The sequence below is a fragment of the Castor canadensis genome, chromosome 6, assembly GCF_047511655.1.
Source record: "Castor canadensis chromosome 6, mCasCan1.hap1v2, whole genome shotgun sequence".
NCBI classification, from domain to species: Eukaryota; Metazoa; Chordata; class Mammalia; order Rodentia; family Castoridae; genus Castor; species Castor canadensis.
In genome coordinates, this window is record NC_133391.1 from 49,125,117 (window position 1) to 49,197,205 (window position 72,089).

General features: G+C 37.1%; 2 pseudogenes; both read left to right on the forward strand.

Moving 5' to 3' along the window:
* Positions 1 to 35,087: 35,087 nt before the first annotated feature.
* Positions 35,088 to 36,371, forward strand: LOC141424286 (beclin-2-like; annotated as a pseudogene).
* Positions 36,372 to 58,665: 22,294 nt separating this feature from the next.
* On the forward strand, positions 58,666 to 65,432 carry LOC109676909 (beta-alanine-activating enzyme pseudogene; annotated as a pseudogene).
* The last annotated feature ends 6,657 nt before the right edge of the window (positions 65,433 to 72,089 follow it).

Below are 72,089 nucleotides of genomic sequence, written 5' to 3' on the forward strand. Positions count from 1 at the left end.
TTTGCCCTTGATCTAATGCCCACATATGAGGGAGAACATATGATTTTTGGTCTTTTGGGCCAGGCTAACCTCATCAGAATGATGTTTTCCAATTCCATCCATTTACCAGCGAATGATAACATTTTGTTCTTCTTCATGGCTGCATAGAATTCCATTGTGTATAGATACCACATTTTCTTAATCCATTCGTCAGTGGTGGGGCATCTTGGCTGTTTCCATAACTTGGCTATTGTGAATAGTGCCGCAATAAACATGGATATGCAGGTGCCTCTGAAGTAACAGTCTTTTGGGTATATCCCCAAGAGTGGTATTGCTGGATCAAATGGTAGATCGATGTCCAGCTTCTCCAAATTTTTTTCCAGAGTGGTTGTACTAGTCTACATTCCCACCAACAGTGTAAGAGGGTTCCTTTTTCCCTGCATCCTCACCAACACCTGTTGTTGGTGGTGTTGCTGATGATGGCTATTCTAACAGGGGTGAGGTGGAATCTTAGCATGGTTTTAATTTGCATTTCCTTTATTGCTAGAGATGGTGAGCATTTTTTCATGTGTTTTCTGGCCATTTGAATTTCTTCTTTTGAGAAAGTTCTGTTTGGTTCATGTGCCCATTTCTATATTGGTTCATTAGTTTTGGGAGAATTTAGTTTTTTAAGTTCCCTGTATATTCTGGTTATCAGTCCTTTGTCTGATGTATAGTTGGCAAATATTTTCTCCCACTCTGTAAGTGTTCTCTTCAGTTTAGAGAACATTTCTTTTGATGAACAGAAGCTTTTTAGTTTTATAAGGTCCCATTTATCTATGCTATCTCTTAGTTGCTGTGCTGCTGGGGTTTCATTGAGAAAGTTCTTACCTATACCTACTAACTCCACAGTATTTCCTACTCTTTCGTGTATCAACTTAAGAGTTTGGGGTCTGATATTAAGATCCTTGATCCATTTTGAGTTAATCTTGGTATAGGGTGATATACATGGATCTAGTTTCAGTTTTTTGCAGACTGCTAACCAGTTTTCCCAGCAGTTTTTGTTGAAGAGGCTGCTATTTCTCCATCGTATATTTTTAGCTCCTTTGTCAAAGATAAGTTGCTTATAGTTGAGTGGCTTCATATCTGGGTCGTCTATTCTGTTCCACTGGTCTTCATGTCTGTTTTTGTGCCAGTACCATGCTGTTTTTATTGTTATTGCTTTGTAATATAGTTTGAAGTCAGGTATTGTGATACCTCCTGCATTGTTCTTTTGACTGAGTATTGCCTTGGCTATTCGTGGCCTCTTGTGTTTCCATATAAATTTCACAGTAGATTTTTCAATCTCTTTAATGAATGTCATTGGAATTTTTATGGTAATTGCATTAAACATGTAGATTACTTTAGGGAGTATCGAAATTTTTACTATGTTGATTCTACCAATCAATGAGCATGGGAGATCTCTCCACTTTCTATAGTCTTCCTCAATCTCTTTCTTCAGAAGTATATAGTTTTCCCTGTAGAGGCCTTTCACATCTTTTGTTAGGTTTACACCTAGGTATTTGATTTTTTTTGAGGCTATTGTAAATGGAATTGTTTCCATACATTCTTTTTCCGTTTGCTCATTGTTAGTGTATAGAAATGCTAATGATTTTTCTATGTTGATTTTATATCCTGCTACCTTGCTATAGCTATTGATGATGTCTAGAAGCTTCTGAGTAGAGTTTTTTGGGTCTTTAAGGTATAGGATCATGTCATCTGCAAATAGGGATATTTTGACAGTTTCTTTACCTATTTGTATTCCTTTTATTCCTTCTCTTGCCTAATTGCTCTGGCTAGGAATTCCAGTACTATGTTGAATAGGAGTGGAGATAGTGGGCATCCTTGTCTGGTTCCTGATTTTAGAAGGAATGGTTCCAGTTTTTCTCCGTTAAGTATAATGCTGGCTATAGGTTTGTCATATATAGCTTTTATAATGTTGAGGAACTTTCCTTCTATTTCTAGTTTTCTTAGAGCTTTTATCATGAAATGATGTTGGATAAATCAAAGGCTTTTTCTGCATCTATTGAGATGATCAAGTGGCTTTTTTCTTTGCTTCTGTTAATGTGGTTTATTACGTTTATTGATTTTCATATGTTGAACCACCCCTGCATCCCTGGGATGAAGCCTACTTGGTCGTGGTGAATACTCTTTTTGATGTGTTGCTGAATTCGGTTTGCCATTATTTTGTTGAGGATTTTTGCATCAATGTTCATTAAGGAGATTGGCCTATAGTTCTCCTTTTTGGAGGTGTCTTTGCCTGGTTTTGGGATAAGTGTAATACTGGCTTCATAAAATGTGTTTGGCAGTTTTCCTTCCCTTTCTATTTCATGGAACAGTTTAAGGAGGGTTGGTATCAGTTCTTCTTTAAAGGTCTCATAGAATTCAGCAGAGAATCCATCAGGTCCTGGACTTTTCTTTTTGGGGAGACTCTTGATTGCTGCTTCAATTTCATTTTGTGTTATAGGTCTATTCAGGTGATTAATTTCCTCTTTGTTCAGTTTTGGATGATCATATGTATCTAGAAATCTGTCCATTTCTTTTAGATTTTCAAATTTATTTGAATATAGGTTCTCAAAGTAGTCTCTGATGATTTCCTGGACTTCCATGGTGTTTGTTGTTATCTCCCCTTTTGCATTCCTAATTCTACTAATTTGGGTTTTTTCTCTCCTCATTTTAGTCAGATTTGCCAGGGGTCTATCGATCTTGTTTATTTTTTCAAAGAACCAACTTTTTGTTTCATTAATTCTTTGTATGCTTTCTTTGGTTTCTATTTTGTTGATTTCAGCTCTTATTTTTATTATTTCTCTCCTTCTATTTGTTTTGGGATTTGCTTGTTCTTGTTTTTCTAGGAGTTTGAAATGTATCATTAGGTCATTGATTTGGGATCTTTCAATCTTTTTAATATATGCACTCATGGCTATAAACTTTCCTCTCAAGACTGCCTTAGCTGTATCCCATAGGTTCCGATAGGTTTTCTTTTCATTTTCATTGACTTCCAGGAACTTTTTAATTTCCTCTTTTATTGCATCGATGATCCATTCTTCATTAAGTAATGAGTTATTTAGTTTCCAGCTGTTTGCATCTTTTTTGTCTTTACTTTTGTTGTTGAGTTCTACTTTTACTGCATTGTGGTCAGATAGTATGCACGGTATTATTTCTATTTTCTTATATTTGCTGAGGCTTGCTTTGTGCCCTAGGATATGATCTATTTTGGAGAAGTTTCCATGGGCTGCTGAGAAGAATGTATATTGTGTAGAGGTTGGATGAAATGTTCTGTAGACATCTACTAGGTCCATTTGATCTATTGCATATTTTAGATCTTGGGTTTCTTTATTGAGTTTTTGTTTGGATGACCTTTCTATTGATGATAATGGGGTGTTAAAATCTCCCACAACCACTGTGTTGGCATTTATATATGCTTTTAGGTCTTTCAGGGTATGTTTGATGAAATTGGGTGCATACAGATTGATGATTATTATTTCCTTTTGGTCTATTTCCCCTTTTATTAGTATGGCATGTCCTTCTTTATCTCATTTGATCAATGTAGGTTTGAAGTCTACTTTGTCAGAGATAAGTATTGCTGCTCCTGCCTGTTTTTGGGGGCCATTGGCTTGGTAAATCTTCTTGCAGCCTTTCATCCTAAGCATATGCTTATTTCTGTCGGTGAGATGAGTCTCCTGTAAGCAACAAATTGTTGGATCTTCTTTTTTAATCCATTTTGTCAAACGGTGTCTTTTGATGGGTGAATTAAGTCCATTAACATTAAGTGTTAGTACTGATAGGTATGTGGTGATTTCTGCCATTTAGTTGTCTTAGTTGTTTGAAGGTTTGATTGTGTGTACCTAACTTGATGTTACTCTCTTCTGTCTTGCTTTTTCTTATCCTGTGGTTTGGTGCTGCCTGCCTTTTCATGGTTAAGTTGGGTGTCACTTTCTGTGTGCAGGATCCCTTGCAGAATCTTTTGTAATGGTGGCTTTGTGGTCACATATTGTTTTAGTTTCTGCTTATCATGGAAGACTTTTATTGCTCCATCTATTTTGAATGATAGCTTTGCTGGGTAGAGTATCCTGGGGTTGAAGTTATTTTCATTCAGTGCCCAGAAGATCTCACCCCACGCTCTTCTTGCTTTTAATGTTTCTGTTGAGAAGTCTGCTGTGATTTTGATGGGTTTACCTTTGTATGTTACTTGTTTTTTCTCTCTTACAGCCTTCAATATTCTTTCCTTAGTTTCTGAACTTGTTGTTTTAATGATGATATGTCGTGGAGTAGTTCTATTTTGATCTGGTCTGTTTGGTGTCCTGGAGGCCTCTTGCATTTGTATGGGAATATCTTTCTCTAGATTTGGGAAATTTTCCGTTATTATTTTGTTGAATATATTATGCATTCCTTTTGCTTGCACCTCTTCTCCTTCTTCGATGCCAATGATTCTCAAGTTTGGTCTTTTGATGGAGTCAGTGAGTTCTTGCATTTTCTTTTCACAGGTCTTGAGTTGTTTAATTAATAGTTCTTCGGTTTTTCCTTTAATTACCATTTCATCTTCAAGTTCTGAGATTCTGTCTTCTGTTTGTTCTATTCTGCTGGATTGGCCTTCTGTTTTGTTTTGCAGTTCTGTTTCATTCTTTTTTCTGAGGTTTTCCATATCCTGGCAGTTTTCTTCTTTAATGTTGTCTATTTTTGTCCTGAGTTCATTTATCCGTTTATTCATTGTGTTCTCTCTTTCACTTTTGTGTTTATACAGTGCTTCTATGGTTTCTTTTATATCTTCTTTTGCTCTTTCAAATTTTTTATTTTTATTGTCTTGGAATTTCTTGAGTGTCTCCTGTACATTTTGGTTGACCCTATCCAGTATCATCTCTATAAAATTCTCATTGAGTACTTGTAGTATGTCTTCTTTTAAATTATTCTTGTGGGCTTCATTGGGTCCTTTGGTATAGTTTATCTTCATTTTGTTGGAGTCTGGATCTGAGTTTCTGTTCTCTTCATTCCCCTCTGGTTCCTGTACTAACTTTTTGCTGTGGGGAAACTGGTTTCCCTGTTTTTTCTGTCCTCCTTTTATTGTCATTGGTGTTGTTACTGTCCCTGTACTGTGTGCAATTAAGTATTTTCTAGCTTGTAATAATAACAGTGGTAATATTTAGAATGGAAGGGTGAGCTGAGATGGAAAGCAACAAGTTAAAGAAAAAGGGAAAACAAATATACAGACAAGGGGGGGAAAGCAGAACAAGGTATCAGACAAGAGAGTTTCAAAGGTATAAACAGCGAGTGTTAGTGTACTAATCGACAGTAAGCTGAACAGACATTAGAGAAACAGAGAGAGGATTGAAAATCAAAGATAAAAAAATAAAAAATAAGTAAATGAAAGAAATATCTATATATAAAATTGAATTGAAATAAAATGGAAAATAGAAAATTAAAAAAAAAACCCAAAAAACTTCCAAGTTTATATGCAATGCAGTTTCAGTCTTAATAATTTGGGTGTCTGTCTCAATCTCCAGTCCTGGAGTTGGTGCCTCAGATGTTGTTCTGTAGTTGTCTCATCAAAGGGGATGCATAAAGTAGAACAAAACTACACATTCACACACACACACACACACACACACACACAAAGCCCCACCAAGTGTCCCCAGTTCAAATGCAATACAGTTTCAGTAAGTTTTTTGGCTTGCAGGTGTAATTCGGTTGTTCTCTCATCAAAGGTAGGGAGAAAAAGAACAAAAAGCGTCTGGAGACAGTTCTGAGAGTGGTATCTGCAACTGTGGCTTGCCTGCCTGCTGCTCTCAGCCTGTAACTGGCAGCATTATTTATGCAAATCTCTGGGGTGAGCTTAGCACTCACCTGGTCCCACAGGCTTTGTTTGCTCAGAGTTCTCCTGTGTGGGAGCCTCTGCTACAGGCTTTCCACTTTCCAAGCACTGGGAAAGGTGACACTGCCACCGCGTTGTCAGGCCTGCGTGTTTATCTACAGTTCATGTGGGAGGTGGGTCTTCCCCCCTCTCCTCTGAAGTTTTCCTCCCTCTGCCACTTTCAGAAGCTTTCCTGCTCCTGCTTACTGGGCGGTGCTGCTGCTCCTGCCGGCCGCCATGTTTATTTACAGCTCACGTGGGAAGTGGGTCTTCCCTCCTCTCCTGTGGAGTTTTTCTCCCTCCTCCACTCTCACAAGCGTCCCTGCTCCTGGTTGCTGGGTGCATGCCCCACTCCCGCCAGAGGCTCTCTGGCCCACCCAGCTTGTTTATTTACAGTCCCGGGAAGGATTCCCTTCCCCCAGTCTTCAGTGCTCAGCGTGCCCCACACTCTTTCCAGCATGTCTTAACTGTTCTTATTGCTTATTACTCAGTTTCTCTTTTTTTCCTGGGTGGAGGTCAGTCTGTCCAGGGGGCTATGCTGCTCTGGCCCAGGCTTGTCTGTGGGGCTACCACAGTACCGTGAAGCTCACCTGGTCTGCGTCTTCCCAAGCTGTATGGGCGCCAGCCACTGGCGGCCCTGGGGGCCCTCCTCGTTTCTCTGTTTAACATGAAGTGGAGATTCTCTGCACAGGCTGGAGATGTGGAGGGGTCAAAGTTATGCCTTTTCTCAGTGATTATGCCTGCAAAGTGTGTCTCCAGCGTCCCTCCAAGATTTCACTATAGGAGGGTCGCTTTCTGCTTCCTACCTCTAGCCGCCATCTTGGAATCTCTCCGATATTTTTCTTTAAATGTCTGGTAGCATTCAGTGAAGAATCTGTCAGGTCCTGGACTTTTCTTTTTTTGGGAGACTGCTTTTGCTTTAGTTTTATTGAATATTATATATCTGTTTTGGTGTTCAATATCCTCTTGTTTCAATTTTAGATTGTCATATGTATCTAGAAATTTGTGTATTCTAGATTTTCCAATTATTTAAATATAGGTTTTGAAATTAGTCCCTGATGATTCTCTGGATTTCTTTAGTGTTTGTTATTATCTCCCCCTTTTTGTTTCTGATTTCATTAATTTGAGTATTTTTGCTCTTCATTTTAGTAAGTTTTGATAGGGGTTTATCAATCTTTTTTATTTTTATAAAGAGCAGATTTTTGTTTCATTGACTCTTTGTATTTTTTTGAGGGGGTCTCTTTTTCATTGATTTTGACCATTATTTTTATTATTTATCTCCTGCTTGTTTTGGGTTTAGCTGGTTCTTATTGTTCTAGGAATTTGAGATGCAGTATTAGATTTATTTGAGAACTTTCTTTGTTTTAATATGAGCACTCATTGCTATAAACTTTTCCCTTAGTACTGCCATTATTATGCACCACAGGTTCTGATAGCTTGTGTTTTCATTTTCATTAAATTCTGGTAACATTTTGATTTGTTTCCTTATTTCTTCTATGACCCACTGATCCTTGAGTGTCATCTTGTGAAGCCTCCAGTTGTTTGAGTATTTTCTTCTGCTTCTTTTGTTGTTGAGTTCTAGTTTTTTTGTGTTGTGGTCAGACAGTATTCAGGGGATTATATCAATTTTCTTTTATTTCCAGAGACTTGCTTTGTGTCCTTGGACATGGTCTATCTTAGAGAAAATTCCATGGACTTCTGAGAATAATGTATATTGTGCTGTTGCAGGATGAAACACTATGTAGACATCTGTCAGGTCCATTAGATCTATGGAGTCTTTCTGTTGTTGAATTTCTTCAATTTTTTCTCTAGATTACTCATCTATTGGTGATAGAGGAGTATTAGAGTCTCCCACCACTGTGTTTGAATCTGTCTGTTATTTTGTGTTTATTACTCTATGTTTAATGAAGCTGGTTGCAGCAACATTGGGTGCATATATGTTGATAATTTTTATTTCCTCTTGATATATTGCTCCTTTTATTAGTATGAAGTGCCCTACTTTGTCTCTTCAAACTAAACTAGGTTTGAAGTCCACGTTATCTGATATAAGTTTTGCTGTTCTTGCCTGTTTTCAGGACAATTAACTTGGTAAATCTTCTTCCACCCTTCCACTTTAAGACAATGTTTCTTTCTGTCAATAAGATGGATTACTTGTAAAAAATAGATTGTCAGGTCTTCCTTTTTAATCCAGTGTGCCAAACAGTGTCTTTTAATTGGGAAGTTAACATTCAGTGTTATTATTGAGAGGCATGTGGGACTCCTGCCATTTGCTTTTTTTGGTTGTTAAGGATTTATGTGTGTGCAGTCACTTGTGTGATACACTTTGAGTATTTGTTTGATCTTCTGAGGTTTAGTATTTTCTGCCCTTTCATTGTTATGTTTGTTTTCATCTTCTGTGTGAAGGGTTCTGTTTAGAATCTTCTGTAGTGGTTGTTTTGTGGTCATCTATTGTTTCACTTTCTGTTTATCACAGAAGAATTTTATTCCTCCATCAATTTTAAGTGATAACTGTGCTGGGTTAAGTACCCTAGACTGAAACTATTTTCTTTCAGTGCATGAAATACCTCACCCCATGCCCTTTTTGCATTTAAGGTTTCTTGTGAAATCTGCTGTTATTTTGGTGGGTTTGCTTTTATATGTTATTTGAGTTTTCTCTCTTACAGCCTGCAATATTGTTTCCTTATTTTGTGTGCTAGTTGTTTTAATGAAAATATGCTATTGAGACATTTTATTTGGGTCCTGAAGCTTCCTGTACTGGATCGGCATATCTTTCTTGAGATTTGGAAAATTTTCTGTTTTTATTTTGTTGAATATATTATATATAACTTTGGCTTCCACCTCTTCTCCTTTTTCAATGCCCATGATTCACAAATTTTTTCTTTTAATGAAATTTCTGAGCTCTGTTGTTATGCCTTTCACACCTCTTGAGTCTTTTGCCTAAGAATTATTCTCTTTTTAAGTTAATATCTATTTTGTCTTTGAGCACTGAAATTCTGGATTCCAATTGATTTCAGTCTTCATAAGTGGCTTTCAACTATATTTTTTATTTGATTTAAACTTTTTGTCTACAGCATTTCACCTTTTTTCTGTAATTTTCAATATCTTTGTTAAACTCCTCTCTCATATCTTGTTGTGTCTTCTTTTTTCATTTAGCTCCTTTTAAAAAAATAATCTCATTTTCATTTTCGTGTGTCTGAAGTCCTCTCTGAGTTCCTTTTATTGTTCTTGTGTACTCTCAACTGTTTACTTGTGTTCTCTTGATGTTTTTTGAGTTGGTTTTGTATGTTCTCTCTAAGGTTTTCTTGAAGCTCCTACATAAGTATTTCTGCTGGAATATTGAGAAACACTGAAGAAATGCAAACATGGCTACCTTTCATAAAAGAGCCAGAGAAAAAACAACACATATGGCTGGCTGTGTAGCCCCAATGACCTTCCTCATAATGTCCAGGACCTTCCCCCATACCCCCTTCACAGTCATTTTTTCTACTGTCCATCCCCCTCTAACCTCCTTTATCCCACTATAAGATGCTTAAAAATCCCAGCCTATAAGAGAGGCATGCTCTCACCCCTCTCAGAGTGTTACTCTGATGACCGAGGGTCCCTCTTAGGTCTACTATACCTAATAAAGACCTACTGCTTATGGAGATCACAGATTCTTTCTCAATCTCTCTCTCACTTGCTTGTTCATTTTCCTTTCATTTGGTGCCAAAATCGGAGAGAATTTCAAGTGGGGGGAACACCCTTCTCAAGCTACTGTAATTTCATGGTAACCCTCTTATTGTCCATGGTGCATCCCCACAGGGACTCTGATACAGGGCTTTTAAAAATGCACTATGGCTAAGAGGTGCCTAAGCTCTGAGGAAGGATGTGGCTGGTGCCCAACTCCATTTCCAAAATGTTCAAACTCTCTTCAAAACTGTCTTTCTCCCTCTTCTTTCCTTCCTCACTATCTTCTATATGACTCTATAACTGTTATACTTTCTGCTAAGCCTCTCCATCATACTGACAGTTCTTTTGGGCATAGGGTTAGGGGCAACCTTTTTGACTTCAGCCAAAAAATTATTGATAGTCAGTTTTTTCTTCCTAATAGCCACCCAACTCTGGGACCTGACCTTTTGGTCATACATAAACCCCTAATTATCCATTCCTCTATGATCTCCTGTAGTACCCTTCACCAATTCCACTCTGCACACCCAACACCAGCTCCAATTTCTACAAGGATGTGTAAGACCTGGCCTCTGTGACACCTCAGTGTGCCAGACTCCAGCCATTCTCACCTTTGCTGTTTCTATCTCTCCCCCTTTCCCTCCCCCTCTGACTGGCCTCCAGTGACTCAGGACCCTACCTATGCAGGTTAGAGATGTCTGTCCATAGCCCCAGGTTCATTTTTCCAGTTTTGTATGTTTTCTCTGGGAGACTCCATAGAGAAAATTTTCTAACCATGGCCATGGGCCCTATCCAGTCTAAAATTCCCTCTGATTCTCCCCTGGGTGTATCCTACATAACTTCATGAAATTAGGCCTAAACAACAATTGAAAACAAACAAACCTCATCCATTATTCAACATAAATTTGGCCACAATATAGATTAGATAATTCTTCAAAATGGCCTAAATTTGGCACTTTTGATTGCAATATTCTCTGAGATCTTGATAATTTTACTGTGAGAAATGGCAAATGGAAAGAGGCCCCTTATCTTCAGGCCTTCTTTTATCTCAAGTGCTGACCTTCCCTTTGTTCAAACTGCAGCCCCCTCCAAGCCCTTGTTCTTGATTCTCACCCCTCCCCCTCAGCTCCTGCCCCCAATCCCCTCACATCAACTATTGATCCAGACCTGCCAACAAACCACATCCTTACCAGTCCCTCCTTCCCCTACCCAACTCCTTCAGTGTTCCCAACTCCTCCAAGCCCCTCTCCTCTCCAGAAGACTCTTCCTCCCCTCTTTCCTTAGAAAACTCTTCCTCAATCTTGGCCTTTCCCTTCCTTTGTATCCTACTCACAACCAATCCTGAACACATGCTCCCACACATAGGCAGCTATCCACATCTACACATCCCCATCCCCCTTCAGTCCCCATTGTCTCCTATGAGAGGTGGCAAGAGTGGAAGGAACAATCAGAGTCCATGCCCATTTTTTTATGTTAGATATCTCCCAAACTGAACAAACATTTGGATCCTTTTCTGACAATCTAACAAGATACCATAGGGAATATCTCCATCTTACTCAGGCCTATGCCTTCACTTGGGGAGACATTTATAGCATCATTAATGACACCATAACAGAGGATGAAAAGGACAGAATATGGAAGACAGTGGAACAACATGCTGATCATCCCAATAAACATTGCCCCTCTGCTGAAGCAGTATATAAGACCAAGCCTCAATGGAGCTATCAAGATTGGGACCCAGGATCAAATTCCTGAGATCACATGATTTACCTACTGCTAGGTATAGACAAAAATAGCTATAAACAAGTCAACTACAATAAGGTCAAAGTAATCCCTAATAGCCCAGATGAAAACCTTCCCTCTTTCTTAATCGCCTCCTGGAGGCAATGATTAAATACACTAGTTTAAACCCCACCTCCCAAGAGGGTTGTGTTTTCTTACATCTCTACTTTATCAGTAAGTTAGCTCCATACATCTGAACAAAGCTCCAAAAATTTGAAGAGGGTCCCTAGACCCCCCAATAAATGTTAATAAACACAGCCTTTAAGGTTTTTAACAATAGCAATGAGGAAGCCAAGCAATTAAGGAACAAAAATTCCCTCACAACATATCAAATGCTGGCCTCCATCCTCCAAAACCAAAACCAGACATCTCATACCACCCCAAATACCCACCTAAGTGACCTGGCAAATAGCCCTCAAAGCCTGCTTCTAATGTGGAATCAAGGGAACACTGGGCAAAATCTTGCCCTAATCCAAGTCCACTAACAAGGTCTTACACACAATCTGGACAATGGGGACACTGGAGGATGGACTGTCCACAAGGAAAACAGTTTTTTCCTAGCATACAGCCTCAAATTGCTAATAGCCCCATAACTGAGAAGTCATCACCAATGTTTCTGCTAGGAGACTGACAAGACCCAAATCATAAAGGCCCCTCCATTGGTGAGTCCACTGATCCATGGGTAACTGGGACAGTACAGGAAAACATATTTCTTTCTTCCTTAATACTGGGGCACCCAAATCAGTTTTAACAGAATATGTGGGTTCCCTTTTAAAGGCTTCCTTCCCTATTGTTGTAGTAGTTGGCATACCAAACACACACAACATAAAATCCCTTCTCTATTATACTTTTGGGTATAAGTTCTTTACACACCCCTTACTGATTATCCCAGCTTGTCCCTTTCTAAAATTTATTCTCTGTGTACAGGACCTTCCACAACCCAAAACCTCTCCCTACATCTTACAAAAAGCTAGTCCCCAAATTTGGGGCACATGCCACCCCTCCAAAGATTCACATCATATTCCTGTTAAAGATACTCTTAAAGACCCCTCCATTCCCATTGCCATCCCACAATATCCATTGGGCAGGGAGGGACATATGAGATTAAAATTAATTATAGATCAACTAAAAATCTCTCATCTTTTAATTCCTATTAACTTTCCTTACAACATTCCCATTCTCCCAGTTAAAAAACCCAATGGTTCCATTAAATTAGTCAATGACTTCAGATAAATCAGTGCTGCCATAAACCCTCTTCATCCTGGGGGTCTTAACCCATATACTCTTCTCTCTCAGCTTCCTCCCCAAGCCTCTTTCTTTTCAGTTCTAGATCTCAAGGACACTTTCTTTATTATCCCCTTATCCCTCCTCCCAACCCTTATTTGCTTTCATGTTGACAGATCCCATTACCCATCACACTCAACAATTAACCTGTTGGTCCTCCCCTAGGGATTCAGAGACTCCTCTCACTTTTTGGCCAAGCCCTATAGGAGAATCTCACTTCCCTCAATCTTGTCCCAAGCAAGCTCATCCAATATGTAGGTGACCTTCTTTTATGTAGCCCCTCAAAATCCTTAAGTTAAATCCATAGCATTATTCTTCTTAATTCATTAACACACTGAGGATATTGACTACCAAAAAATAAGGCCCAACTTATCTCAACTTCAGTCTCATTCATGGGACTTTTATTACCTAAGGGATATAGTCAAATATCTCCAAATAGAAAAACCACCATACTCCAAATTCCTTCCCCTAGGACAAAAAGAGACATCTTTTCTTTTCTAGGACTAAGTGGATATTTTAGAATCTGGATTCCTAATTACTCAATAACAGCCAAACTATTATATGAGGCTGCAAGAGGAGACCCATATAATCCTTTATTTTGCCCTTCTGATCCCTTTTAATATACTCAAACAAGCTTTATCAAGGGCACCTTCAGTCTCCATCTCAAATACTAACAAAAGTAGTCTTCTATACCTACACTCAGACAAAGGCCAAGGTTTGGGCTTGGTGGACCAAAGTGCAGGAAATTCAATAGATCCTGTAGCCTACCTCTCAAAACAACTAGACCCCATTTACAGCAACTGGACAACCTGCCCAAAAGTATTGGCTCCAGCAGCTCTTTTAATACCAGAAGCTCAAAAAATAACTTTCAATTTACCCATGACAGTCTGGTCATCTCACAACATTCAAGACTTAATTAGTAACAAATCTCTTAACTCCATCTCCCCTTCTCTTGTTCACATCTTACACTTCTTTCTCTCACAACCTGATCTAACTTTCTGGTGATGTCAGCAACTATAGCCTGCTACCCTCTTACACTCAAACATCCCACTTAACCCAGAGCCCCCATCTCATGACTGTATTGAGGTACTTGATGACTCACTTACAACTTTTTCATCACATCCTAGACAGCCCCATACCCAATGCCCTCATCTGTTTTATACACAACAGCTCTACAAAGGCCTGCACTACTTCTACAGCTAGAGCAGGATACACAATAGTTCTGGGACACCCAATTAATAATACATACAATACAATAGTAACAAATAGCCTTCCTTCTACAACTACCTCCCAACAGGCAGAAATGTATGCTCTTACATGAACATTACAAAGGCTAAAAGACAAGACAGTTATTTTTTATACAGACTCAAAATACAAGTACAATATCATCCATTCTAACACCAAATATGAAAGGGAACAGGGCTTCTTAACAACCAAGGGATCCACAATGCAGAACATATTACATCCCTTTTACATGCAGCCACTTTTCCTCATAAAGTTGCCATCCTTCACTGTAAGAGACATCAAAAAGGCAATTCCTTCATATCTAATACCTGTAAGTTGGCAGAGACCACAGCTAAAAAGGCAGCACAAGAAATGCCCCCAGGACATTCTACTGACTCATTATAGTCACACAAAAAAGGAGATAGAAGTATTAAAAACTCAGGGGGCTAGCCAATACAAAGAATACTGGTTTCTTAATAATACCCTTCTTCTGTCAGAACAAGAAACTAAAACCATACTAATTGCCCTCCATCAAGTCTTCCTTATCTTTAACCCTCTATCTTTACTCTATCTCTTACCTTCTATCTATATATCTTACCCTCTATCTTTACTTTATCTCTTTTTACTTTATTTCTTCCCCTCTATCTTTACCTCTAATCCTCTATCTTTACTTCATTTTATTAAAACTCATATTGTTCCTAGTCTTATCTTCCACAAAACACTAAAGGAAATTGCATCCTCTTGCAAAATAGGCTTCAAAACCACCCCTGTATCAAACATCCAGCCCTCCACTTTTCCCACCCAACAGGCAAGAGGTCAGTTACCTTGGACAGACTGGCAAGTGGATTTTACTAATATGCACCCAATTAAATGCATCAGATATCTACCAGTCTTCTAGTCTTCACTGCCACCTTACGAGTATGGATCAAATTTTCCCCACTACTAACAAGAAATCCTCCACAGTGGCCACCATAGTCTTCAGGGAAATCATTCCCCATTTTGGTATCCCCACATCACTACAATAAGATAATGGGCCCAAATTTACCTCTACCATTGTTCAACAATTAACCTCCTATATTGGGTCAAAATGGCATTTCCATATCCCATACAATCCACAATCCTCTGGGAAAGTAAAATAGACCAATTTACCCTAAAAATCATACTCACCAAACTCACTCAGGAACTTCAGCTGGACTGGATGAAACTATTACCTTTAGCTCTTCTCCACACCTAAGCCCTCCCTCAAAAGCCTCTGCTAATGAGCCCTTTTGAGGCCATGTATGGGTGCCCACTAGTAACACTGTGTCTTCCTACAATACCCTCTAACATTCCCCCTCCTCTGCTTTCTTCTTTACTACCCTACATGAGAACAACATTTTGGACTCACCTAGACACCCACTTTCCAAAACTCACATCTCTTTCTCCTGCAAACCCAGTACAGATCAGAGAATGGGTTTATAACAAGGGACCAATACCCCCTCTTCCCTTACAATCTCCTTGAAAGGGCCCTCTACAGTTTAACAAATGCTACTGCCATTAAACTACAGGGAAATAAACCCTGGGTACGTGTCTCATCTACAAAATGAACTTCTTCTCCCCCCAAAAATGCACCATACCCTCCTGCTCTCTCCTGCTCCAGGACTTGACCCACAAAGATCCATATCATCCTTTTGCCCTCCATCCAGGAAACTGATGAATTGACTGCTCCAAATGTATCAGATTTTCTTCCATATTCTCCAAAACCAACTTAACAATTATTACTTACCACAAGAAAACATTGCAGAGCTTGTCTCAGACTTTTGGCTACAAGGAGATTCATTGAGTTCTCGTACACCAAATACTCTTCTTTTCCTTTTGCCTTTTCTTCACATTTAACCCTCACCATTCTTCTCATAATGATTTCTGTCTTTACCTCTATTCTCTTTACACAGGCAATCATCTCCCTGTCTCTCCAGCAAGCAGTGACAGCCACACTGCTTTTAACTGGGTACTCTCCCTTGATTAATGTCTCTGTCCAACTATGTTCAGCTGTTAATCCTAATCTCTCCTTGTGCTGAATCTGCACTAGATCCACTGAAAAGGGCTGGACAGCACATCCTGTCACTCTCATAGAATGGAACAACACTAAAGGAACCTTATACCAGAGCTCCACCTATCTAGGCTTCATGTCCTTTGCCTGCCATTCACAGAGCAATAATGCTGAAACTGCCCCTCAGGGACTATTTAAACTAAAATTCCAATTAACACCTCTACTAGAAAAATCACAACAGTCCATCCCCTCAAAAACACTCCCTCCTATGACAGGCTCTATAGCACAAGCTGACATCTATGGGACTGCATCTTTATGTTTACAAAGAACCCACTTTCCGGATTACAAACCCATAGGCTCTCTTAATACTTCCTGATGCACACAGACTCTCTTCTCTCAGCCCCCAACATAATAGTCAATTACAATTCTTTAACCAAAGGGACAATAGGTATAAACACATCAAAATGGCCTGTTTCTTGACCTCTAGCTTATCCATTCTGACACACTCTCATCCCCTCCCCCCAGGGTAACTTCACTATAGACATGTCAGCCTTCTGTAATCGACTCCTCCTCAATGCCAGTCTTGTTTTTAACATCCTAGGACTCTGCCCAAATCCCTTCTCCAAAAATGACTGCAACGTGTTATTCACACCTCACTCCCAGCTTTTCCACTTTTCCTCTATCTACCAACCCACTGACTTATCATGAAATGCCCCACACCCACTAGTTCTTCTCCTCTCTTATAACCTCTTTTAACAGCCTCCCTCTCTAAAGCATTTCACTCATATGAAAGAGAACAAAATAAAGACAGCATAGAAGTAGAACCCCTCCTCTCCTTCAAATTAATGGGATGCCTCTCCCCTCTATAGGAATCTTATTTCTATGTGGGTCCCACACATGAATATGTCTATCTATTAACAGGATGGGAGTTGGTATACTTGCTTTTCTAATTCCCCTGTCTCCTACACTATTGACTCTGAAATCATTCCTTTCCCCCTTGTCAGCTTTATATGCACAAAAAGAAATATTATCCTCACCCCCCCTAGTAATGGGACTGGGCCTCTTAACCAGGATTGGGACAAGTTTGGCCAGATTAGGGGTGTCAATCAGCCAACTCCAAAAACTATGCACAGCTCTAAAAGAAAGACTTAATAACATTGCCTTACAGATTTCTGCAACCCAGGATCAGATCAACTTATTAGCATCAGTGGTCCTACAAAATAGGAGGTGATTAGATCTCCTCACAGCTGAAAAAGGTGGACTATACCTCTTCTTAGGTGAGGATTGTTGTTTCTTTACCAATAAATCTGACATAGTTAGATTCCATTGGTGGTTCCTTCTCATTCTTGTTTGTCTGGCTTTAATGTTTCTACCATGTCTTATTAATATCCTCTGAAGATTTTTATGGGAGCATATTACTGCCATTTCTTGGGCTACCTCTGGCAAGCAATTTAAAGCCATCATGCTTCTACAAATTCTCCAGGCTCAACAACTCCCCACATCATTCTGGGCCAGCATGAAGTAGACAGAAGCCTGCCAATGCCCCTTAACACACACACACACACACACACACACACACACATAATAAAAATCTGGAGTGTTGGAATATTGAGTAACACTGAAACAATGCAAGCATGGATACCTTTTAAAAAAGAGACAGAGAATAACAACACATATGGCTGGCTGCCCAACCCCAATGACTTTTCTGATAATGTCCACAACATGTACCCTCTCTCCCCTATTCCCACTCAGCAGCCATTTTTTCTAATGCCCTTCCCCCTCCAACCTCCATTTTCCCATTATAAGATGCTTAAAACCCCAGCCTGTAAGAAAGACATGCTCTCAACCCTCTCAGAGAGTCACTCTGATGGGCAAGGGTCCCTATCAAGTCTCCTCTCCTTAAGAAAGACCTGCTGCTTGCAAAGGTCACAGATTCTCTCTCTCTTACTTCTTCATTTTCCTTTCAATTTCTATGAGATCCTTTTTGAGCTCTTCCTTGAGCATATCATTATAGACATCACAGAGTTCACTACACACACTTATCATTCTACTGGGGTCAGCAACTTGGTATTCATTTTCCTACTAAATCCTCTATTAAATTGTTCGTCTTATGAGGGGTTGTATTCCCTTGCCTTCTTTTCTCTATGTTTCTATAATGTGCTGTGCTCTCAGTTATTGATTGGCTACTGGAAGGTTTTAATCATCCATTATTTTTCCCTTTCCTTAACTACTGTACTATGACTGGCTTAGTAATTGACTAGTTTGATGTGCTATTTCTGCCCCCTTACCTGGAGTTATAAGTAAACAATAACAAATTCACTGATTCAATGCCAGAACAGTTATATACAAAATATATAGAGAGCCCTTTGGTGGTATTACCTATAAGCAGTGGGAATTGGGAGGATAATGATTGTTTGGATAGAGGTAGATAAGTATTTAAAGACAGAGCTAGAGGAGAGGGTAGGATGAGGGGAAAAGGGGTGTGAGGCATCAGAGTTATAAGGTAATACGTCTCTAATGTGTGTTGAGGTGCAATTCAGTCATTGTAGGGGAAGGTGCTGTTGTTGGTGATTGCCATGGCATACTAAAGATGGCATAACATATAAAGTTGGTATAATAGATTATTTAGTGGGTGGTGAGTGTTGAGTAGGTTGGGGCAGTGGGGGGAAATGGAGGGGGAGGAGAGGAAGCTAAGGAGAAGAAAGAAAGTAAGGGGATAAAAAAGAAGAGATAAAAATTGGGTGAGAGAGAGGAAAGTGGAGCAATAGAGAGTTAAGCAAATTGGTGTTTAGAAATAGTGGAAAACAGAGATAGGTAACAGTAAAATGGAAGAAAATAAATGTTAAAACTAAAACTTAAAAAATATATACATTAAAAGAAAATCAGTTAAATGAATGTTCTTGACTACTTCCTTTAATTTCAAATTCAGATGCTAGGGTTTTCTACAGGGGCATTGACCATGACATTGTCCCTCTGGAAGGTTGGTATGCTGGATTGAGTGGCAATGGAGGCTGACCCTCCCTATCAGAGTGCTTTGGGGGAGATCAGCTCAGGGTGCTGAGCCCAGGCTTCCCTTAGTGGGATTGGCTGTCTGGAGCAGACAGGTTCTTAGAAGTGGTCCCAAGAGGAGATGATATATGAGCAGTTGCCAGCACCTTCCACTCACAGGACAAGTCTTTGATCTAGAATTGAGTTTTTCTCTTAGAAGACTGTCAGTTTCAGCTCCTTCCCAGTTTCTCCAAGGCAGTGTGATGTGTAGCTCTCACCACAGTGCTGCTGAGTTACCCTAACTCAAACATGGGCAAATTCATCTCTGCATTCTGCCCCTCACCTCCAGTAAGAGAAGAAATGTTCCCTTAATGTATTTGGCTACCAGTTTTGTCTAGTGTGGGTGCAATTGGCCCCCCAGCTTCACTAGACTATGTGGTTCCCTATAAATGAATGCTCATGTGGTGGGGTTACAGACTAACTTGGGTCAGCTCCAGGGCAGTGCAGGCAGATGGCAGTCAGAGATTCTGTGTCTATGCATATGATGTTGGGTCCAGGCATCCAGAGGCTTGCAGAACTCTTTCTGTAGTTCTCTGCATTATGTTTTTGCTGTACCAACCAAGAGAGGAAGAAAATAAAAAGAGAAGAAAAAAAAGTGACTTCCAAGCCAGCAGACAGACAGGCGGGCCAGTGCCTGCCTGTTACAGCACCTGGCTGTTATGCACTATAAAAAACTAATTCAAGAAACCATCAATGTATATTATGTGCCCCCTAGATATTGCTGGTGTCTTAGTTGGCATGTAAAGCAGTGTTAACCTATCCTTGCTGCCACAAAAATCTGGAAAATTTGTCTGAAATCCTGCATTTCAAGGCCTCATAGTTCATCCCCTATCTATCATCTTGGTCTTGATGAAGACCAGCAGTGTAGACTCCCAGCTTTGAAATATGAAATGATTAGTTCTTGTCTGATAAGGGTGTAATGAGCACTAAACTAAATGCCCAAGCTGTGGGTGTCCTTGAAACATAGCTAGTGTCAAGTTTCTTTTTCTCTCTTCTTTACAACCTTCTTACCCTCTTTTTGGCAGTCATATTTGGCCACTTGCAGTCAAGTAGATTATCCAAGTAAAGTGTGCCTTCCTACAGTTGTTAAATTAGACTGCATTTTCTGATGACAGACCACCAGGGTACACTGTTATTGAGTACATGTTGGTGAGATCCTGGGAGGAATTCTAAAAAACTAGGCAATCAGGAATGTTACAAGACACAGACTGATTTATTTCAATATTTAGAACACACAAAGGAGTTAAAACCACAGATGCTCACAGCAGAAAGAGAAAAGAAGTCCCTCTCAAGTTCACTGATGGTTTTTTGGTGAGACAACCTTGGGTGGGTTTTGAAGAGCATATATGGTTAAGGAGAATTCAGAAAAAGAAAACTTATAACTTGTAAAATTATGAACGGTAAAATTATCTGTTATTGCTGAACTGAAGTAATCTCTTTTAAAAGCCATACAATTGTTAAGCAGTTAACTTCCTTAATCATGTTACCCATTCAATATGGAATGCAGTCATGCACTGCCTAGTAACATTTGGCTGAAAGTAGATTGACCCAATATGACTGCAATTGAGCTAGTGTTATCAGATGTATATTAATGTCACAGTATAGTGCCTTACTCATGTGTAGTGATGCTACTGTAAGCAAACCAACTGCATTGTCAGTCAGAAAAAGAGTACAGTGAACAGCATTATGCACAGTCCTTCATTGACCAAAATGATAACAAACAATTATGTTGCTGATTTGCATACTGAATATATTTGTAATTTATTGTGATTTTGCAATGCACTTATGGATATAAAATTGTTTACCATAAAAGACAGTGCTGTGTTATGCCTCAGACACCCTGTTCACTTCATCTCTTGATTGTATTAAGAGATCATGTTGCAGGACACCAATGACTCTTACCTGTAATGTTAGCTACTCAGGAGGCAGAGAACAGGAGGACAAAGTTTCAAGGTCAGCTTGGCAAAAAGCAAGACCCGATCTCAAAAACACCCAACATAAAATAGGCATGATAGACTTGTTCAAATGATAGAGTGCCTAAGTGTGTGATGCTGAGTATAAAGGCCAGTATCACTAAAAAAAAAAAAAAAGCCATGTCAAGTGATTGACTTATATACTTGATGTTTGTCATTGTACTCTACAATGTTCCCATAACAACAAATTTGTTCAGCCACACAGCTCTCTAAGTGCATTGCCATCCTTAAGCAACACATCTCAATACTTTTCCAGCAGTCATTGATTCTGCTTAAGTGAATTTATTAGTAATGCAAATTAGACTCTTCCTTCCTCCCAAACCAGTACCATGATCCTGAAAGCATATTCTCTGACAAATAAATATCTCCTGTGGGATACTCTGGTGGGAACAAAAAGAATAATCTCAATTTTTTGAAAGCCAAGTTTTTGTGTATATTAATCACACAATGAGATTTTATTGTTATATTTCCATATGTGCTTATAATGTACTTTGACAAAATTCACCCTTCTATTACTCTTTCTTAACCCCCTCGCCAATCTTAAACAATTTTAGTAGGTTTCATGATTCTATTTTCATACATGCATACAAAGCACTTCATTCACAGCCACACTCCCCACACTGTACTTTCCTTTGGTCCTCCCACCTCCCCAGATAGTCACTGTTTTACTCCCTTGATATCCATTTCCTTTTGGTCTAGATTTCCCATATGAGTGTGAACATGTGATATTTGTTGAAAGCCAATTTTAAGTCAAGTTCTCTAGAAGTAGGACTCTTGGAGTGATTTTGACAGAGTGAGGTAAGCAGAATACGAAAGAACTACTATAGCTGGAGCTACAGTTCCATTGTCAGTAAACTCAGTCTTGGCCTAATTCAGGTAGGGGGATGGTGAAGAGGGCTGTTGGGACCATGTATTTTAATGCAGACATTCCATCATGAAGAAAGTTGTTCAGACTGTGCACTGTAGTGTCAATCAGTTGTGGATGCTCCAGGTGTGAAGGTGATTGAGAGGGCTCTGAGTTTCCTGGGAACACTGAGACACATCAGAGTGACAGCTCTTCTCCAGAGAAAATTGTGTAGGTGTAAGTCACCATTCCATGTTTGTAGCAGTTTTTGCACTGAGAAGTAGGATAAGTAGAGAAGTAGAGAAAAATCTGAGGATGCCAGCAGCATGCATTGTTCTTGTCTCTTTGAATTTCTCAGATCCATTTCATTTGTGCACTCTATCCAAGTGTAGTGTTTCTATGATTGTCTGGCCAAAAATCCTCACAGAACTTACTAGAGGAAAATTAGTGGCATAGCTAAAGCCTCCACAGCTAAAGTCTGTCTCAACACTATACATGAGATTCATTATTGCCCTCCAGGACTTATTACAGATTGAGCTTCATCTCAGCAAGCACTTGTTTGGTTTTTTTGGTGGTACTGGGATTTGAACTTAGGGCCTTATGCTTTCTAGACAGGCACTGTTGCCACTTGAGCTACTCTGGCAGCCCTTTTTGTGTTGGGTATTTTCAAAATTGGGTCTCATAAATTATTTGCTCAAGGCCAATTAATGTTTGATGTTTTCCTATTATTGAATTTAGAGAGTTCTTTATATATTTTAGATAAAAGTCTTTTGTTATATATATGGCTTCATAAAACTACCTTTAGTCTGTGGCTTGCATTTCACTATCATAACATATTTTTGAAACCAAGAAATTGATCCTTTTAATGAAGTCAAATTTATGATTTTTTTTTCTTCATGCTTTTGGTCTTATTTCTAAAAAGTCTGTGCCTGGCCCAAGACACAAAGATTTTTCCCTGTGATTTCTTCCATAAATTTCATATATTTAGGTTTCATATGTGAGTATGATCTACTTTACTTTTTCTGTTATAAATATATTTATCAAAGTTCTTTATAACTACATAGAAATAGATTTAAATACATAGGAATGCATTTAATCAGACCATTTGTCAAAAAAAAGTAGCCATTTTCCACAGATGTGTCTTGATCTTTTGTCAAATATCAATTGACCATATATGTGTGGGTTTTCTTCCAGGCTATTCTGTTCTACTGATGTGTATAGTTGATGCCAATATCATGCCTTGATTATTGTGTTTGTATGAATCCCTTTTTTCAAATTTTCATTCACATATATTAATTATACAAAATAATGGATTCCATTGTGATAATTTCATATATGCAAATAATATACTTTGATCACATTCACTGAATAACCTCTCTTATCCCCTTACCACTTCCCATGATCCTCTTCCTTTTCCCTAATAGCTCTCCTTGTACTTTCTCCTCTTGTTTTCTCCCACTTGATTCCACATATGGGAGAAAACATGTGAATGCTGATCTTTCTGAGTCTAGCTTTTTTCACTAGACACAATATGTATCTACATAAATACCATAAACCATAGTCATAATTATTATCAAGAGCATTTTATTGCCTCCAGTAGTTCTTATTTTATTAGCAATCTAATTAAGTAATGTGTTCCACAGTGGATCTTATTTCAGGAAGAGTTGCATGCTTATCTAAGGGAAGTGTAGCATGAGCCTCTGCAGTGATATTTCCCTAATAACCACAGTGTTATGTGTGACAGATATAGAATCCTGCCTCCCTGAATGATGTGTACTTAAGTTTACATTAAATGGGGATACCAAATCTGAAATGAGTTAAGTATTGGGACACAAATAGGATAGTTTATATGAGCAACTATTTATGAAAATCTATTCAGCTAGTTACAGTAACTGTATTGGATAGTCTTAAGACCTTGTATGTCTAGTAAAAGAAAATTCTGTCATTTGTTCTGGATAATCTGAATTCCTTTATTTTCCTTTCCCTTCCCCTTCCCTTTTTCCTTCCTTCCTTTCTTCCTTCCATTTCTTTCTCTCTTTCCTTTGTTTTTAAGACAGTTTCACTATGTAGCTTAGGCTGGCCTTGAATTTATCATAGTCCTGCCTTCACCTCCTGACTACTAGGATTACAGGTGTGTGTCACTATGCCTGCTTTAATGTGAATGTCTATCACATTAAAGGTGTTTCATATCATTTGTTGATAGATATAAAAATTGTAATCATGGCTTATATATCAATTCTATACTAGAGTTTTCTATCACAGAGTAATCAATAGAAAATGTATCATATTAGTTTAAAAATTCATTTTGAAAAACTAATGGGTGATCTTCAAAACATAAATTACATTTGAAATAATTATTGTTCCTCATTCACAGAATGTCCATCAGTTCATGTTGAAGTTTTCATACATTTCATAGGTGGAAATTCCAGTTTGCTACTTTACTTTCTTTATGTAAATGGTTGCTTCCCATGGTATTAAAAACAAGTTTTATTCCTGCTGTTCAGACCTGGAGATGTCCTGAAATATCCCTAGAGTTGCTCCTGTTTCTGAGAATACAGCACAGGAATGAGGGCCTTAGATAAAAATATAGAAAAACACAACACAGAATATTTGTATTAAGAAAACAAGTTAAAAATGCACCAGGCATGTAATTTGCACACTGACAGTTGGCATCCTTGAGAAAGTGGGGCCCACAATGCTCTTGTCCACAGGAGCAAAAGAATGCAATCTTATTGGCCCTAAAAGGGATGGGAGGGAATTAGGAACAGCAGTCTGCAGCTGCTCCTCCAACTTCCCTTCTTGCCTGTCATCATAGCCCAGTGCTTGTGACCATTCCCGCACTGTATCTCAAGATCCGATTATGAGGAAAGAAGATGTGATAAGACGCTGCCTTGCTTGAGTGAACCCCACAGACAGCAGTAGCTGGTGGAGTGAGTCCATTAATCTGGCCTCCCACTTAATTGTTTCATACCCTGGCAAGTAAATGTCACATACCTTCTTTAAATGGAGAACAATGTCCTCTTCCAGGTCACTTTTTAAAGCCGATGGTTAGGAGCCAGCCTGAGATGGAACGTGCAGGTTCTAGGTGGTTCCTCCAAAGCCCTGGCTGGCATTGAATAGAGCATGGGATGATTTTGTTTCCCTCATTCCACCCCCCACTGACAGGGATGATGGCTGATTCTGAGACACATGCCAGTGACAGCCACTCCCCACTACACCCTGTCCCCACCATGTGAACTCTGTGGATGAATGTCTGCTCCTTGAAACCTCCTGGGAGCAAAAGAACAGCTTCTATCCAGGTGGCTCCATTCTGGGTCTCTGGAGGAAGGGTGGGCCATTAGACCTTTAGCAGACCTGAGGCCACTATAAGTTTGCTGCTTTGGTAGAAGTGGCACTCCTGGGCTAGGTGGCATCTTACGTTCCTTGGCATGATTGTCTAGACCACCACAGTTGTGATATCTGTCTTGTTGGCATTTACACTTCTGCAAGGACTTCCCCTTTGGCTGCACCTCCCATTCCTATCAGGGTTGTGACACTGAGGGATGCCACGTCTTTGGCAAACTTCTTAAAGAAGAGCTGCACTGCCTCACCTCCTCAAGCCTTCATTGTGCAGCTTGCTCTGCATCTAAATTCATCAACCAGAAGAGTACATGGGAGGACATGGACAGGATGCCCACTCCAGGAGCACATTGAATGACTTACAGATGTGACACAGTCTCTGTTCACACACACTGAGGCACAATACACTGCTAAACAGGACCCCCTGCTTCTCGTTTTAGGGTCATAGTAATATTAATTTATATATTTCATGAAGCACTAATTAATAATTTATCAAGTATCAGTTATCCAAAATTTGATTATTATGGATCTCCTTATGTTGCTTTTGTTATTGATACTTCATCTACATTAATTGCATTGCTTAATTTTTGGCTTTGGAATTATAAAAATCATTCAGAAAGTTAAGACACTTCAAAACCACATGTATATATTTTTATAATTTCATATGCTGTTTTTGTCTGGTCCCTTAAATCAATTTCTTAAAAAAACAGTACAGAGAAAAATTTGCCATATTTCCAGCAATGTTTTAGATAATTTTCTATTGTAAAATTTGAGTAAGAAAAAGACTTCTACAAAAGAAAATTACTATACTGTAAATGAAATTTATCAAGACCTATGTAATGCCTATTTAGTATTTTATTTTCTTAGTATAGTCTATATTAAGAAGAAATATTAATATGGCATTATAAATGTTGCCTAACTGTAAAGGCCACTTTTCAAGATTTCATATTACCAGCTTTAAAGCTATAACTTGAACTTTTAGCACGATCAGTAGAAGAGACATGAAGAATGAGACAGTGATTAGGCAGGCTTAGTGATTAAATTGAAGTAAGCAATGAAACTAAGCAACCTTTGAGTATGGAAACTAATTATAAGAAAAAAGTTTATTTAAATAATTGAAAAACTAAAATATGATGTGGTGGTTATCTTGAGTTTTGAATTGCAAGTGCTGGGACCTACAGGATTTTGAATATGAAGTGATTCAAAGACATGTTTTCTTTTAAATTTGACAGTGATTGCATAAGATATGAGACCTCCTGAACAATGCGTTTAGATTTTCCACTTTTGTGACTCAGTTGTCATTAACAGGATTATGTAAGGAGAGCATCCATGAGCTTTGATTAGCTTAAGCATGAGACTCAACTAAGGTCTCTTCAGGAATGACCCCACCTGGCACCTTCATTTTAGCTCAAGATTCTGAGGAAAGAGGGCCCATTAGATGAGCTGCTGAGGTTTAGTTGTCTCTGCTCCATGGAGGCCCAAAATCCAGGAAGGAGAGCAAATCAAGAATCGTTGAACAACCCTACATTTACCACTTACTCTGATTCAGTGTCTGATAATCAAACCAGGAAGACAGACAGGAAACATCTGTCCTGTGGTAGCAGAATTTCATGTCAAATAAGAGGAGAGACATACAAACAAGGAAGGTTCCTCCTGCTTTCCATGTTTATCTTCTTATCCCAGCCAAGGACAAGAGAGTTGTGGATGAGTCCTTTCTACCTCTCACCTGTACAGCCGAACTCCTATCAAATTACACTGATGATCTTCCTTTGACCTTCTCATCACAAATATGTAATCAATCACTGTGAAGCCCTTTGTATCCCACTTACTTTGTTCACTTTGCCCTCATTGCTTAACTTGCCTCCTGTCACCATCAGTGGCTAAATAACACCTGACCCTGTCCCCCTTCAGATGCCATCGCACTCCATCCTGTCAAGTGATCACTGATTCTTAACTGAATAATTGATGCTTAACTGCATGTGTAAATTACAGATAGTCCATGCACAGATAATAAATCTTTACAAAATTAACATGTTCTTTTAATAACGTCAATAAATATTCTTAAAATCCTTTATACTTATTCTGATTTTTGGTATGTTTCCTTTATCTTTTGAGGACTGCATGCAGTAGACTTATTTATTCCTTCTTTTATACTGTTAGATTTTTGAAGAATGATACAGATTTTCTTTTTACATGGAATTTGTGATTTTGAAATATATCTCTTTGTCTTTAGTTATGCTTTTTCCTTAAGATATATTTTATCTGGTATTAGTATACTTATGATTAATTTTTCAAGACACCTCTCATTATATTCTATTATTTCTATTTTTTCTTATATTTTGGTACATTTTTAGTCAGCAGAATATAAGGCTTTCTTTCATGTTGTTTTAATTTTGATTTTATTTTTATCTATTCTGACATATTATACAATATATTTACACTCAATACACATTGTTTATATTTAAAGTCTGGTGGCCTTCCATTCATGCCACCTTCTTTTCTTACTTTTCTTTCTTCTTGATTTCCATTGGATTAATAAGATATTTATTTTTATTGCTGTTCATACAGCTATGTTTTTCCATCTATTGTCTTTTTGGTCGCATGCTGTGCATAAACTTTTCACATTGACTATACAATTTAAATTGACTATACAATTTAAATCTTATGTTTTAAAAAATTGTTTCAGTGTAAAAGAATAGAAATCAAAATGACTTAGTCATGGCTTGAGTGGTAGAGCATCTGTAAGTGAGAGGCCCTGAGTTCAAACACCCATATCACTAAAAATAAAAAGAACAGATTTCAACAAGTTAAATTCTATGACCACAAAATGTTAAATTAGAAAATAATAAGAAAAGTTAAGTTGAAAATTCATCAGGTATTTGGAGATAAACAAAAAATTTCTAAAAAAAACCTTACAGGTCAAAGAAAGTCTAAAGGAATATTTAAAATATATTGTTAACTTAACAAAAATTAAAGCAAGACTTACCAAATTTCATGGGAGGTAACAAAGGCATTGCTTAGAGATAAATTTGTAAATATTTTTTTCAAAGATTTAAAATATAAAACTGTAGTTTCTGGCTTAGGAGACTGGAAGAAAAAGAACATATTTTAATCATAAACAAGCAAAAAGAGACAGGTAAGAATTCATATAAAAATGTACAATGAATTTTTAAAACTCAGTAACACAAAAACATCAAAATTAAAGAATGGGCAAGTGTTCTGAACAGGCACCTCACCAAAAATTACAAATAGCAAATAATATCAACCTCATTTGCCATTTGGAAAATACAAATTAAACAATGACATACCACCACATACTTATTAGGGAGACAAATATCCCAAAATCTGACATGACTGGGCAGCATGCACACCAGTAAGAGCTTGCATGCCTTAATGAAGAGATTCGAAATGGTGAACCAACATTGGAAGCCATTTTAGCAGCTTCATACAAAGCTAAACATAGTCTTATGCAATCAAGCAATTACACTCCTAGATATTTACCCAACTTATTTTGAAATTATGTACACAAAAATTTGTATATGAATATTAATAGAGGCTTTATTCATGTTCTTCAAAAGTGAGGAAGTACTAAGATGCAGTTTAATTGAGGAAAGAATGAGCTAAACTATGGTTTACCTGTAAAGGAATGAGATCCAGTACTACCAAGAAACAAGTTTTTATATCCATGAAAGAACATGAGTGAATCACAAATGTGAAAGGAAACATCAAGAATGATGTCTGAAAAAGCTAAACATAACATTGTCACCCATGTTTGGAGGGCAGAATTTGAATAGGTGAAATGCAGAGTTTTTTTCTTTTTTAATCACTATGAAACTATTCTTTACAGTTCTTTAGTGGTGGATACATGACACTACATTTTTCAAATCTCACTGAATTTGTAACACAAGAATTAAACTTCATGTATGTCAGTTGTAGTAAGGAAACATTCAGGAAGTTATTTGGATATTAGGATGGAATGCAAAATGTGATGAAAGAACCTAGGCTTTATTACAAAATGTATGGAATAACCTCACAAGAGAAACTGGGGAGAAGTGGACTAACATAAGCTATTCTGTAAATAATTGAAGTCTATAAGATGAAGGATACTCCACTTTAATGACAAATTTGTTTTTCACAAAGTTAATAATTCTAAAATGTATACCCTGAATTGAATACTTATGTAATTGGAAGAGGTGATGGGAACCAGGGTGCTCACTTTGGGAGTGGAAGTCTACCTGTGAGTTAGGGTAATTGTTGTAAGGATTCATGTGGTGCAGAGTAAAGGCTGGAGAATTCAATGAGAGCTCATGTTTGTCTTATTAGAAACTGAGATGTATAGGTATTGTAACATTTACAGGTATGTTGAACACACACAGGGTATTTGTCAATTGAGGGCTCCTACAGCAATGCCACAGCAGGGACACTGGCACACCTAACACTCAGATGCTGGGCTACAATGCAGTTCAACAGTTAAAGGATCCCAGGATGCATGGGGTAATGGCTGACTCCAAGATGGGGCAGGAAAATAAAAATTGAAGCTGTTGTATTTTGTGGTGACAGAGATAACCAAGTATAAAACATGTACATGTACTTGCACTGGTATGTCAGGGAGAACTGAAAGAGCCCCCAGTGGCCTAAGCTGGAACCATTAGAACAAAAATAAGTGGATAATGCAGTTTTAGATTGTAACCTACATAAAAACATATTATAATATATATACATATATACATATGTTTTTGCATATATAATATATATTTATGTTTTTGTATCTATATTCATCAAAAATACTGTCCTATAATTACATGTAAAATATCCAGTAACCAATGCAAACATCACTGAATATGATTCTAAAGGAGGAAGTAAAAAAGCTATGCTAAGAGTGAGATTAAATGTAATCACATAAAATGCTCAATGAAAATGAGAGCAGAAAAGGGTGGTAGTAACAAAGGTTCAAAATCAGACAAAATAAGCTTGGGTATGGCAGTGCACACCTACAATCCCAGCACTCCCAGGCTGAAACAGAAATATCATGAGTTCTAGGCCAGCCAAGGCTACATAGAGAGTTACAGCCAGACTGAGCCCCATAAAAAAGAAAAAAACAAACCAAGGACGTGGTTATGTGAAGGTGTTAGCAATAGGATGAATGAAATGAAGCGCCATTGAGGGACTGCTGCTTGGGCACCACATACATGTGAATAACACACACTGCAGCAGGGAGATATCTGGATCTTGATGCAGTATCACTAACTTTTTCCCATGGAGTGTCTGCAACAAAGATTCTCCTGATCTGGACTTTCCAGTATCTGGATTACAGGCCTGAACCACTGTGATAGGGCCCACAAATCCATGCTCTAGTAGGCAGAATGTTTTTAAAAACACAGTCATATGGAAAGTAGCCTACCTTCTGGAATAAAGGATTATTATGACTGTGAAGATCAGGACAGGAAGTTCTTGCTAGTTTCTAAGAACATTGAGCTGTAACCACTTAGAATCCAATAAGATGAAAAGATTTTTCTGCAGGCCATTTCTTCACTGGATGTCCTTAAGGAACACAAGCTGTGAAGTCTAATGTTATTTCCTGAACTCCTGCTATGAATTGCAGCACTGGTTTCTTAACTAGTGATCTTTTATATGCAGATCATAGCCATTTTTGCCAGAATCAGGACATTTCAATGGTTTTAATTCAAACTATAGCATATGTATTATGTTCTTATGTATTGTTACTTTCCATGTTTTTTCCATCATTGATGAGTCTTTTGTTCTGCTCTTATAGCCCTGCTGCTTACAGGCCAACAGTCAAACCTTAAAATATTAAAACAGTATTTCTAGGATTATTAGTACTATAATGGTGAGGTAGTTGAGATGTACTCCTGACATAACAAGTTCTTCTTCTAATCTTCAGTTTTTTTTTTCTTTTTCTAATTAATGAGTATGTGAAGAAATGATGTGTTAAATGAAGTTTTTATACTGGATGACAATATACAAATGTTAAAGCAATTATATCATCCTCTGAAATGGTGTGCTGAGTTAAGTGAGGCTGAACCCTGGAGTAGCAGAAATGTGGTGGTTCTCAGGTCTGGGATGACATCTACCTGAGCAGGGAGCATCCACAGTATCAGTAACCAGAGGCTCTGAACTCTAAGAAGGAAGTGCTCCATCAGCACTTCCATCTTCACCTTAAAAGGACTCTATTTTCCCAGTCAGTGACACTGTATCATCATACTCCATCATGCTCCATCACCATCCTCCCTCATCATATTCCATCATGCTCCATCACCATGCTCCACCATCGCTTCATCACCATTTAAATCGTCACATCTATCCTCACCTTTATCATGCCCTACCACCAGCTGCTGATCTGGCTTTCGGTTCTGTGAAGACAGACACCACACATTCACCTTGACTGAATGACAAGGGACATCCTTGTGCTGTGATGACAACCTCCTCCTGTATGCAGAATAAGCTTACATTGTGACTGCTTCATAATCTGGGTACTTTTTTAAAATTTTGAGACCAGAGCTTGTGTTAACATTCTCTAATAAGCATAAAATCTCACAATAAGATTGCATGCACCTGGGCTGCTTAATTCCCAAATTGTCAATTGTTTCCTATATATAGTGTAAAATGAAAAAGCATTATATGTTTGCAATCTGAAAGATTGAAACATTATAGATTCATTCAGTCATGCAATTAATATTTTTTCATGATATCAGGAAATTTGGATTGTTAATAGATAAGGTGCATAAATAAGCAATGTAATTGAGTCTTAGAGATGTGATAGATGTATGCACAGCACATATAAAGCTTCTAAAGCAAGATGTCAGAAGGCAGATATCCTAATAAAAAGAGTGTAAGATAAATGTGAAGATGGGGGATGAGAAGAGATTGGTGAATGAGTACACAATTATATTTATATAGGAGGGATAATTTCTGGTTACTATTGCCAGGTAATGTGACTAAAATATAGTGCATATTTCCAAATAACAAGAAGAGAAGTTTTGAATACTGTTACCACAAAGAATTTTTTGTAGTGATAGCATTAAAGCTCTACTAATTTTTATATATTTACTCATATCTATGAGTATTTTAACACTTTTTCATTAAGAACTTCCCACAGTACTTGAAAAATGAAAGAAATCAGACATGATAATTAGAAGATACTTTAACCCTCAAAGTTTGTTCAGCCTTGACAGAAAGCACTTAAAAAACAGAAGACTTGGTGATGGTGGGTGTTTTAGGTTTTATTTTGCTATTGTTGCTTTGGATTCTAAGGTCCAATTTTACTTCCTGATCACTAATATCTAAAGACATTTAAAAACAGATTCAAATGGAAAGTACAGAATTACATTTTAGGAAAAGATTTCACATGAAATACTCAAATATAGGCCTATTTAGTCTAGAAAGTTGTCAATAGTACATAAGATCAAGTCCTATGGTCCTTTTCATTTATCTTATTAAAAAGTTATCACATTTTGTTTTAGAAATTACTTTCCCCAAGCTTAGAATCATTTACAACAATAAATAAATACACACATACATTCATATAAAATGACAGTGTGTGTCATGGCATGTGGCACTTACACAGAATGCATTGTGAGGAACAGCCATTGTAGCCTTTCCTCACTGAGGCTTTAAAGCTGCTCTGGAACCCAACATTGGGAGTGGACACACATCTGTTGAGTGTGGAGGGTCCCAATCAGAATTGTATTAATTTTTCTTATTCAGCTCCTGGTAATATTTTCAAGCCATGCCAGAATTTTTACTACCCATAACATTGATGTTATGGGCACTGAATAACTTGAAAACCCTTTTGAATAAATGCCAATGTAAAACAACTTGGAGAATACCTTAAATTTGGATTAGAAACCTAACAGCTGCTTGAAGGGCTGTCAGTATGGAAAGAACTTGGAATAAAGTTGTTTTCACAAATACCTCAGCTCTCAAGACATAACTAACTTAGAAATACTCCAGTGACCTGGAAGAACATATCCTGGTTAGAGCCAGATTTTGAGTGGTTGATAGCAGTTTTATAAGTGGAGACTAGGACTCAGTAAAAGAAGGGGATTCTAACAAGGATTGTTTTCATTATAATTGTTCACAGCAGGGCCTGTATAAACACTTTTGTAGCATTAACTAGTTTGACATTCTCATTCCCTGTGCAAAACCCCAGTACATTCCTAGGGTAAGCACATGGGGAATGTGAGTGGGAGGGGATCAGCATAGGGGTGGAAGGAATGGCTTCAGGTATGAGGAAACTGGCTCCCAGAGGTTAAAGCCACCCAATTAGGATGCCTCACTGGGAAGGTGGAGGACCAGTATTTGAACTGACAAAGGCTGAATTCAAAGTCCACAGTGTCTACCACAAAGTGAACATGCTTCATACTGAATATTCTCAGGCAAAGAGCTCCAACACCTTGTATCCTGGATGCGACAAATGTTTAGGGAGACTGGCACAGTATTTAAAAATGAACAGTAAGTTTTCCTCAACCTGAAGAGACAGTTTGTAGGCTGTGGCCTCCTCTACATGCAGCACAGGCAGATGCACTTTGTCAGTATCAGTCCCTGTGCTTGGTGCCTAACCTGATCCCTGGTTGCATGCTTCTGGTTGTGGTTTGTATTAGTAACTGGGGCATGGCTACACCACATACACACACACACCCACACCCACACACACACACACACACTGATAACCCAAGAAAGTCATGCCCAAAATATTTTTTCTCAGTGCTAACATATTCATCACAATCTATTAATAGCTAATTGGGTGCACTAGAATCCAGAGCTACCACAACACACAGAGTCAAAAAGCATGATGGAGTCTATATTTATTAATGTATTTCTGAAACATCTGCAAACAGCAAAATAGAATTCTCAGCAATTAGTATATAGTCTAGGGCTAAAGATGAGGCCATGATCATGTACATAGTTTTGTAGAATGTGGGAGGTTTGACAGATTCTCCTAAGAGTTTCAAAAACTCCCAAATAGGATGAAACAGAAATTAATACCTAAATGCATGTTTTCAGCAAGTTGTAGTGCAGTGATGAACTTTCCTTTTGAGAAACCATATACAGTCATTGCCTGTTGTGGGATCAGCCATTTTAGATAAATCACATTTCAGAATTGGTTGTTCCAGGAGTTTATGGAGTGCAGGTGGCTGAAGTTGGATAACCAGCTCTTCACATATGGGATCTGCCTTGCTTGTCCTTGTGTGGGGGAAGTGGGATTCTGCCTGAGTACTGGGGACATTTTGGGTGGTCAGTGGATGGATGGTAGGAAGCCATTTTTCTACCAGCTTGAGTAGGTGCTTCTTGAGAAGGCAAGGAGAGAGGAAGGACACAATGAGTCCCAGACCTTCATGGGCACCTGAGTGTACTGATGCCTGATAACCAAAGGGAAAGTTTGGTTCCTCCCTGAGAACTTCTCCTTTCTCTTATCCCTTATACCATCTACAAAAATCTGTACACTCAGCTGGGTACAGTTGGTTCAGAACTAAAATCTTAACTACTCAGCAGGCAGAGATCAGGAGGATTGCATTTCAAAGTCAGCCTGGACAAATAGATCATGAGAATCTATCTTTAAAAAAATCACAAAAAAAGGACTGGTAGAGTGGTTCAAAGTTTAGGCCCTGAGTTCAAACCCCAGTACCACAAAAAAAAATCTGTACACTGGAAGGAACATAGAATAGTGGAAATCTAAAACCTACTTCTGGAACATTACACATAAGCTAAAGGGATCCACTTAGTTGCATGGGTTTAATGCTTTGCTTTGTTTTAAATGGAGAATGTCGAGAACTTCTCAACATAAGGTAAATACATTGACCTACATCTTCCCAAAGCATACACAGCCCAGCAGTAGTCAGACCTCAGAGTTCCATGCAAACTTATGCAAATTTCTACAAAACCATTTAGGAAATGTTTAGTTCCTGACCCAAATAAGACTGTTTGTTCCATTATTCTTCCTAGAACACTCAGCCTATTTTGCTTAATAAAGACACAGAACCAGACAAAGGAACCAGAGGAAACTGAGGTGGCAAGGTGAGAGTCAGCATCTCTATGATGTCTTCAATGTTCTTCTTGTGCCAGCGCTGCTATCAGCTTCTGAAACTCAGTCAGCCCACAGAGGTACAGGACTCAGCACAGCAGGGGCCAGCAGATGCCCTAGAGGAGGGTGGCCCATCCACAGAGATGACAGATGGAAGAAAGCCACATGCCAGAGCCTCCAGCAAACTCCTTTCTGACAATGGCAGGAAGTTCCAGAAGAGTGTTGACCACTTTACTCTCCTCAGTCATGCTCTCTCCATAAGAACTTTGAGCAGTGTCCAGAAGGCCATTGCAGACTTATTTGACATCCTCTCAGGACAGAAAGATATGGACCACCCACTGTGTGAGGAGTGCACTGACAATCTTTTAAAGTAGCTGGACATCGAGTTAACTTTTGTTGAACTTGACAGTCAGAACTACAGATGCTGCCTGGAGACTGAGTTGCTGATGGGTGAGACCAAGAGGAAGGCTCTGCAGATGGAGGTTCAGGGCCTGGAGCTGGAGGAGGCTAGGCTAGCTAAGGAGCTGGAGACTGTGGAGGAGAGTTGTGTGCAAGCAGAAGCAGACCTGAGGGCACCCCAGTCAGAGACCAATGAGCTGTGCAGGCAGGAGAGGCAGCACCACAAGGACTACAGTGCACTCAAGTGGCAACAGCTGGAGCTCACTGACCAGCTGAGCAGCCTGGAGAACCAGCTGAAGCATGCCCAGTGCCAGCTGCACTGACTTAGGCAGATGGACATCTTCAATGCCACCTTTGAGAACTGGGAGGAGGGCCTCCTGGACTTCATCAATAACTTCAGGTTGGGTTGCCTTCCGGGTGTCCTGGTGGGTTGGAATGAGATCAACGCTGCCTCAGGACAGGTGGCTTTGCTGCTGCTTGCCCTGTCCAAGACGGTTGGATTGAAGTTTCAGAGGTATCAGCTCATTGCCTGCAGAAACCATTCCTACCTCAAGTCTCTGACAGGTGACTGTACGAGGCTGCCCCTGTTCTTTAATGGCAGCCTGAATGTTTTCTTGAATAACAAGTTTGACCATGCAATGATGGCCTTCCTGGTCTGCATGCAGCAGTTCAAGGAGGAGGTGGAGAAGGCCAAGGAGGGTCTCTGATTGCCCTACATGATCTACGTGGAGGGAGGACTGATGGAGGATGCCCTGGGCAGTGGGGAGTGCTGCTCCATTAGGATCCATCTGAACACGGAGGAGCAGTGGACTAGGGCTCTCAAGTTCATGCTTATTAGCTTGAAGTGGAGTCTCAGTTGGGCATCCATAAGGTACCGCCATGATTATCTTGTCTTCTAGAATTTTGAGAAGATATCGGATTGTACAACTAGAAGAAAATAGTCACATCAAGGATTCATTTAATATACACTTCCAAGCGGGCCTTGGTTTGATCCCTGGCAACACATCTACCCAATTCCAAGCTTACCAATTTTTTATTTCTGGAATTTTGCAGTTAAAATTTCCAGACCATGTTTGATCCTGGATAACTGAAGCTGAGGAAAAGAAAATCATGGATAAGGGGAAACTACTGTAATTAGACAAAAACCATCCTATTCAGCTCTAAAATAAGAGCCTCCTGCAGACTGGGGAAGGGGAGCTCCTGGGAGTTCTTTTCAGTCACTGCTGGAGAACTTTTCATACAAATCACCTGACCTTGGTTTTCACACTAGGTGCTGGCCCAGCTTGTGGCAACTGCATTTCCCTACACTTAAAATGACAGATTGTGGTGTCTGATACATTTGTTTTGGTTATCCTACTTTTAAACTTTGGCCAATTTATTATTTTCCATTATGTCATTTAGTTCCTTAAGTGGTGTATGACATAATTAGAAAGGAGAAGCTCCAATTTTAAGAAGGGGAATCCAGCTAAGACAAATTATCTGGGCCTTTCCAAGACACACACAGCTGATAAATGAAAAAGACTGCTGAAGATACAGAGCCCTGACCATAGACCAGCTATCTGCAGATACCTGCCTTCTCCTTTCATCTCCTGTAAGAATCCTCTTCTTTAAGATTTAAATCAAATTGGATCATCTGCTTGAGTTGGAAAAATGCCCTAAAATTTTCCTGTCAGAAGTCCTAGACAGGTCACTTTTCTGTTCTGATTTGCACTTTGCCATCTGTAAATTAGAATAATTAAAGACCAAAGTTGGAACTAGCCTGTTTTAGTATTAAGTGGACATCATATTATTGTTCTGAAAGAAAATGGTAAAGTTATGGTTTTTGAAATTAATCTCCCAATTTTCATTTACAAAATAGTTCTTAATTATGTTCAATTTGCCAAGATCAAAATTATAGAGATAGATTTTAATTATAAGTATTGGGAAAAAAAACAAGAAGGAGCTAATGTGAAAATTGGTAGTAATTTGTGCAAGGTTTTAAAACAGAAATTACTCCCTCCCTCCCTTCCTTCCTTTTTCCCTTCTCTATTCTGTCCCATTCCACATGATAAACCTGTCACAGTAGTCACTGTTCCCAAAGTATTCAAACTTTACCCTGCCTCTGCTTTTTTATGCTCTGTTATCATTGTTACAATACTGGTAGATTCTTTCAGTCACAGGAGATAAGGCTGAAAGGAGTCATCAAAAACTTATGCAGTAATTGTACTTTGGTCCCAGAGAATGGCGTGTCACTGGCTCACATGAAGTGGTGGGAAATGTAGAGAGGACATTGTGACATATTTCTCAGTTGTTTAACAGTTTAAAATTTAAATATAAAGTGATTAAGATTTGTAAACAAGTATCAGCTTTAGCATTTATATTGGTCATGGCTCAAGGATTTCCTTAGGAAAGCACAAGTAAAATTGCTAAGAAACAATCACAATATCAGCTTCATCATGGGTTAAAAAGAATTGGTTATTAATGCTACTGCTTCTGCTAAGGACACCTATAATCTACAAACTCACACCATATTCCATGCTGTGTGCAAGTGTTTTCAATATATTTTTTCTAATACTTTTTCTAGTTTTGCAGGAAAGTAGAGGCTAGGAAAGACTGATTGATTTATCCAGTGTTGACAACTAAGTGTGTCAGACCTGGGAGTTGACCACCCCCTGGACCTCCCTCACCTGTGATTCCCAAGTGCAAAGTGACTTTTGAATGACAAAGTTAATCATGTGTCCTTTTTGCATACAACTCCCATGGCCAAGGTGAGTAGGTCCCTTGAGCTGATTGGGGGTGACTGGGGATTAAGAAAAAAATGAAAAGACAGACATAGAGAAAGCTGGAATTGGGTGGGTCCAACACTACTGATGAGAGATGCTGGTGACCCCCTCTACCTCCAAGTGCATTTACTTATACAGCATATATTGAAAGCAGGGTAAAATCCAGGTTGAGTTCTCACGGGTCCAGTCACATAGGTGACAGGACCAGAGCAGCTGTGGTATGTCATTATTTTTTACAGACTATCCTGACTAGGTCAGCATGTCCTGTTTTTCTTGCAAGGCAGACTTGCTGAACCTTGCCTTCACTTGGCTGGGTCGGGCCTGTCAGCCAAGGGGCCCTTGACATAGACGTGCTCATGTCAAGGCTACTTCAACTGCCTCAGTCTCCCACAACAACCCTCTGAGCCATGGAGCCCAGGTGGACTTTCCTTGTCTTATTGTCCAGTGACCACATATGGACACATAGACACGTGCAATGCACTCGTCTCTCCTGGACAAGTTGAATGAACATCAGCTTTGCCCAGTTTAAATATCCACAAGTATTGGGAGGGGCCAGAAATTTAGAACACATGTTTTGGGTACCTACAGGACTTCAGCACTGCCATTCCTTTATTTATGTTGTTGGTACCTACCCCGTATTTATAACTGGCTTAGTGGAGATGTGAACATACATAAGACTTGTTGCCTGATGTCCCACACTTTGAGGACTGTAGTTAGGACTACTTGTAGGGAGGTGAGTTCCTTATTGTGCATGGTCCTTGAGATGCTGTTTATTAACTCTCATTCAGAGTGGCTGTTTATGGCTGTTGTCCAGATCAATTTCTGACCTGCTTTCTCAGACTCCACATTAGTGCCTATTCATTTGTGCCTTTAAGTATAGGGCACAACCCTCTCTTTTTTTCCACAGTGTAATTAATGTTACTTCCACTATGCTACATGATACTGTAAAACATCACTGTAGTCAGTTCAAACTTAGTAATGATATCTGTGCTGCAAAGTGGATGTCAGTTTGTACATTTATACTGATAAGGAAGTAGGATAATGAAAGCTTAAAGTACTAGAAAGTGCTAGACCTGAGATTTGAATGCTTACAAACATCTAGGTATTTCTAAATAATTATTTTATAATGAATGATATATTTTAAATGTCAGTATAATAGCACCAGTTTGAATGGAAAAATAAATTCACACTATTAGACATCTGTAATTTAAGTGTGCAGTTATATAATTAATTTCTAGGAAACTATCTGTATTGAAAACTAAGCATTTGTATGCTTTTCAGGAAAAATTTGTGAAAATAATCAGTAGTTTGTCCTGAATACTTTGGTAAATGATTTCATAAATAAAGAAACCTGTTTTTTAAAATCAATATTGCCAGTGGTCACAATTTCACACTAAAGGAGCTTAGCACTCAAATTAGAGCAGCTACATGCCTGCAAACTGCAGTCAGGCAACTTTAGGGATTTAAACAAAGGCAGCTCAGGGAGTTTCTTGTCTCAAACCAGTCTACGTGGGAGTCTGCCATCAGAGGTAGATGGAGAGAGGGAGAGGATTTAGCTGGGGCAATCTGAAAAGCAGCAAAAGGCCCAGAGGTCCACTGTCCTGCACCTTCCAGCTTCCTGTGCTCTACTCATAGAAGGAGTGGTTCCACCTGCTCATATCACTCTGCAGTTCAGAATTTTAACAGGAAGTCTCACCCTCTCTATCTAAAGAGCCCATGCAGACACAAAACAACTAAACCAGCAAAGCGCCTTATTTGGAGAATAGCCCTGGAGTGTCAACCACACAATCTGAGCTTCCCAACCCCTGAGGTCACTACCTGCACCTGAGATAGAGGTGCAACTCCTCCTTCCTGCAGCTGACCCTGAATAACTGAGAGAAGACGGACTAACTTGGACAAAACTCAAAGAAAATCAACATGACTCTTTAGCACGAAATGAAAACTTCTTTTTCATCTTTCTTTTTTCTCTTCATCCTATTTGTTTTCCTTTGGCTGTTTCTTTTGTTTTTGTTTCTTTCATTTCTTAAAATTTGGATTCTAGTTTTCAAAATCTTTTTTTTTCATTATTTCTTATTTTTTCACCTCATCTCTTAAACAATTCTCTATTTCTCTTTTATAAATATGTAGCACTCTCATGCCTCTTTCTATCTTCCTGCTTCCCACCCTTCCCAACATTCATTTGATATATTAATCCTAATACTTCAACCTTTCCACCAGTGTTAAGCTCCCCAATCATCTACCTTGAAGCCAGAGTTTTGTTCCCACACAACCTTAGTGGGGAAACAGATATGCATTCCAATTGTTTCTTAATCATTCAAATACTTGATTTATTGCTGAAGTTTTACCTTGTTAGTGCAGAAGTTTCTCTGCTTATGACAGAAAGTAAAAGAGAAACAAAGACTAACATATGATGAAACCAAAGTGTAAAAATTTAAATTTGAGATGCTAAGGCAAGGTCTCCTCTCAAAAATCCCATCCCAGCAACTCAATAATTGAATCCAAAGATAACAAATTTGCTGAAATGTCAGAAGAGAATTCAGAAGTCTACTGTTAATACTGATCAGTGACCTCAAAGAAGATTTAAATAAATGGATATATTATGTTAAGAAATCTGTCCAAGACCTAGAAAAGAAAGTGAATAACATGGGAGAGAAATTCAGAAAAAAACAGAAATTATGAAAAGTAACCAAGCAGAAATGTTCAAAATGAAAACCTCATAAAACCACAGTGGGTAGTGTTATCAGCATACAAGATCAAACAGAAGGAAAAATATCAGGAAAAGATTGAGGAATTAGAACACATAAACAATCACAAAAAATGAATACAAATCATTGGAACATACAAAAACTCTGGAACATAGAAAAGAAATAAACATAAGAACTCATACTGTGAAAGAAAAAGATAGCATACAAACTAAAGGCATGAGAAACTAATTCAATGAAATCATGACAGAAAAAAATTACAGACTCTGTGTAACAATATAGATACCCATATACAGGAGACATTTAAAACTCCAAATAGACATGATCAACCACACGTTATATTATAATTAAAATGCTAATACTAGAGAACAAAGAAAGGATGCTGAAAGGTATAGGGACAAAATGCCAACTTATAAATAAAAGTAAACGCATAAGGATAAACTCAGTCCTCACAGCACAAACTCTAAAAGTCAGAAAAGCATGGGGCAATAAAATTCAAGCTCTAATAGAGAATAATTGCCAGTCAAGAATACATATATTCAGTAAAGCCATCATTCTTTCTTGATGGTGAATATGGACGTTCGTAGTCAAGGATTAGCTAAAGTGGTTCATTTCCACCAGTCCTACATTGCAAAAGACACGCAAGGGAATAACACACAAAAGAGAGGAAAAACAGTCACAAAAATGAGAGGTCAGGAAACAATAAAACTCAAATGGTAAATTGATGAACCAAGGAGAGTTAGGCAGGTGGCAAGCATGATGAAATTAGTAAACCAGTGCAACCTGAAGATGAACAGTGACAAAAGTAAAGAACAATAAACATGAGACTCAAACTGAAAAAAAATTGAATAGAAACACAATAATCAGTAAATACCTCTCAATCATAAACCTAAATATAAACAGATTTAACTCTCCAACCACAAGAAACAGATTGTCTGACTGTATTAAAAGAAGATCCAAGATTTTTTTTTCTACAAGAAACACATCCCACAAACAAACACACACATAAACTAAACATAAAAGTTTGGAAAAAGTTATACGAGGTATGTGGAGATCAAAAGCAAGCAGTACTAGCTATTTTCATTTTAAATAAAAAGCTTTTATGCATATGCAAAGAACAGTTAGAAGAAATATATAAGGTCACTACTTATAATAATGAGAACATTCCAGAACATAGATATGATTCTAAATGTATATGCATTGAACATCAGAGCCTCTAAGCTCATAATAGAAACACTTCTGATCATGAAGAAACAGATAGGTCCAGATACATTAATAATGAGACAGCTCAATACACCACTATCATCTACAGACAGAAAATCCAGAAAAAATTAATAAAGTTATCCTATATCTAAACAATACTGTGGACAAAATGAATTTAACAAACATTTGTAGAGTAGTCCATCTTATTGCAATAGATGACATATTTTTCTCAGCAGGCCATGGTACCGTCTCCAAAATACATCACATCTTATGTCATAAGGTAAATTTCAACAAATACAAAAAACTTAAAATTATAACTTGAATCGTAACAAACCACAGTGAATTAAGTTTAGAAATCAATACCAGTAAATACAACAAATCATTCAAACTCAAAGAAATTGAACAACATTCTTTTGAACAGTCAATAGATCATTGAAGAAATTAAGAAATTCCTAGATTCAAATAAAAATTAGGATACAATTTACCAGAATCCATGAGGCACAGTAAAGGCTGTCTTAAGAGGGCAGTTTACACCCATGAACAGTCACACTAGAAAATTAGAGAGATCTGAAATGATCTGATGATCCACTTCAGACTGTAAGAAAAACAAAAACAAGCTAATCCCAAATGTACTACAAAGAGATAAATTATACAAATTTGGGCAAAAATCAATGAATCAGAGACCCAAAGAACAATAAAATGAAAAAAGAAGTTGTTTCTTTGGAAAAATAAAATAAATTAACAAATTTTTAGCCAAAGCAACTAGAAGAAGAAAGGAGAAGACCCAAATTAAGAAAATCAGACACAGAAGAGGGGATATGAAAACAGACCCTCAATTAAATTCAGAAGTTCTTTCAGGAATATTTGAAAACCTTTATTCCAGCAAGCTGGGAAATGAAAAAGGAATAGGTGCACTTTTTGACACACATGACCAAGTAAAACTGAACCAAGAGGGCATTAAAAACCTAAACAAATCTGTAACAAGTAATGAGATTAGGGCAGTTATAAAGAAACTCCAAAAAGAAAGCCCAGGTCCTGATGGATTCACTGCTGAATTCTACCACCCTTTAAAGAAAAACTCACACCAATGCTTCTCAAACCACTCCATAAAATACAAAAGGAAGGAATACTACTAAACTCATTCTACAAAGTCAATATTACCCTGTCTACCAAAACCAGGTAAAGATGCATAGAAGAAAAGAAAAGAAAAGCTATAGGCCAATATCCCTGATGAACATAGATGCAAAAATCCTAAATAAAATACTTGATAGCAGAATCCAACAACACGTAAAAAAGATTATACACTATGATTAAGTAGGTTTCACTACAGGGATGGAAGGATGTACAGATTTATAAATCAATAAATGTAATACAACACATAAACAGAATCAAAGACAGAAACTAAATCGTCATCTCACCTGAAGCAGAAAAAGCCATTGGCCACTTGCTTTCATGAAGGAAAGCTCTGAAGGTACTATGAATCCAAGGCTCATTCCTCTACATTATAAAGGCTATCTATGACAAACATATAGTCAATAAAATACTAACTTTGGAAAAACTAAAGCCATTTCCTCTTAAATCAGGAATGAGGCAAGGGTGTCTACATTCATCACTATTATTCAGTGTGGTACCAGAACTTAGCTGGTGTGATAAGACAGGAAAAATAAATCAAAGGGATTCAAACAGGGAAAGAAGAAGTCAAATTAGCCTGACTTGCAGACGATATGATCTTTTACCTGAAAGACCCTAAAAACTCCACTAAAAACACTTATATTTTATAAACACATTCAGCAAAGTAGCAAATCTTTAGCAAATCTTTTAGCAAATCTTTAGCCATAAAAAAGAAATAAATTATGTTATTTGTAGGTAAATGGATGGAATTGGAGGTCATCATGTTAAGTGAAGTAATCTAGGCTCAGAAGGACAAAGGTCACATGTTTTCCCTTATATTTGGAAGCTAGACCTATAAGATAAGTATACACATAAACACATATATAATCTTATATATACAGAGAAGATGTGACTGTATTAGTGGGTCTGGGTCTGTCTGATGGTACTACAGGGAGAAAGGATAGGAAGAAAATGATAGAGTGAATATTATTCAAACACAATGCATCTGTGTATGAAGACAGTATAATATAATGCACTGTATACTATTGAATAATGTGGAGCAGGGCAATAGAAAAAAATAAAGTAATAGATGCTTGATCTGATTTAAGAATGAAATATATATGTATGAAATACCATGGCAGAGCCTCTTTACAGAAACGAAGGTCAGGAAGGTAGACTTGGACTTGTGAGGGGATGGGTGTCATGGGAAGTGAGAAGGTAAACAGAGACGGTGAAGAAGGGTGAATATGAGTGATGTACTTTAAATCATTTATGAAAGAAGAACAATGAAGTCCGTTGAAATAATTCTAAGAAGGATAGAGGTGGGAAGAGGGAGAATGATGGAGGGGGTGAATCTAATTAAGATATACTGTAAGCACATACGTAAAATGTCACAGTATATCTCCTCTGTACAACTATTATAGGAAAATATGAAACATTTTTTTAAAAATACAGTATATAACAACATAAGTTGTTCTATATGAAGCTCAAGGAAACATACAGTGAGAGGTGAATCTGAAAATTATTTCTGTGCAATAAAGAAATCTTATATTTCAATCTAAAAGTATAGAGTCCTGTCTCATCTTGTTGTAGTCTTCATGAATTCAAAATAATCATCTGTATTCCTAGATTTTAATATTTTTTCATTATAATTGGGCATTAAATTTTATCATATGAATGTGATATATTCACCCTTTTTCTATGCTGAGTTTTATTGATTTTTTTATATTACTTACTAATGATTTTGGAGATTTGCACTATAAGAGAGATTGATTTGTAAATTTTCCTTTTCTTTCCTTTCCAAGAATATGTTGACATCAAAAGAAGATTTCAAATACATTTGCTTTTAACTATTACTGAAAGAATACTGAAAGATAAATTCTACTTCTGAAAGTTTAGAATCACTGTATGGACACTCAGGCCTACTGCTCTATGTGAGAAAGGGCTTTCAATATGGTTGGAAGTAGGGATATTCACATTTCACATTTCATGTTTCTCTCAGTTTTGTCAAATAATGGTTTTGTCATTGCATCTCGTTTGTCAGTTATTGGCATGGAGTTTTTCATAATATCATCTTGTTACCTCTCTCACTCTCTGTAAGCCTTCAGTTTTCTCACAACCCACAAGGGGCATCTTAGGAAAGGTAGATATTGAAGTATAATTTGGTAAAAGGCACGGGAAAAAATGAAGATTCAGAGATAAAAGATGGAAAGCTGAATTTTCAATTTCATTCAAAGGCCATTCCAAATGAAAACAAATAGAAAACACTGCTTTCATTTCTTCCTATCACTACCCAAGGAAGGTGAAGTCTATTTTGCTACAAATGCAAAATAACAATTTTGTCAGGCTTAGTTAGAGATTGGGCATTTAAATATCTTCTATAATATGTGTTTTAGAGCATTTTCTACTGATATATCTGTTGCAAAATGATATGTTTCATAAAAAGAACTTCTGATTTGTTGTTTCTGTCATGAATACAATTGTTTCTTATTTAACCTTCCTTTTCCTTCCTATTTCTCATGATCTTTTAAGTCTGAGTCCTGTGAATTTCATCCTAATATCTCTGCACTTGGTAATGTGATTTATATGTGCTTTATATTGACTCAAAAATGTGCAGTATTTTAGAATAGGCATGAGAAAATATGACTATAACTTACACTTAAGATATTGCAAATATAGGTCAAGCTTCACAAAGCACATGACAAATTAAAGACCATGGTGGAAGCAGACACCTCCTGTGCATTTATAGTCCCCTTTATGCTGAGGAGTTCACAATCTTTCAGATCAGGCCATGGTTTCCACAAGACCAGAGTTTACCACTAGACTACTTGCTTACCAATGCATTTTATGGAGTTTTTAAGCCCTCAGAATCTTAATGTCTTTATGTGTAGTAGAAAAAAATATGGTTGTGTTAGTGACTGAAATACACCCAATTGTTCACTGAGTCAGTGTCTGACTCATAACTGCTCATAACTGTGACTTTTTATTGTTTTAAGTCCTCTTTCCTTACTGCTGGGATCAACTGTCACTTATGACTCTGAGTGTTTGTGTGTGTGTATCTGCCAGTAAATGTGATTTAAATTCTGCCTGAGTTTTTATGCCACCTTTGTGCATAGGAGAAACAGCTGACCATGAAGTCTGGAGTCTCCTCAGGCATCTATATGTTCTTTGGTCTTTGTTTTGCAGAAAAGTTCTGCCTGGGGAGTTGGCATCAGTGAGTGTGGCAAGGATTTGCAGAGAGAGTGTAAGAGGTTTAATAATGTGCAAGTATTGGGTACACATGTATGTAAATGGAAAAATGCGACCTGCTGCAACGATTGCAGGGATACAGAAGAGGGGGATAAAGGAGAATGAGAAAGGGGATGAATTCAACTTTGATATATGGTAAGGAAATTTGTAAGTGTCACATATTACCCCCATTATGATAATAATAAATGAAAGAAAAAAATGGCTGTGTACTCTAGCATTGGAAAAGAGGGCTGCATTTCACCCACACATCCTTAGATGTGTGAACCCAAATGTGACAGTCTTACTAAATATGTTTCTCATGTCATAGCTCAGGGAGCAACGACACTTGACAGTTCTTCACACATGACAGCAACCACACATGTGCATGCATGCTGGAATTTCTCTGGCGTTTAAGCCAGGTATGACAAATATTTCTCAGGTAAAAAATACCTTTCAAAGTATAGATTTTTTTCATATTGGCACATGAAAATATGTCTATATATCATATATAAGTCATATATTCTGTAGCCATATTTAGTTATGTCACATATATATCCATATATGTGTATATATGCTGTGTGAACATGTTTATATATGTAATATTTATATATATGTATGTGTATATACATATGGTCTCTTTTCCATATTGGCAGACATAATTCCTATAGGAAAGAAATACATTAAGTGACAAAGAGCAGGTAAAGTACTGAAGTATATAATAAAAAGCACATTTCTTCTTAAATAAAAATATTTTTATTTTTATTATAAACAAAAGTATACAAATTCTTTACCTCTTTGACTAAAAAACAATTATAGAATGACCTTTAGAAATCATGTTTTATTAGTTATGTGCAGCTTTACAGTTTTAATTGTGACACTTGAATGTTGGTACGGTCAACCCCTGATTCTAAATTCCCTGCAGACAGAGTCCACATATCCTTTTTAAAAGTGTTCACAAATATATTGATGATTAACAGGATTAGTGTTGATATGATTAATGATATTCAATTGATAGTGGTTAAGTTAATGTGTTGTTTAAAAGTTATTCAACTTACAACTGTGTTGCATACATTTTGAAAGTATAGTCTTTGTTCAATAAAACCATATGTACTTCCTTTATTGATTTTATTGGACAATTATATAGCACTTATGATGTGTTGTGAGCTAGTTTGTGCACTTTCCATGTATTAAATGTCTACAACAACTTTGTGAAACATGCATTATTATTAAACTACTAGACAGAAGAGCCCTAGGCTCCTAGTGCTTAAGTTCTTTTGTTCTCACTAACAATATCTGCAGGGATGCACACCAGGTAGTCAGTGTCTGACTCTGTGCCCCTTTCACCACCTTTTGATGACATCTGAATTTTGAAATGGCAGCAATCTTCCTGATAATGTGCAGTCTAATCTAAAATAATTTCAGTTGCCTTGGTTCTTGTAAATCACATAATTCTTCTTATGAGTTTCTTGGGAAGAGACTGATTATTTCTCTTTTTAAATCTGTGTCATAACAGCTATACAGGCCATCTTTCTTCACTTTTTTGTTCTACAAAAAGTCAGTCCAGTTTCTCCTCTAAGAACTTGGGGGTCAACATGGAGGAAGAAGAAACTACCCTGAAACCATTGTGCAGAAGCCTCCAGGGGCATAAACATCCTTAATATTTTCATGCTACTGGATTAGCTAAAAGCTAGTTACTTCATCTTCACAACACCGATCTGAACTGTCCAAAGAAATCATGACAATTTGTAAGTTTTTCTGTGCCTATTTGGTAGAAGAACTCCTCTATTTAGACTCTTGTCAGAATTACTAATATGTCTTTGAATATAGTTGAGTTTGAGGTTTTTTTAACTATTTGCCCAGGCTGACCTGGAACCACAATCCTAATCTCAGCTTCCAAGTATCTAGAATTATAGGTATAAGCCATTGGCACCAAGCTAAAAATTATCTAATACTCTCTATTTGTAACATTTTCCTGTACTTATGTGCCTAGCATTTTTATTTAGGTAAAAGGACATATTGCTAATTCTGGACTTTTGCTTTTTATAAGAATGATATTTTATTTGACTTTTTGTTAATTAATCCTTTGCTGAAGTTTTCTCTTTGTGACAAAAATGTGGCTTCACTGCCCAAGAATTTCTCTAAGAAATATCATATATTTATCACATTTCCATAATGACGGTAGCTCCCATTTAAGTGTTTCCTTCTATAAGTCAGGTACTGAGAAAAATGCATTACATACTCTCCAGAAAACAATCTTTAAAGTTTGCCATTACTGTCCTATTTTACAGATGGGAAAAATAAACACAAAGGTAAATAGATAAATGCCTTGGATCTTGTAAGTTGCAAAGACAAAGGTCTATTTAATCCTGTCTTTTAATACACCTCCCATTTTCCGCTTACACATCCTGTGGTATTTATTATTACTTACCTCTTTTATTTTACAAAAGCACCTTGGGACACAAGAAACACATTCATTAATGAAGAGATTGAGTTCTGCAAGGTTCAGGGATTTCCTCATGTGAGCAATGACAGAGAAGTCATTAAAAACCGGTAACCTGAGTAGTTCTGAGTTTATACCAACCTGCTAGTGAAATAACTGTTGGAAGATGAAAGTCAATGTGTTCCTGGCACATGGTAAACTCCTGAAGACTGAATTGCAGTTGCCCTGTGTCTTCACATTCCCCCTTTGCATTACAATTGGCATCTTCAAAATCCAAACATTCATTCATTCAGCATTACCTTAATCTAAAATGTCATGATCTAAGGCACTTAGTAGACAAATAAAGAAGACAAACAGTCTTATTTTCAGAGTTCCTCTTCTAGGAGGGTGAAAAGTATACCAAAAGCTATAAACTGTGGTGTTAGTACTGAAAGTTTATTCAGAGTTGTGTAAGTACACAACAGCACACCTCAAGAATGTATTTATTTTGTCCTGCTCTGTACTGTGTCAAATAAGAAAGTGGCAATCCATCAAAAAACAATAACAATTGTGATGATATATGTTCCTAATAACATCACACCAAAACTCAGGAAGCAAAAACTGACAGAAATTAAAAGAGAAATACAGAAACAATAATAGTTGGAGAGTTCAATATCTCACTTTTAATAACTTATTAAATGACAATGGAGATAATTAATAAAAATAGAATACTTGTATACTATAATCTAACTAAATACAATAGCCAACTATAAAACAATTCATAAAATAATCTCACAATAAATATTCTTCTTGTGCACAAGGAACATAGTCCAGAATAAATCATATTCTCAGCCAAAATATAAACTTCAACAAGTAAATGGCAGAAAGAAATAGAGAAAGTCAATTAAATATGTATAAGTTAAGCCTTTTCTTTAAACAACCAATGAATCAAAGAAAAAATCATAAAAGAAATTACAAAATATTTTTGAGATAAATGAAAATGAAGACATAATATACAAAAGCATACCAAAAGCTATAGGATTCTGCCATGGCTGGGCTTAGAGAGAAATTGATCCTTCCAGTAAATTTGGTTTAAAGCTGCCTCCAAACATTTTGTATTACTTTACAGTGATTGCCTAGCAGGAGTGAGGCCCTGGGTTTAATCCTCAGCATCACAAAAGAAAAAATCAAGAAAAGAAAAGGATAATACACAGCAGTAACTTTTATGAATGTAGATGGAAAAATCCATAATAGAGCACTATCAAATTCAATCCAGAAACATTCACAATGACCAAGTGCCATTTATCAAAGGAGTGCAAGGTTATTTTGGTGTGTAAAAATCAGTCATGGCCATATACACATCAGTAGAAAAAAAAACAGAAACAAAATGATCTCTGTAAGTACAGAAAAATGAATTGACAATATTTAACACCATTTTGAAATAAAAACATGCAACAGAATAGCAGGAAAGAAACATCTCCAATTTGCTAGATGTTACCTATGAAATATACTTAATACCAAAATACTGGATGTTTTCCTTCAAGTTCAAAACAAAGACAAAGCTGTTTACTCTAGCCAAATCTATTCAGCATTTTGTTGCCATTTTTATCCAGAGCATTGGACAAGGAAAAGCAGTAGTTTCTTGCATTGGAAAGGAATAAAACTATGTTTGCAGATGACATGGCATCAGACAGTGTCCAGAAAAATATGATTACAAAGAAAAAACAAGTGTTGTAAGGCAATATAAGATCAATGTAAATAACAGTTGTTTATCTGTATATTGCAATAATCAAATTTAAAATAAAACTCAAATTGTAGTTTCACTTATAGCAGTTTGAAAAAAAAACTTAAAAATAAATTTAACCCAGAAGATACAAACCTTCACATTCAAAACTATAAATCACTATTGAACAACATTAAAACTGTACATAAGTGAAAACCATCCCATGCTCATGGATCAGAAGAATGCATGGTATGAAGATATTCTTTCTTTCTTTTTTTTTTTTTTGGTTGTGGCATTGGGTTTTGAACTCAGGGCCTCATGCTTTCTAGGCAAGTGCTCCTATCACTTGAGTCACTCCAGCAACCCCAGTACTTCTTAAATTGACATTCAGATTTGATGTAATCCTTGTCAGAATTTTAGTTGACTATTTATAGAAATAGAAAATATTTTTTAAAACTTTAAGAAAGCCAGGCAACTATGACTCATGACTGTAATCCTAATTACTCGTGGAAGAAATCAGGAGGATCATGGTTCAAAGCCAGCCTGGGTAAATAGTTTGTGAGACCCTATCTTGAAAATACTTAGCATGAAATGTGTTAGTGGAGTGACTCAAGGCTTAGGTGCTGAGTTCAAGCCCCAGTACTGAAAAAAAAACCCTCAAATGGAATTGCAAATTATGCAATATGGTTACTCAATAATTTTGAGTAATCAAAGCAATCCTGAGTAGTGATTACCAGGGACTGGGATAAGTGCTAGGGAGCAGGGGTGGGAGGAGGATGGATGGGTATGGTCAATGCATAATAATGCATGTATGAAAATATCACAGTAAATCTCATTAATAAATACAGTTACATGTTAATGAAATAAGCTAATACAATTTCTTAAATCTAAAGAAAAAAACAATATAGGACAAAATACAATTTTCCCTCACTTTTTTGAGAAATCAGGGACAGTGATTATGCATTTGAAACTTTAGTGTTTGAGAAGCCATTGCATTAGTGCTTGAAAGGCTCTCTTCAGTCTAAGAATCCTCAGTTACCTATGGCTAATTTTTAATCCTAGTCCAACATTTACTTGTTTTAAAATTTTTCCTTATGATATATTCATTGTAAAGGGTGGATTCATTGTGACAATTCGAAATAGGATTATATTATACATTGAGTAGATCATCCCCTCCTGTCTCTCCCCCTTAACCCTTTACCTGTCCCACTTAAAGCAATTGCAGGAAGTTTCTTTTATTTCATATAAGTATATGAAGTCTGTCAACCATATTCCTTCACCTTAATCTCCTTTGCTCCTCCCTCACAATACACCATACATACTGTGCCTATTTTACAGTTCTGTCTTTGGTATATCAATTTCACATCTTACGGTGGAACAACAATAATTAAGACATTGACAGAAGGATAGACTTATATTTCACTGGGTTAGATTGGAGATTCCAAATGCAAGAATGTGAAGAGTATTTGTTGGGGAAGGAATAGTTTTTCAACAAATATTGCTGGGACAATTGGATACAAACATTTTAATGAACAAAACTGTTTCCTTACCTTACACTATATGTAAAAACATCTGAAAATAAATTTAAGACTTAATTCTTAAAAAAAACAAAAGAATACATTTTCTTGATAGATTTGGTAAAAGCTTCTTAAGTAGAACATCAAATGCAGGAGAAAGAAAAGAAAAAATAGACATTTTGATGTTCATCAAAATTAAGTATTTTTGTGCTTCAAAGTCAAAAATGAGATGAGAAATGCTTACAAATCCTATATCTGGTGAAGGATTTCTATATAGAAAAATATATCAGGATTTCTTAAAACTAAATGACAAGACAATAAAAATGAAACAATGGTAAAGAAATTAAACAGATCTTTCTTCAAGAAAGATTTTTGCCAATGATGTTGCATGCCTGTATTTCCAGTAACTTGGAAGACAGAGGTTGGATGATGACAAGTTTGAGGCCAGCCTGGGCTACATAGTGAGACCCTGTGGCAAAACACAAAAATAAGTAAATAATAAATTTAAAAAGTGAAAAGAAAGTAAATGGCTGATAATTGTATGAAATTATACTTAACATCATTAATAACTAGGGAAATGCAAGTCAAAATTACAATTAGGTGCTATATCATACCCTCTAGGATGGCCAACATCAAGGAAAGTAATAATTAGCCAAATATTTAAGCCTTTTAAATAAATGACAACAGAACACATATTAGATTGATTTTTATCTCTTTTTTTTAGTAGGACTGGGGTTTGAACTCAGAGCCTTATGCTTGCAAAGCCAGTGCTCTATTTCTTGAGGCACGCCTTCAGTCCTGATTTTTATCTCTTAAAGTTAGCTAAGACATGCTTAATTGTAAAACCTCTTAACATTTACTTTTGACTTATTTAAAGGAATTTGACAATCAATATAAATGTGGTCCTGTTGCAGCTACATTTTGCTGTGCATAGGAAAGCAGTAATTAGTTGTATTGTTGGTTAGACTGTCCATTTCTCTGTGTAGACAGAAAATTGAACTCTGGTAATGAGGAATAATTTATCATGGAGTTTAAGCTCCACTGTTGTTTTGTGGATATTGAGCCAAGAAAAGGATGTATTACCAATTAAGGGAAGTCTCCTTGGCAAGTGGGTGGGAGAAGAACCAGAATAGTTTTCTCTTTAAATAACTACATATTCAAGATTCCAGAATCTTGAAGATAAGGAATACTTTGAAATTTCTGGTTGAAAACTCTTTATAAAGTTTTTTCCAAGGGTGGGAGTCAGAGAGATCCAAAATGACTGCTAGAGTAGGGAATCAGAAATCCTATGCTCCATGACACCAGAAACCTCCTTGAGATGTTGGAGCTACACTTGGGTAATTCTGATTTCCCTTAACCAAAATAATAACTGCCATCACACTATGTGCAAATAAAAAGACTGACCCTTAATTCAGATTTTAATTGCACGTAACAGCCATGAAAATCCCATGTGGCACAGCCAGCAAGGTGTGTCTTGTCCTGGGAATTAAAGTACCCCAGACATTTCTCTTTTCTTTTCTTATTTTTCTCTCTTCCCTTTTTTCTCCCAACAAGAAAAAGATAGAGCATCAATCACAATCAAACTGTACAACATCCTGAAACTAGCCCATGGAAAGGCTCCCTATGCTGCACTGAACTGAAAAAATGTGGAGCCATTTCTCCCTGCCAGCTGGCTCCAATGCTGCTTGTGTGAAACTTCAGAATGAACTGGTGAGCATTACTCAACACATTACTCCCTTACCCACCATCCAGGAAAACAATCCAGCAGAGTCCCTGAGAAGACTGAACTCCCCGCCGCTCCATCAAAATTGAAAAACATAAAAAGCTCACTGCCACCAATAGCAAAGAATCCCCTACCCCAGAGAATGACAGTGGGGCCAAAAGCCAAGCTCTCAGCTCCAAACTCTCAGTGAATTATTGCTAATAGAGCCACAAAGTTTGAGAGCAGGGGTGGGGTGAGAAGCCAACCTCCCAGAGGAGCCACAAGCACTCAGCAGAGATTGGGAAAAAGCACAAAGACTGACAGTGGGTTGGGGTGACAGGCCAACCTCCCAAGCAGGGCAGGTGGTGTATGCTAGACCTGATTTCTGGACAGAGGGCAGCATTCAAAACTGAATTGCCCAGCCTTGCTGCAGGAGGAGCTAACCAAACAGAGCTGCAACTGAAGAGCAACACAGCAAGTATCTGATGAAAACAACAGCTCTGACCAGCCTGCAAGAGCTTGAAGTCTTACCTCACCTCACAATTCCAACTAATCTTGTGGACAGAAGGACCAAATACTACTCACAACCCAGTCTTCTGGTGAGAACACATCAGAGCTTCTACTTGTGCACCAATACCAGGTTTGGACACCTAAGGAATAACTCCAGCACTTTTACCAAAAGACTAAATTTTCTGTGGTTCTTGAACCTGATGTTTTTTATTGTGTTTCTTTATTATTATTATTGCATTATTAACTTCACCTCATTATTCTCTTATTCTTGTTCTTACCCTCTTTACTTTCCCTCCTCCTGCACTACAATCCACTGTTTTCCCTCCCATCTACTCTTTCTGCCCCTTCTCATTCACTCTTTCCCCCATATCCACCTCCCCCTCCTATCTTTCCCCAACCTGTCATCACACTATGACTCCCTCCTACATACTCATCACCCACTGACTAGCCAACTATACCAACTATACACAACCCCATCCACCTGCAATACTTAACGCAAGTACCCTCCACTACAACAACAGAAATACACCCAAACACACAAAAGGGCCACAAAACTGAGCAATTGAATACCTCTTCCTCTACCCACCCACCCCTTTTAGTGCCACCTTCCACCAATACCCCCAAATCAGTAACTAGACTAACATCAATTGCCCCTCCCAACTTCCACTGTTTATAGATATTATCATCAAGAAATTTTCTACATAATATGTAAAAAACTGGTCTGGCATTGAACCTGTGAATTTGTTATTCTAAATTACACTTGTAGGCGAGGGACAGAAAAAACACATCAACCAAGTTAACAACCAAGTCAGTCACCACACAAAAATTAAATCAGGGAAAGAAATCAGGCAATCAAAACCACCAACTAGACTACCAAAAACATAGTTGCACAGGACCAAGTGGGTTGATGGGAAGAAGAAGAAGGGATGGAAACCACTCTCCTCAAAAAAGTAATTCAATACAAGATTCAGTGGGAAATGAAAAAAATGGATACCCATTTCCTAACCTCAACAAAACAATGATAAATGTCACTAAGCAGTGACACCTACATTAAATCTCTCAAAGAAGAAATCCTGGAAGATATCACTTAGAAATCCATGGAGAAGATACTAGATATGGTTAACCAGAATGTACAAGATGCTTTCAAGAGGTTTCAAGATATCAAAAATAAAGAATAGGAGAAGACACAGAAACAAATAAAATTAACAGAGAGGACTTCAGCAAGCAGCAAAGTAAAATAAAGGACATCATAAAAAAGAGATTTACGAATTAAAGATAACAGCACAAAACATAAAAGACGAGTAGAACAAGATATGGAAAACTTCAGAAAAAGTCAAACAAATCTTGAGAATAAAATGTCCCATTTGTCAAACAAAAAACACAGTGGAAGGCCACTCCAATAAACTAGAACAAGTGGAAGACAGAATCTGAGAGCTCCTAAGTAAAATAAAAAACAAAGAAAAAATAGAAGAAATCTTAGTCAAACAACTCAAGAGCTCTGAACAGAATATGCAAGAGCTCAGTGGCTTCATCAAAAGACCATAAGTGAGAATCATAGGCTTTGAAGAAGGAGAAGAGGTGCAAGTCATAGGGATACACAACATATTCAATAAAATAGTAACAGAAAATTCCCAAATTTCAAGAAAGTTTTGCCCATCAGATACAGGAATCCTCCAGAACATCAAACAGACTTAACCAAAATAGAATTTCCCCACGACATATTATCATTAAAACAACAAGCACAGAGAACAGAGAAAGAAGGTTTAAGGCTGTAAAACAGAAAAAAAAAAGAAAGTATAAAGGTACACCTATCAAAATAACAGGAGATTTCCCATTGGAAACCTGAAAAGCAAGACGGGCATTGAGTGGGGTATTTTGGGCACTGAATGAAAATTATTTCAGCCCTAAGATACTCTACCCAGAAAAACTGTCATTCAAAATTGATGGAACAATAAAAATCTTCTTTTATAAACAGGAACCATAACAATATATGACCACCAAGTCACAACTACAGAAGATTCTACAGGAAATTCTGCACACAGAAGATGAAAGCAAATGAAACCATGAGAAGATGGGAAGTATCAAACCACAGGAGAAGAAAAGACAAATAATCATAGAGTAGCATTGATTCAACTGCACCCATCATCCCAAAGAATTTTCAACAAACACTGAAATAGGCTTAAAAACCTAAGGTAGACTTGAAAGTTTACACTCCCAGGCTGTGCCCTCCTTTTTCTGGAATATGTCCTATATTCTACAATAAAAATATAAAAATGTTCAAGGGGAAAAAACTATTACTCATACTAGAGGCCAAGTCTGTGGTAGAATCTAACTATCCACTCTCCCTTTTTCTCCCCTTCTTTTACTTTTTGTCTTCATTCTTCTTCTTTTCCTCTTTGGTTTCTTACACTTTGGATATTATTTTTCCTCTTCTTCTTCTCTCTCTTTCAATTTTTCATCTTGTCCATTTGAAATGCTGTTTAGATCATAGGAGAAAATTTTCTCATTGATTTTTCTTTTCCTGAAAGCTAAATATTTTTTTCCTGAAGATGTTTATTTATTATTTTAACTGTGGCCAGCAATAAAAACAAACACTAAACCAGGTGTAGTGGCACAGGCCTGTGATCCCAACACTTGGAATTAGAAATTTGAGGATCCAGAGTTCAAGGCTAGATCCTATCTCAAAATACCAAAGGTAGGGTCTCGGTGGTAGAACACTTGCCTAGCATTACTGAGGCACTGGACACCACAAACCAGGATATTCACAGAGACAAAATATTAACAAAGAGTTGGGTTCTGGAAGCACTCCTTATACTCATCTATCTTTTTGAATATTTATGATTTTCATCAGTGTGCTCAAATTTCCAAGAATTCTGTATTAAATATGGGTGGTATTTAGGTATTTGACCTTGGAGTCATTTTTTTCCCCAAATAAATGTAGGAGCATGCCAAGAAAACAATTTTGAAGGAATGTGCTTGGAGAAGTTCTTGCAGTTAGTCTCCTGGAGTCAGCAGAATGAGGACCCCATCCATTCTGCCCTCACCTTGTACTCACCATCCAGGAGAGAGCACACATAGCACCAGGCAATCTCACTTGAAGGTTTTAGAAGTTTCAAATCTGTTTCTCAGATTAAGTTGAAAGACTGTTTCCTAAAATGTATCCTCCCCTCATGCTTCAATTTTTAGCGACTTCTGCTTAATCTATAAAATCTTTTTCCACATGGAAATTATTCAGGCATGTAAAAACAATTGAGTGTTTATATAACATTGTTATATCCACTCAGTGAACAACAGTTCCTCTTGGCAAGGCAGTCCTGACTTCATCTCTCCAATGTAGGGGATAGTTTAAAAGCTGCCTCACCCCATTCACAATTTTCTTTGCAGAAAAACATCATTTTTACTACTGTACATTATGGCTGTATATTTGTAAGTATTTCCACCTAATCTGCCAGTTCAATTAAAGAAATATCTATTGAGTCTTTCTATATTATATGAATTTTGTTTAATTTGTGGGCAAAAACATCAAGAAGTTCACAGACAAAGCACAAGGTGACATAAAATGTGTGCTTCTGGTTGGCATATGTGGGTGAAGACTGTCTCTTAGCATTAAGGATCCATTCTCTCTCTCTCTCTCATGTACAATGTATTCCTCTATTGAAGAATATGAAAAGCAAAGATACACAATCCCATAATTTTGGGCAGCAAAGGTGCCAGATAAAAATTAAGTTTCAACATTCAGATGCATTCTGTGAAAATAGAACATAGAAAACACAAAGATACCATTGTCTTCCTTGTTTTGCATTTGTAGTTGTGGAAAGGTTTGCAAAGATGGGCTTTTTGGTTCATTTTCTTGCTGTTTTACTTTGCTTTTTCTTCTTGCAGGAGGACTCCATGGTCCAGGTTCTCATTTCTGGGTGTGAAGATGGGAGTAGCTGACTCAAATTTTCAGTACTGACCACAAGCTTCACTAGTGGTGGAGAGAAATGTATGTTTGCAGCATGGGGACGCTTTCTGATTCTGATCTCTGATTCTTGAGTTTCAACTATCATGGTTTGATCTTGTATTCAACAATTCCAATAGTGGACTTCTTTCGTCCGAAATTCACTGGTGCCATGGAGAGTGGTTATCCTGATGAGTGAATTTGGGAGATTTTTCTTCCCAAACTAGAACCTTGTCATGCAAGTCCAAGGTCTTTGTGAGCACAAATGTATAAAGTAATTCCCTTCTTTAAATAACTGTAGTGAACACTGTCTCTGTAAAAACCTTGATAAATAAAATGTTTGCTCCCTGAGCATTCGATGACCAATACCTCGAATGATGGAAGTCTGGGTGGTTATCCTCCTAGACATAGGACAAACGTACTGAGAATTCAAATGTTGTTGAATAATGAAGGCAATTGTCCATGACACACAATAGAAAAGTAATTCAAATTATTACAGCACTTGATCCAGAATACATCTCCTATGTAAGATAAGCATTTAGGAGATGGATTGACTATGGGCATAGAAATGGAATTGAAGATTTATCAGGACTTATCCCTAGAGTGTTAAATTATCCTCATGAATGATGCCATAGCAGATTCTGAAAAGGCTAAAACATATTGACTTCTTGGGGCCAAGGGTGATGTGAGTAACACACTGTTTAAAATTGCCCAAAGAATAAACCAAAGTTGGATCCCTTGTATGGAAGTTGGAAATAAAATTTGTCACTTAATCAGAACATTTTTAGAAGGAAAAGATAAACTATTGATAATTATACTGAGATAATGAAAATTTATTGAAATTCTTACATGCAAAGTAGAATGGAAGTCATCAGCCAACATCAATTTACACAAATTGCTCATTTGTATCCTAGAGGGAGAAGCAGTTTTCTTTTACTGAAATGCACACTTTCTGGATATGTATTTATGATTAGAGTCTACCAAGCTTCTGCTGGCGATACTGGCTGGGAACATTATGAATGCTTGTTCATTAGCAGTGTCCTTAACATCATTACTTTTGGCCTGTATACATATATTATAGCAGACTAAGCCCATAAGTTTCTCTGAAATGATTATTAACATTTGCTACAATTTCTATTATGATGACAGAGAAGATTGAGTGAATGCACCTACAACTATCATACCTAATGACTTCCATGAATAAATCTTTCTTTCCATATCCATGAACTTAGGTTCCACTTATTTAGGGAATTCAGTATCTAGAACTGAGTATAACACCTCCATAAAAAGAGATTTTCAATATTTGGAATTCAAATGCCTCAAACCAATATGATTCTGGGGACCAACTGTGTAACATAGTGCCTAAATTAAACAATACGTACTTTGAGTGTGTCAGGAGGATGTATTCCATAACAAGTTTTCTTGTCATCAAGAAGGACACAAGAAAAATTTAGAGGTGATCAATGTATTTGTCACAATGATTGTGGTGATGGTTTTATTGGGATTTGAATGTGCCTTGCATCACCAAATATATACATTAAAATATAGAGATTTCTGTAATGTAATTTTACCTCCAAAAATTATTATTGAAAGGTCATCTAATGTCTAAATAACCTTCTTCTCAACAAATGGGGGAATGAAAATTAGACATTCACATAATAAAAAACACCAACAACAAAGGGTGGATTCCTCTCTTGTTTGATGGGTGCAAGATTTTCCATTCTGAAAACTGGGTTATTCACAAGCCTGCTCTGGAGTTGTTTGAATTGCTTATGTATTGTATATGTTAACTCCTTATCAGATATATAGTTGGCAAATATTTTTCCCAGCCTGTAGCCTGCCATTTCATTTTGTTGATAGTTTCCTTGACTGAGAAGAAGATTTTGGTTTGATGTGGTTACATATGTTTATTTATTCTTATTTTTTCAAAAAAAATTATTAATGTATATTTATTTTATAATGAGGTTTCACTATGACATTTTCATACTGGTGTATGTGTACTTCATCCTCTATATTACTATTGTACCCTTCCCTCTTTTAAAAATAATTTTTAACAAGTTTTATTATTCTATTTTTGTACATGAGTAGACAGTGTTTCTACATATTCACACATCCGTCCCCATCACCCTGAACTTTTGTCCTCTCCTGTTCCACTGGACACCACCTCCAAACAGTCCCTGTTTTACATTCATGTTGGAATAGAGGGAATGTACCTCAACATCTATCATAGTGAGGTTATTTATTATATATAATAAACCAATAGCCAACATCATATTAAATTGGGAAAAACTGAAACCATATCTTCTAAAATAAGGGAGAAGGCAATGGTGTTCACTCTCTTCTCTCTTATTCAATATAGTTCTTGGATTCCTAGCCATATCAACAGAGAAAGAGAAAGAAATGAAAGGGATAGAAATAAGAAAGGAAGAAACAGAATTATCCCTATTTGTAGATGATATGATCCTATATTTAAAAGACCCTAAGGATTGCACTAAAAAACTCCTATATCTAAGCAACATTTTCAATAAAATAGGAGGCTATAAAAGCAGCACACAAAATCAATAGCTTTTCTGTATATCAATAATGAATAGCTGAGAAAGAATTTAGAGAAACAATTCTATTCACAATCACCTCAAAATAAGTAAATGCCTAGGAATAAACATAACTAAGGAGGCAAAACACCTCTACAATGAAGGATATTTAATTGTTTTGCTTTTGTGGATTGAGTTTCTGGTGCAAGTTCCAGTTTTTGTTCATACATTTAGGTCCTTTATGGGTTGATTTTTGGTGTGGTTCATATAAGGGTTCAATTCCCATTTTTGCATGTGGAAATCCAATTTTCCCAGAACCATTTTTTAAAAGATGCTCACTGCCCTTTCCCCATCATGTCCCCATGTCTTTTATAACATAGTTACCTACCCACAGATGTTTTGATGTGTTTCTGGGCTTTCGGTTCTATCGATTGGTGTATGTCTGTCTTCCCATCAGCACCACATTGAACTGAGTTCTACAGCCTTGTGATGTGATTTTAAGGCAGGAAATAAGATGTCTATAGCTTTATTCTTTTTACTCAAGATTCTTTTGGTTATTCAGGGGATCATGTTTTCACATGAGTTTTAGGATTATTTTTTCTGTTCCTGTGAACAATGCTCCTGTTTTACACTGAATCTCTGTATGACTTTAGGGTAATGACATTTTAATATTAGCTCTTCTGGTCCATAAGTATGAGATATTTTCCATTTTTTATTTCTTATTCAATCTGTAATTAGTGTTTTTATTTTCAACAGGTAGAGCTTTCATATCCCTGAATTCATTTGTTCCTAAGTAGTTTATTTTCTTTTGACACTATTGCATATGATCCTGTTGTCTTAATTTCTTTTTTCTGCTAGGTTTTTATCTGAGTATTTAATACTTCATATGTGTCAGTTAATAAAAGATCAAAATACTATTGAATTTTTTATGCTGGTTTTGTATCCTGCAATTGTAATAAGTTCAGTTATTCATTCTAACAGGTTTTTGGGTGCTTTTGGGGTTTGTTTATGTATAGGATTATATCATCACAAAAAGAGATAATGTTTCTTCCTGCTTTCTGATTTAGATGTCTTTTATACTAGGAATTGTTTCCTTAATCCTTTATGAGTTAATCATTGTTGGTGCACAGAAATACAATGGAGTTTTGAGAGTTGATATTATATCCTGCAACTTTGCTGAGGTTGTGCATTAACTCCAGTAGCTTTCTTGTGGATTCTTTGTCATTTTCTACATATAGGGTCCTATCATCTACCAAAAGAAATGATGTTACTTCTTTCAAATTCTGATTAACTTTTTGTTATTTAATAGCTTTGGCTAGAAATTCTAGAAAAATGTTGGATAGAGTTGTAAAAGCAAGTATCTTAGGGGAAAACCGTGCAGTCTTTCCATGAGTCAGTATGATGTTGGCAATGAGTTTTTCACAAACGGACTCTATCATGCTGAAGATATTCTCTTTTATTCACACTTTGTTGAGTGCTTTTCACATGAAAGGTGCCTTGTCAAATACCTTCTGCTCATCAATTGAGATGATCCCGTGATTTTTTTCTCCCTTTGTTGTTATTATGACATAATATATATCATCACATTAGCATAATCATGATCATATTAATGATTAATGATAATCTGTGAACCATCTTGCAAACACACTGATTAGTCATGTGATTTATCTTCTTAATCTGATGTTGAATTCAATTTTTATTGTCCTAAGAATTTTTACATCTCTAGTCACAATGAATATTGGTCTTTAATGCTCTTCTTTTGCTGTCTTAGCTTTAGTATTAGGGTAATGTTGATGTCATAGAATGTTGTTAGTGTAAGAGTGAGGGTGGATGTACAGCTGTCCTTATCTCAACTAGCAAAAAGCCTTGTTCCTTCCTATTATTGCTTATACTCTCTCTTCAACAAAATTAGAGATAAGGGCAAAATAGTTTCTGCTGGGTATCTAGGGGGTGGGAGGGACAGAGGAGGGGTGGGCTACCAAATATTCAACATTTTTGGGTACTTTTTGACATCACACAAGAAGATGTTTTGTTTCTGGTTTCACCTCTGACCTTTGATCCTTCTGTTGTGGAAATATTCCTTGCTCTATCAAGTGGTCCTTCTCTGCTTATTCCACCAACTTCTGTCAAGTTGCTCCCATCAAAATTAGCTGGTGTTCTCTTTTCTCATCACAGAGTGACAGTTTTACAGGCAACACCAACATTGCTTAGAAGATTTGTATCTCAGCTTATCAAGTCAACTGTTTTATCAGCCAGTACTTCTCTTTGAGTGTTAGCTCTTGGTGGGGAGCCATTTTCATCATTGACTATTTTCAAAAGCTGGAAAGGAGAAGGCAATAAGACACAAATATTTAATATTTATGGCATCATAGAGGTGTCAAGTTGGACCACCTTTTACAGGATTCCAGAGTAAAGTTTTAATTCTACTTCAAAATGTGATATGCCTGTACAACTGGGATTTCCACTACTTGGAACACTAGTTGAAGTAAGAGATACAAATGGTCTCACAATTCAAGAAGGCAGCAGCCAAGTATTTTTAGGTGGGAAGAACAGAGTGTGTTTTCTTGATGATGAAATGACAGTACCTCTTGGCACAATGAGAGCCACAGGAGACTTTGTGACTGTGAAAGATGGAGAGATATTTTTCTTGGGACAAAAGGACAGTCAGATTAAATGTCATGGCAAATGTCTTAAAATTAAACTTTGCAACAGGTTGCTGAAGAACTTCAGCAAGTGGAATCTTGTGTGGTTACATGGTACAATCAGGAAAAATTAATTCTCTTAATAGTGTCCAAAGATGGCTTAGTAAAGGAGTGCATCTTTAAAGAACTGCAGAAACATCTTCCAAATAATGCCATCCCAGATGAACTAGTTTGGATTGATGCTCTACCATTTACATCTCATAGCAAAATTGATGTTTCTGAGTTAAACAAGATTTACTTAAACTACCTAAACTCAAAGGTTGAGATTAAACTCCATGGAAAAGAAGATCTTTGGGAAAAATTTTAGTATTTGTGGAAGTCTATTCTGAGTCTTTCAGAAGATACTTGAAGTTTCCTGATGAGTCACTTTTCTCAAATAGTGGTGGAGATTGCTTCAAGTCTGTACAGCTCCTCAATGAGATTGAAAGTCTTGTTGGTACATCAGTACCTGGGCTTCTGGAAATTATTCTCAGCAGTTCCATTGTAGAGATTTATAATCACATTTTTCAAACAGCGTTTGTGGATGAAGCCCTGACATTCAGCAAGAGGTATGCCACAAAAAGGAAACTCAGCAACATGAGTCAAGAAGAAGCAACTGGAAAATCTTCACATCAGAAGTCTAGCTTGCCTTTAAATTATGACAGTGAGACAACTGCTTTTATTGCACTAAGCAGAGGGAGTCAGATTTTGTCTCTGATTACTAATAGGTTTTGAACTAAGTTAGAACATTGCCTTGCAGCCTATTCTTCTGATTTAGTTTCACAGACTAATATTCAAAAGTTGAATAGCTTAAATTCTCCAGCTGTAATTGGGAAGTCAAAAGATGTGTCCTGTGTTGCAAAAGTTTCTGAGGAGGAAAAACCTGTGATAGAGGCTGAGAAGATGGAATTTCATGTAAGGTGGAAGTCATAGGCAAATGTGTAGATGCTTCCCCTTTGGTTGTAATACCAGCTGTCCATGAGTGATCTATCACTGTGTACGTTGGTTCCCATTCTCATAGAATGAAGGCAATTGACCTTTATTCTGGGAAAGTGAAATGGGATTTTTGGGAGATTGAATTGTACCCTCAGCATGTTTATCAAAGTGTGGGAACTTTATTGAGTGGGCTGTTATGATGGATTGGTTAATGATTTGAAAAGTAACAGTGGAGAAAAATACTGGGTCTTTACCACTGAAGATGCTGTCAAAAGCTCACCAACCATGGATTCAACTACAGGACTTGTTTTCATTGGATCTCATGACCATGATGTGTATGCTTTAGATATTTATAAAAAGTGTGCTTGGAAGTTAAAATGTGAAGGAACTGTCTTTTCATCTCCTTTTTTGAATCTGATTCCACATCATCTATATCGTTCTACACTGGGAGGATTTTTACTGGCTGTTAATCGTGCTACAGGGAACATAGTTTAGAAGCATTCCTGTGGAAAACCACTCTTCTCTTCCCCATGGTGTTGCCGACAGTATGTTTGTGTTGGCTGTGTAGATGGGAATTTACTCTGCTTTACTCACTTGGGAGAACAGGTTTGGCAGTTTTCTACCAGTGGACCAATCTTTGCATCACCTTGTCATCAGCATCAGAGCATGAAATATTTTTCAGTTCCCATGATTCTTTTATCTACTGTTGTAATGTGAACGGTCACCTCCAGTGGAAATTTGAAATGACTTCAGAGGTATATACAACGCTGTTTGCTTTTTCTTCACCATGCTCATAGCAGTGACGTATTGCTGGCAACAGCATTTACTGATGGAAAACCCTGGGTCTTGGACTCTCAGAGTGGACATCTGAAATGTGTATATGAACTTCCTGGAGAAGTTTTCTCTTCTCCTGTGATCTGGGAATCAATGCTCATTATTGGATGCAGAAATAATTATATTTATTGTCTGGATTTATTGGGTGAACACCAAAAATAATCAAAGACAGCCCTGATAAGTGTATTTGTGAGATATTTGAAGATATTTTACCAATTATAAAGCATGAGAGTAGTTTGACATTAAAGATTATATTTTGGTTAAAAAAAAAGAGTGCATATTGTACTAGGGCTGTGTATGTGCCTGTGAGCTGACTGACTTATTTTGTTTCTGTGCCTTCAATTCCTTACTTCTTGGGCATCTGGCTGTTCTATCCGTTATTGAATCTGGGGTGTTATAATTGTCAAGTCTGACTGTAGAGCTCTGCATATCTCTCCTTAATTCTGCTAATGTTTGTTTCATGTATTTTGAAGGTCAGTTACTAGTTCTTTGAATGTTCATAATTACATCTCCTTTACTGTGTTGAACTGTTTAACTAATGCAGTTTGTCTTCATTTTTCTCTTGTAAGATTCTTTTGTATTTTAGCATAGCTTCCCTAGTTCTGTATGAAAAATACTTGCTTGGAGACCTTTTCCCATCCTTTCACATTTAACATATTACGCCTTTAGTTCTAACATGATCTCTTTTAGCCATAACACAGTCACATTTTTACTTATTCATTCTGTCAATCTCCTTTTTATTGGAGAGCTTGAATCATTTCTGTATAAAACCATTACTGATAGGAAGGGACTTACTGACACAGGTTTGCTATTTGTTTCTACAGGCCTTAAGCTGTTTTTGTACCTTAATGCAACCATTACTGCCTTCAATTTTGCTTAGTTAAACCTTTTGTAGTGAAACATTTTAATTACCTTCTCACTTCCTTTTTGTATATTCTCTAAGCGCTTTCTTTGTGGTCACCATAGTGATTATTTTAACAATCTAATTTCAATTTATGCCAACAATTCAGTAGCATGCAGAATCTGTGTTGTTCTGCAGCTCGGAGACTCCCTTCTTGCTACTGATGTGACATATCAGAATTATTCATTGTATACCTGATAACCTAGATTATTAGCTATTTTTATGAATTTGTCTTTTAAATAGTTTAGAAACAAAAAGTAGAGTCATGAAATGAAATTACGATAATGCTATGTTTTTAATTGCTTATGTATTTACATTTATGAGAGAACTTTATTTTGTCCTATAGCTCACACTCCCATTAAGTAAACATTCAGATGAACTTGCTTTGACATTTCCTGTGAGAAAGATATAGTGGATAAAAAAAACTCCATCACTTTCTGTTTACAGGAATGTCCTAATTTTTCCTCCATTTTGAAGGATAAATTTGCTAGAGATAGAATTTGGAGTTGAGAGGTTTTTCTTCTTTAAGCACTTGAATATAGTAATAAGTTGTCCCTGACTTCAAAATTTCTGCCGTGAAAAGTGCTAAATCTTATTGAAGATCACTTTTATGTAATAAGTTGGATTTTCTCTAATATGTTTCTATGCTTTTCACAGATTTTCAGCAGTTTTGTTATATCTCTCTGTGGACCTCTTTGAGTTTACGCAACTGAAAGATAACTTAGATTCTTAGATTTTTAAATCCATGCCTTTCCTCAAATTTGGATAGTTTTAAAAATATTGTTTAAAAATATTATCTCTGTCCTTTTTGATCTCTCCTTCTGAAGAATGTATATGTTTATCCTCTTGATAGTGTTCTACAATTTCCTTATGCTTTGTTCCATGTTTTTTATTTTTTCTTCTACAGACTCAATAATTTTGATTGTTCTCTCTACAAGTTCATGTATTTTTTTTCTTTTTCCTGCTCTAATATGCTTTTATACTACTCAGGTTAATTTTTTTATGACAGTTATTGTATGTTTCATCTCCAGATTTCTTTTTGATTCCTCTAGGAATATATTTCCTTCTAAATATTTCTAATCTTTTACTCTCACTTTGTTTATTTTTTTCTTTAACTTTTTGTGAATCCCTAAGACAATTGTTTTAAAACTGGCTAGTACAGTTGACATCTTGGCTTTATTATGGATAGTTCCTGTCAATTCATGTTGTTCCTTAAGTAGTCTGCATTTTCCTCTTTGTCTAGAGAGGTTATTTTTTTAGCTACACACTTTGTTCCTATAGTGAGGAAACTTTGGGGCTGGATTTTTCCTCTTCTCCAAGACTTTTTCTTTAATTGTCAAAGCTCTCTCCTCTGTTCTGACACCCAGGCTTTGGTGGTAGCTTGACAGCTAGGCTTTGGTGGTAGCTTAAGTTCTTCTCAGGTCTTGTCTGACTCTGCATATTTTGCTGAGTACCTGAGGTATCTTTACAAGTGCCATCATGTAATGTTTCTTTTGAATATCCTGTTCTTTTTAATATCTGGATACTAAAAGAAGACAATTAGAAAAGGAGAAAGAAAGAAACAGGTGTATTCACTTAACACCTTAGAGAAAACACTTAAGACCAGGTCCTCTGCCTGCATGCTGTATCTTAGCCAGGAGAGGCAGCAATCACAGAGCTCCAACAACAAGGACCCTACCTCCAGCAGTCTGAATGAAAACCATGGGCATAGCTGTATGCCATGGAGATGGGGGCAGGGAGAGTATGGTCACTGAAATTGACCCAAAGTAACACAAATTATCAGCCAAGTCTTCACCTAGTTATATTAGCAGTTATAAAGACTCTAAATGTCTAAAATTCTACTTTGGTATATTTCTGCTAGTGTAATTATTGTCTAGATGGAACGATGGATCCACAGGACTTTGTCCTCTATCCTCTTCCCTGACATCACTCCCTTAAGTTTTCAGTATGAGTAAACAGGAGCATTTAAACATAGTACACTTGTGGCTTTGCTTGATTTGCACTTGTCCCTTCTAGCACAACCTCTGCTGCAAAGTCTAACAACTAAAATTTACCTTTCTAACATTCCCTTCATGCTAGGATTCTAGATACATGCTGTATTTTATTTTGAGATTTATGAAGGGAATTGAGGCAAACATTGTAACTTCTTTCAGTATTTTTACTCAATCAGAAAGTAACACTATAGTATTGTCCTATGGGGTTGTCTCCAGTTTCCTGAGTAGCAAGTTTAGAGCTTCAGTTTTCTGTCACCAACAGTTTTGTTAGTGGTGTTAGCTATGACAGCTTCTGAGATCGGAGAATGGGCAGTGGGTTTTCATTTAGTAATTCTGATATTCTCCTTTCCATGCTGCAGCAGTGTGCCAAGCTCTCTGAGATTCAGGGTCTTCTAAGAAGGCTTGTAAAACACTTGTCAAAGCATTCTAATGATTACAAAAAGCTGCTCTAATTCTGCATTACAATCTTCCTGACAACCTGTATACATGGGCTCCATTTCCTGAAATGACTCTGATTAGTAGATGTGAAAAATAGAATAGATTTCACTGCAAGTATTTCAGGCAGCACAGGGAAGTACTGGAAAAATCTATTGACTCTTCTTCACACTATGTAAGTATTATCTAAAGTTTAATGTGTATCAGATAAAATGTTGATTTGGGCTCCATTTCCAGAGATTTGGTTTCTGTATGGAGGATTGTGGTCTATGTACTTCTTTCCTATTTGGATTGTTTAAAAACTCTTCCCAAAAGGATAACTCTATATTGGAGGTGGATCCCATGAACTTTCATTCAAAAGGTATAAATTCTAACTTAATAGAATTAGGATAATGGGTTACTTGAAGTCATATTGCTTCCTTTCAACTGCTGTTATTATTCTAATTTGTTTATAATCCCTCCCTCCTTCCCTAATCCCCCCCTACTTCTTCCCTCCCTCCTTCCCTTCCTTCCTTCCTTCACTACTTCCTTCCTTCCTTTCTTCCTTCATCTGCAGGCCCATGCTATACTCTGACAGAAAAGCAGCATGTCATAGGATCAGTAAATATTCACTTTCTTAGTTATGGTCATGCTTAGATCCTACCTCCCTGAGATTACATCCATGTGCATAATCACAAATACCTTAACAAAATTTTGTCTCCCAGTTATTTTCCATCATGGAATTGGTAAAACAAATATCCCTGTGTCTTTACTTTTATTCACCTGGTCTAAATTGTTGATAATACAAAGATACCTGCAGGTGAGTCTACTCCAGCACAGATTGGGAATAAGCTGCAAACATGTTTTCTGATCCTCAACTGTCTCCTCAACTAGACCACCCATTCGTTATCGATAAGCAAGCATAGCTCTTGTGTATGCACTCATCCTTACAGAGCTATTTTAAATACTGATTTAGAAAGTCCCAGTGATTTTTTTATCGATAACTTATGCTTTATTGCATGGGTTTGGTAGTTATAAATATACTTTTAAAATGCTTTGCTGATAGAAAGTACATTGCTGAGAGAAGAATGACTGGTGCGATGCCTATAGGACATTTGTTTCACTTGCAATTTAGTTGCATGAAAATAGGTAGCTAAGACCATTATTTTGGTTCTGAATCTGCTGCACCACAGGCACAGTTACAATATTGTGAAGAGATATGAAATGAAATTATACTGAGGACTTTCTAATCCAGCTTGTCCCCTTGTACACACACTGAACATCAGTTATTAGAAATAATTCTCCTTTTCAACTAGAGTTGAAATGTTAATCAGAATTCTAGACTTGGAAGTAGAATTAACAATCAAGTCTTTTTTAATACAGATAAAGAGACAGGAAGAATAATTACATGTAGTACAGTTTCATGTAGAGATGAGAACCTGAAGAAAAAGGAATTTTATAAAAAGTTAGAGGAAGACAATACTGGGGTTGTTGGTGGCTACATTGTAAGATGGGTAAGGGAAGCTGCATGAGGAGATATTAAGGACCTGAGTATGTGAAGACATGACTCACCCTGAATACTTGGAAAGCACGAAGCCAAATGCCTAGGGCAGAGCAAGTGTGGGGTGTTGATTGTAGGAAGGGGAACAACATGGCTGCAGTGAAACAGCAAGGACAGGCAAGAAAGGGCTGCATCCTGGAGGTTTCCATTGACCATAGTCTTACTGTGTCCAATTTGCTTCAGTTAGAAAGATTTGCTCTAAATTAAGCTTTTTCTTAGGTATTAAAAACCTGTAGTATACATAGGGCTTGGTGCTGTTCCATGGTGTCTTGAAATGTTACCCTAAAGCACAAGAGGCATGGGCTACTGTACCAGACATACAGAAGTTTAAGTCATCTGGAGCGACAATATTAATATGATATAAAGTAGATTTCACAGAAAAAGTATTTAGAGATGTAAAAAGAAACACTGAACAATGAGGAAAGGGCTAATTCATCAAATAGAAATAAGCAGAAATGTGTGCTTGTTAAATTATTTCCAAGATACATGATCAAACTTTGGCATAATGAAAACAAAAAAATGTTTAAAAGGGAAAGCCTACTCAAAAGCTTTAGAAATTTCTATTTATCAATTGGTATAAACTAGAAAATATAAATAGACATAGATTATACTGTCTGCTCTGGGATTTCCATTGTTACTGGTTGTCTATGACAAAGTTTTCCAAAAACCATAAATGCTCTAGATTCAAGGCCACCTTACACAGAATATTTATAAACTTTCAAACAAATGTAGATTGTGGCATGGTGGCTCACATCTATAATCCCAGCTACTGGGGAGGTGGAGATTGTGAGCATTAAGTTTTGAGGCCAGTCTAAGCAAAAAGTTAATGAGACTTCTTGTCAATAAACAATCCAGCCAGGTGTGATAATGCACAGCTATAATTCTTGCTAGGCAGGAGGACCAAAGAGGTTTGATGCTGTACCCAGCCAAAAATGGGAAACCCTATTTGAAAAATAACCTAAAGCAAAAAGGGTGCAACAAAAGACAACAAATGAACAAAACCCAGAAAAAACATAAAGCTGCACTTTACAAGAATATCTAAACAGTTTGTATCAAAGGAATACCTGATTTGGCCTGAATTCATTATAAGAAAGGAGAAAGTCGTCCCCAACTCTAAGGAGAATCCCTCCTAAAAAGAGTTTTGAGCCCATACCCTGGCCTCTTCCTACTGTGCTGGTAGAACAGCTGTCAGAACAAGTTACCTGGTGTCTAATACTCAGCTTTGACTCAAGCAGATCAGGGAGGAAAAGTCTCTTCTGGGCAATCTTGTTAACTAAATTCTCCCAGACCACCAAACAAAACAGATGAACAACTGTGGTCAAGGTCAAGTTCTGTGACCTAATGATAGTTAGGAACTGATGATAAAGAATTCGGATACATGTGTTCTTCTCAGGTGCAAGCACTGTACTCACTGGAATAGAACAAATGCCAGGCCATGAAACAAGTTTCAATAAACTTAAATGTTTTAAAACCAAACAAAACACGTCCTCTGGCTTTACGGGAAAGAAATGAGAAATTAAACAGCAAATGATAGTAAGACAAATATCAAATATTTGCAAATTAAATTGCATTTTTCTAAATAATGTGCAGATTGAAAAAATCAACAGGCCAATCAAAATAGACTTTCAGTTAGAGGCAATAAAAATGAAGCATTGAATACTGGTAAAAGAAATCTTAAATCATATGCAAAATAAAATGTACTGATTTGAAATTTTACATTTGAAGGAAATGTTTAAGATCAACAGTGTAGGCCTCCCCTTTAAGAAAACAGAACAAAAAAGAGTATATGGAGGTAAGGAAAAAATAATAGAGATAGGAGTGGAAGGGCTGGCAGAGTGACACAATTGGTGCAGTGCCTGCCTAGCAAGCATGAGGGCCTGAGTTCAAACCCCAGTACCTCAAGAAAAAAAAACAGCAAACTTGCTTTGATCTGGATCAAGACTAGAAGG